The 69,980-nt window shown below is 54.3% G+C and overlaps 1 protein-coding gene across 1 annotated transcript; it reads right to left on the bottom strand.

The window, feature by feature from the left end:
• Nucleotides 1-11,835: 11,835 nt before the first annotated feature.
• ELN (elastin) lies at nucleotides 11,836-44,150 on the bottom strand. The gene is made up of 37 exons (XM_059693449.1): nucleotides 43,870-44,150; nucleotides 37,921-37,995; nucleotides 36,767-36,796; nucleotides 36,214-36,246; nucleotides 33,916-33,945; nucleotides 32,573-32,599; nucleotides 31,998-32,087; nucleotides 31,631-31,741; nucleotides 31,489-31,548; nucleotides 30,756-30,803; nucleotides 29,815-29,886; nucleotides 29,267-29,296; nucleotides 28,692-28,763; nucleotides 28,090-28,131; nucleotides 27,629-27,688; nucleotides 27,309-27,356; nucleotides 25,867-25,962; nucleotides 25,739-25,783; nucleotides 25,052-25,228; nucleotides 24,042-24,095; nucleotides 23,413-23,550; nucleotides 23,144-23,185; nucleotides 22,598-22,720; nucleotides 21,705-21,761; nucleotides 20,554-20,655; nucleotides 20,411-20,470; nucleotides 19,723-19,860; nucleotides 19,148-19,186; nucleotides 17,426-17,506; nucleotides 17,283-17,342; nucleotides 16,923-17,024; nucleotides 16,230-16,268; nucleotides 15,968-16,021; nucleotides 15,560-15,601; nucleotides 15,132-15,173; nucleotides 14,504-14,554; nucleotides 11,836-13,083 (listed from the first exon to the last, which is right to left on the bottom strand). The coding sequence occupies exons 1-37, from the start codon at nucleotides 43,949-43,951 to the stop codon at nucleotides 13,040-13,042; spliced, it is 2,496 nt and encodes an 831-aa protein (XP_059549432.1). The 5' UTR covers nucleotides 43,952-44,150; the 3' UTR covers nucleotides 11,836-13,039.
• Between the last annotated feature and the right edge of the window lie 25,830 nt (nucleotides 44,151-69,980).

A 69,980-nucleotide genomic window follows, 5' to 3' on the forward strand; every position in this document is an offset into this window, starting at 1 on the left:
TGGTTCTCAACCTTCCTAATGCCGTGACCCTTTAATACAGTTCCTCATGTTGTGGTGACCCCCAATTTCATTGTTACAAATTGAACATAATTAAAGCATAGTGATTAATCACAAAAACAATATGTAATTATATATGTGTTTTCCGATGGTCTTAGGCGACCCCTGTGAAAGGGTCATTTGACCCCCAAAGGGGTCGCGACCCACAGGTTGAGAACCGCTGCTCTAGGGGGTGGGGGTGGGGGCAGCAGTCACTTCCCCAGGTGGAGGGGCTTAGGAGGGGGCCACAGTGCAGGGTGAAGGGAGTGCTCAGAGTGGACCTGGAGGGGCGATGGGCCTGTCCCCGGTTAGCTGAGTGATACTACCTAGTTTTAACAAAACTAGCCAGCACAGAATGGACTTTTGTCTGCTAAAGATTGCTGAAAAGAAAGCAGAGATAGACAACAATGCTAATACTGCAAGAAGACTGACAAAATAGAGCTGGCATTCCCATCCCTAGTTGGAGCTCCTTGTCAGCAACATTACCTGGTGAAACCAGTAACCGGCTCATCAGATCTGACACATTCGGCCACATTGCTCATACACTGCATTGCCTTTTTAAAACTGAAAGCAAAAAGGAATATTGTACTTTTAACAAAGACAATAATTCAAAAATTGTTTATCTCATCTTTAGAACACTCTTCTTAAACTCTTTTTGCATTGATATGTGAACACATTTTATTATTTGTATAGTCAAGTGTGTATATAATTTATAAGTGAATATGTGTACATGTGTGTGATCAGGTACAGATCTTAATTTGGGTGCAAATTAAGAACTCTGGCTTCAGTGTGTTAGTTTTAAGTGCCCATTTGCAATCCAAGTGTCAAATACATATATTTGCTAAAAAATATTTTATTGATGGGATTCACGATAAAAATTCTCTAGACAAGGGGTTAAATGTCCTGTGGGAAAGGTTGTATTACTCCAGATCAGTGATTAGGATTTGTGCAAACTGGTGCCCGGCTGAACACAAACTGGTGATAAGTGAGAGGCTCCGTGAGGACACTGTCGCAGGATGAGCCCAAGACTGTTCCCCAGGCCAGAATCCAGAGCCTGAGTTGTCCTAGCCTAGGAGGAAAAGAGAGCTGGCATCATGGGACCCATGCTGTCTGACCCAGTCTGCCTCCTCCTCACCCAGACACATGGCTCAGTGACTCCCTCACTCCCTCCTTGAACTGCAGACACAAGGACCCAAATGTCTACTTGGCATCTTTACTTGCGTGGCAAATGGGCCTATCAACTTAATGCATCCAGGCCAGAGCTCTTAATTTGTGCCTGGGCCTGCTCCTCCCCAGGTGTTTCTTATCTCAGTAAATGCCACCACCGTCATCTAGAGTGGCGCAGGCCAAAACTTGCAGGTGCCCTTGACTTTACTCATTCTCTCTCCCTACTCCTTGCGTCTGATCCATCAGCAAATCTTATTGGCTCTCTGTACAAAATATATCCAGAAGTCTACCAGTTCTCCCCCTTGTCTCTGCTCTAGCTGGACTTTCAGTATAACAGCCCCAAGTCTGTCCCCGCTGCTACCCTTCAGACTGCAGTGGTTCTCAACCTTCTGGCCCTTTAAATACAGTTCCTCATGTTGTGACCCAACCATAAAATTATTTTCGTTGCTACTTCATAACTGTAATGTTGCTACTGTTATGAATCATAATGTAAATATCTGATATGCAGGATGGTCTTAGGCGACCCCTGTGAAAGGGTCGTTCAACCGCCAAAGGGGTCGCGACCCACTGGTTGAGAACTGCTGCTTCAGAGCTTCTGAACAAATGGATGAAAACCTGACATTTCCTTGCTTTTAAATCCAAAGCCCTTACTTGAACCCTTATGGGACATAGCACCTGGCTACTTCTTTGCCCTTATTTTTTTTTTTCTATTCTTCCTCATTTTTGTTAACCAAGGTGCACCTCTCTGCTCTTCTGACTTCCTAGGTATGTACTTATCACAGGGCTTTTGGCCTGAGGTCAGGTGTCCTCAACCATCCTAAGTAGCTTAACATTCTTTGTCATTCTTTGTCTCCTTCCCAGGCTTTTAATCTTCATAGCATGGATTCATTTGACATTAGAGTTGATAATTTATTCAATGTATTAGTTTCCTGTGGCTGCCATAAGAAATGACCACAAACTTGAAAACTTAAAGCAACAGAAATTAATTTTCTCACATTTTTGGAGGCCAGAAGTCTCAAATCAGTTTTCCTGGGCCAAAGTCAAGGGCCACAATCCTGCTCTAGCAGAAAATCAGTTTTTTTCCTCTTCCAGCTTCTATTTTTTTTTAAATTGTGATAAAGATCACATAATATAAATGTACTATTTTAACCATTTTTAAGTGTACATTTCAATAGTGTTAAGTATTTTCACACTGTTGTGAAAGAGATCTCCAAAACTTTTTTATCTTGCCAATCTAAAACCCAATACACATTAAATAAAAACTCCCTTCTCTCCTTCCCCTCACCCATGGTAGCCACCATTCTACTGTCTGTTTCTATGAATTTGGCTATTTTAGATACCACACATTAAGGGAATCACACAATATTTGTCTTGTGACTAGCTTATATTTCACTTAGTATAATATCCTCTAGGTTCATCCAGGTTTTGGCATGTAACATGTCCTTCCCTTTTAAGGCTGAATAATATTCCAGTGTATCACATTTTGTTTATTCATTCATCTGTAGACATTTAGGTTGCTTCTACTTCTTGGCTATTGTGAATAATGCTGTCATGAACATGGACATGCAATATTTCTTAGAGATCTTGCTTTCAATTCTTTTTTAAAAAATATATTCTTATTGATTTCAGAGAGGAAGGGAGAGGGAAAGAGAGATAGAAACATCAATGATGAGAGAGAATCATTGATAGGCTGCTTCCTGCACACCCCCTACTGGGGATTGAGCCCGAAACCCAGGCATGAGCCCTTGAACGGAATTGAACCTGGGACCCTTCAGTCTGAAAGCCAACGCTCTATCCACATAGCCATACCAGCTAGGGCTTGCTTTCAATTCTTTTGTTATATACCCAGAGGTAGGAATGCTGGATCATATGATAGTTCTATTTTTAATTTTTTGAGGAATCTCCACACCATTTTGCATAGTGGCTTCACCATTTTACATCCCTACCAACAGTACACAAGAGTTCCAATTTCTCTACATCCCTGTCAACAATTATCTTTTGCTTTTTTGATAGTAGCCACCCTAATTGATGTGAAGTGATATTTCATTGTGGGTATTTTTTTGAGAGACTGGTTCAGAATTTTTATTCTCATATAATCACAATGTACATTTGGGAATATGATGTAATTTAAATATTCACATCAGAAAAAATAGTAAATAGATTAATTAATTCATAAGTCTTTTATAAGAGGAAAAGTAAATAAGGATGTTTAACGGAGGGGAAGGTTTAATGGAGAGAGGTTGTCATTTTAGAAAACTTCTTTTCATCTTTTTTTATCTTGACCTGTAGAGATTCCATAGATATATCTGATAAGTTTTAATTTTCCTCTGCAATATTTAGGCTATTTTTTTGAGATGTCAGTTAGTGCTTTGTGGTTTTAATTTGCATTTCTCTACTGACTAGTGATGTTAGTAGGCATCTTTTCATATATTTGTTGGTCATTTGTATATCATCTTTGGAGAAATGTTTATTCGGGTCCTTTGCCCATTAAAAAAAAAAAGTCTTTATTGATTTCACAGAGGAAGGGAGAGGGAGAGAGATAAAAACATCAATGATGAGAGAGAAAACATTGATCGGCTGCCTCCTGCATGCCCCCTTCCTGGGATCAAGCCCAGGCATGTGCAACCCGGGCATGTACCCTGACTGGGAATCAAACTGTGACCTCCTGGATTATAGGTTGATGCCAACCACTGAGCCACACTGGCCAGGCATTTGCCCATTTTTTTTAACTGGGCTGTTTGACTTATTGTTATTGAGTTGTAGTTCTTTGTATATTCTGAATATTAACCCTTTATCAAATACAGAGGTGGGCAAAAGTAGATTTACAGTTGTGAGTATGCCAAACACAGACTTTATTCTTGTAATGTTATTGATTAATTATTGTATTATTTTTCATATGAACAACTGTACACTACTTTTACCCACCTCTGTATATGATTTGCAAATATTTTCTCCTACTAGGCATTGTTTTTTCACTCTGTCTATCTTTGATGCACAAATGTTTTACGTTTGATGTATTTGCATTTGTCTTTTTTTGTGGTTGTTGCTTGTGCTGTTGGTGTCATATCTAAAAAATCATTGCCAAGTCCAATATCGTGAAGCTTTTCCTCTATGTTTTTTCTAGGAAACATAGAATTTGAGGGAACTTATAGTTTTGAGTCTTAGGTTTAAGTCAGTTTTGGATTAATTTTTGTCTATGGCATAAGATAAAGGGTTCAACTCCTTTTGCATGTGGATATCCAGTTTTTCCAACACTATTTGCTGAAGGGAATGTCCTTTCTCCATTGAATGTTCTGGACATCCTTGTTGAAAATAATTTGACTGAAAATTTCTCGGGGCTCTGTATTCTATTCCATTTGGCCCATTTATCTATCTTTATACCAGTACCACATTATTTTGATTACCATAGCTTTGTAATATGTTTTGAAATCAGGAAATGTGAGGCCTCCAACTTTATTCTTCTTTTTCAAAATTGTTTGGTGCTTGAGATTTTATATGAATTTTAGGATGAATTTTTCTATTTCTGCAAAAGATACCATTGGAATTTTGATTAAGATTGCATTGAATTGGTAGATTGCTTTGGATGGTATCAACATCTTAACAATATTAACTCTTTCAATCCATGGATATGGGATCTTTCCATATATTTGTGTCTTATTTAATTTTTTCAGCACTGTTTTGTAGTTTTTAATGGATAAGTCTCATTTCCATAGTTGAATTCCTAAAAATTTTATTCTTTTCGGCATTATTGCAGATAGAATTGTTTTTTTAAATATCCTTTTGGATTGTTCATTGAAGGTGTACAAGACCACACTGATTTATTTATTTATTTATTGTAATCCTCACCTGAGGATATTTTTCCATTGATTTTTAGAGAGAGTGGAAGAGAGAGGGAAATACAGAGAGAAATATTGATGTGAGAGAAACACATCAATTGGTTGCCTCCTGCACACAACCCTGACCAGGGCCCAGTCCAGGGAGGAGCCTGCCACCAAGGTACATGCTCTTGACTGGAATCGAACCTGGGACCCTTCGATCAGCAGGTCTATCCACTGAGCCAAACCTGCTAGGGTACAACTGATTTATTTTTAATTATTTTATTTAATTAAACATCTTTCCCACATTTTTTGGCATCTGCTTTTTGTGTGTGTTAAGTTTGTATCTTACAAATTTGTTGACTTCATTTATTCTAACAGGTTGGTTGTGTGTGTTTGTGTGTGTGCGTGTGTATGTATAATCTTTAGGATTTCTTACATATAAGATCATGTCATTCATGAGCAGAGATAATTTTATTTCTTTCCAATTTGGATTCCTTTTATTTATTTTTCTTGTGTAATTGTTCTGGATAATATTCTGTAGTAGAAGTGGTGAGAATAGGCATCCTTGTTATATTTCTGATCTTAGAGGAGAAACTTTCAGCCTTTCTTCAGAGAGTATGATGTTAGCTCTGAACTTATCATTTATGGACTTAATTACGTTGAGGTAGTTTCCTTCTATTCCTAGTTTGTTGAGTGGTTTTTTATCATGAAAGTGTATTGAATCTTGTCCAATGCTTTTTCTAAATCTATTGAAATAATCGTGTGATTTTTGTTCTTCATTCTGTTAATATGTTGTGTTATACTGGCTGATTTTTATGTGTCGAACCATACTTGCCTTCCAGGAATAAATCCCACGTGGTCATTGTATATAATCCTTTAAGATGCTGTTAAATTCAGTTTCCTAGTATTTTATTGAGAATTTTTGCATCAATATTCATCAAGGATATTGGTCTGTAGTTTTCTTTCTTTCCCCTCAAAAATCAATTGATCAATCAGTTAAAATATCTGGCTTTATTGAGGTATAATTGACAAATAAAGTTTGCATATTTTATTTTTCATATGATAGGATATTTTTATATACCTATGCATCGTGAAATGATTTCCACAATCAAACTAATTAACATTTTAACATTTTCATCACCTGACATAGTTGCTTTTGTGTGTGTGTGTGGTGAGAACACTTAAGGTCCACTCTTTTAGAAAATTTTAAATATACAATATAGTATCATTAGTTATAGTCATCATGCTGTACATTAGATCTCCAGAACTTATTCGTACTTCATAACTGAAACTTTGGACCCATTAACCAACATCTCCCTGTTTCCCCTACTCCCTGACAACCACGATTCTACTCTCTGCTTCTATGACTTTGATTTTTAAAAAATTCCACATGTAAGTGATACCATGCAATAGTTGTCTTTCTGTGTCTGGCTTATTCTATTTAGCATAATGTCCTGCATGTTTGTCCATGTTATTGCAAATGGCAGGATTTCCTTCTTTTTCTTAGGGCTGAATAATATTGTATTATAATTGTATATACACAACATGTTTCCTTTATCCATTCATCTGTTGATGCATACTTAGGTTGTTTTCATATCTTAGCTGTGATAAGTAATGCTGCAATAAACATAGAAGTACAGATATCTCTTTTAGATTTAATTTTCTTTGCATGTATACCCAGAAGTGGGATTATTAGATCATAAGAGTTAATTTTTAATTTTTTTGAGGAATCTCCATACCATTTTCCATAGTGGCTGATCCAATTTACATTCCCACCACCAGTGTCCAAGAGTTCCCTTTTCTCCACATCCTCTTCAACACTTGTTATCTTTTTTTAAAAATAGTCATTTTAACAGGTGTGAGATGATATCTCAGTGTGGTTTTGATTTGCATTTGCATTACCTGGTGATGGATGAGGCTGAGCACATTTTCATATGCCTGCTAGCCATTTGTATGTCTTCTTTTGAGAAAAGTCTATTCGAGTTCTTTGCCCATTTTAAAATCAGGTTTTATGATTTTTTGTTTTTGCTGTTGAGTTGTTTGAATTCCTAGGTGTGTTGGATATTAGCCTATATACAATGTGTGGTTTGGAAATATTTTCTCCCATTCCATAGGTTGCTGGGAAAATTGGATACGAGATATTCAGATGCAGAAGAATATCCACAGTTTGTTTCTTCACTCTATTGATTGTTTCCTTTGCTGTGCAGAAACTTTTCAGTTTGATGCAATTCTACTTGTCTATTTTTGCTTTATTATTTGTGCTTCTGGAGTCATATTAAAAAAACACACAAACATTGCTCTGACCAATGCCAAGAAGTTTTCCCTATATTTTCTTCTAGTATTTTATATTTTCAGGTCTTCTGTTTGTCTTTAATCTATTTCGACTTAACTTTTGAATATCGTGTGGGATAAGGGTCCATTTTCATTGTTCTGCATCTGAATATCCAGTATCCAATTTTTCAACACCAGTTATGAAGAGACTATCTTTACCCACTGTGTGATTTTGGCACTGTCATTGAAGATCAGTTGATTGTAAATGCATGGGTTTATTTCTGTACTCTCTATTCTTTTTTCTTTTGAAGAAATTTCATTTTATTTTATTTATTTTAAAATATATTTTTATTGATTTCAGAGAAGAAGGGAGAGGGAGAGACAGAAACATCAATGATGAGAGAGAATCATTGATTGGTTGCCTACTGCACGCCCCCTACTGGGGATCAAGCCTGCAACCTGGGCATGTGCTCTTGACTGGAATTGAACCCCAGGACCTTTCAGTCCACAGGCTGAAGCTCCATCCACTGAGCCAAACAAGCTAGGGCCTGTACTCTATTCTGTTCCATTGGTCTATATGTCTGTTTTTATTACTATAGCTTTGTGATATATTTTGAAGCAGGAAGTGCGATGTCTCTAGCTTTGTTCTTCATGCTTTAGCTGTTTGGGATCTTTTGTAGTTCCATATTAATTTTAGAATTGTTTCTGTAAGGGAATGTGGGCTGAAGACCTCCTGTTCAGCCATTTTGCTGATGTCACATCTCTGTAGTTTTTTCTTCTTGTGGTGTCTTTGTCTGGCTTTGGTATCAGGGTAATGCTGGCCTCTTAGAATGAACTTGAAAGTGTTTTCTCCTTTTTAATTTTTCTAAGAGTTTCAAGAGGATTGATCTAAATTTGTCTTTAAATATTTGGTAGGATTCATTAGTGAAGAAATCTGATCCTGGCTTTTTTTTTAAATTGGGAAATGTTTGATTACTGATTTAATCTCCTTACTTGTTATTGGCCTGTTCAGATTTTCTACTTCTTCAGTCTTGATTCAGTCTTGGTAGGTTGTATTTTTTTAATAAAATATTTTTATTAGTTTCAGAGAGGAAGGAAGAGGGAGAGAGCAATAGAAACATCAATGATGAGAGAGAATCATTGACTGGCTGCCTCCTGCACGCCCCCCACTGGGGACTGAGCCCGCAACCCAGGCATGTGCCCTGACAGGGAATCGAACTGTGATCTCCTGGTTCATAGGTTGATCCTCAACCACTGAGCCAAGCTGGTCAGGTGGTAGGTTGTATGTTTTTCAGAATTTATCAGTTTCTTGTAGGTTATCCAAGTTGTTGCCATGCAGTTCTTTCAGTTTGTTATAATAATATATATGATTGCACTTGGGGCCCCTGATAATATAGGATAATCTTCCCAGCTCAAGACTCTTAACTTAATCACATTTGGGCTGAATTATGTCCCAACCAAATTCATACATTGAAGTCCTAACTCCAATACCTCAGGATATGACTATGTTTGTTGATGAAGTCTTTAAAGAGGCAACTAGGTTAAAATGAGGTCACTAAGGTGGAACCTAGGCCAATAAAACCAGTGTCCTTATAGGAAGAGGCGATTAGGTCACAGAAATGCACAGGGGGAAGACCATGTGAGGACAGAGGGAGAAGATGGCCATCTGCAAGTGAAGGAGCGAGGCCTGAGAAGGAACCAACCCTGCCAGAACCTCGATCTTGGACTTCCAGCCTCCAGAATTGTGAGGAAATAAATTTCTGTTGTTAAAGCCCCCCGGTCTGTGGTACTTTGTTATGGCAGCCCAACCAGACTAATACAGTAATATTTATAAGGCTCCAGGGATTAGGACCTGGATATCTTTGGGCTATTATCAGTACACTTGCTTGCCATCTGTCTATCAGAGTGTATAACTAGGGAAAGCAGGGAGTTTATAGATTTTGTTCTTAAAACAGTGTCTATCCTTCAGGAGTTTACATTCTGCTATGGAGACTTCATTAAAAAAAGAAGGAAAATCTAGAGAAAAAGAAGGCAGGGGCAGGGTGAGAGAGTGCTGCACAGGGGACGGTAGAGGTTGCAATTTTAGGGGACAGGGAAGGACTTCTGAGAAGGTGACATTTGAGTCAAGACCTGAAGGAGATGAGGGAGCCACGCGCAGTGACAGCTGAGGAAAGAGCATTCTGGGCAGGAGAGACAGCAGACGTGGAGGCCTGCAATGGGGGGCCGGCTGCCCACAGAAAGAACAAGAGGGCCCGCATGGCCTGGTGTAACCGCATGGCCTGGTGGAGGGATGAGTAGCAGGATGTGAGGTCAGAACAGCTGGTGCAACTCAGGTAGGGGCTTCTGAGCCTTTGGAAGGCTGCTGGCTTTGTGCCTGAGCGAGATGAGAGCCATTGCAGGATTCTGAGCAGACACATGACCTGAACTGACTTACATTGTAAGAGAATTGTTTTGGCTGCTGTGTGGAGAGAAGGCTGCTTGGAGAGCCAGGGCAGGATCAGGGAGCCAGTTAGGAAGCTGTGTAGTAATTCCAGGCACTAGCTGCTGGCAGACCCCGGAGGTTGTGAGAAGTGCCTGGACTCTGGATATCTTCTGAAGATAGATCTATCGCAGGACTTGCTGGCGAATCTGCTATGGGGAGTGGGAGGAGAGGACCCAGAGATGGCTCCAAGCTGCCAGCCTGACCCACTGGAGATGCTATCTACTGGGCTGGGATGGTGGGCGGGGTGTGGGGTGGGGAGCCATGCTGTGCATTGATGCCTTTGAGACTTCCAGGAAGAGATATAAGAACTGGCCTGGGTGTGCAAGGCTGCAGCGTGGGGGAGAGGTCTATGCTGGAGGTATCACTTTGGGAGTTGCCACTTCATGGGTTGTATTTAAAGCCATGAACCATAAGAAACCAAAGCAGCAATGATGCCCCCAGCAGGGCTGGCCAACTTTCGGAGGCCAGAGAACTGAAGAGGGATCACAAGGGATATTTTTGTTGACGGAATAAATGAATGAATGAATCTCCTTTGCCACTGTTCTTGGGCAGGCTGCCACTCCTCACTGATGGCCATAGCAGCCCCCTGTGGGTCTCCATGAACCCACCCCCTACCAACTTCAGATTCTCCTTCCATCTTTTCTTAGCTCTGCCCTGGCTCACTAGGGCACTCCCACTGTCCTGCCCTCTAGGCCTTTACACAGGCTGCTCTCCCTGCTCGAAAGGCACGACCGTCCTCCCGGCTTGATTCTTTGCCTGATAAATTGCTTTTCGCACTCTACTAGCCTTTAGGAAGCTCTCTCTGAGCATCATCCCACCCTCTTTCTCTTTCCATCCCAACTCCTTCTGCGCTGCAGAGGTCCTGTCGAACAAATGCAAGAGAGTCCAGTCTGCCTACTCCGTCCACACTCCCAACAAATAGCTGCCTAGCCACCCTTCTGACTGAGGGGTGTGTCACTGGCCCTGGAGTCTGCCCCAGGAGGTCAGATGCAGGCATGAGGCCATGTGGTCCCTGGAAGTGGACTTGGTGGTTTGGGGAAGGAATTCCGGAATCTGGTATCCAGAGCTAGTCCAGAAGGGAGTGGTAGGCATGGCCCCAGGCCCCATGGATTTCTGGCCCCAAAGGGAGGGCGATGTCTCTGCAGATGGGTGCATCTAAGAGTAGTACTGAGTCTCCCAGTGCCACCTGCAGGTGACATTTGTTATATTTTATTTTTAAATGAAAGTTTTAGTGTGTGTGGTTTTTTAGTACATTTTTATTAATTTCAGAGAGGAAGGAAGAGGGAGAGAGAGATAGAAACATCAATGATGAGAGAGAATCATTGATTGGCTGCCTCCTGCACACTCCCCACTGGGGATCGAGCCTTCAACCTGGGCATGTGCCCTTGACTAGAATTGAACCTGGGGCCCTTCAGTCTACAGGTTGACGCTCTATCCATGGAGCCAAACTGGGCAGGGCTGTTATGTTTTATAAGAAAGTGAAGTGGTACCTTACTTGGCCATGTGTGAGAGGGGATGTTTCGGAGGAAAACACGTCTTCTAGTTTTCGTAGGTAGGACCGTTTTCTCCTTTCTGCACTGCTGTTCACCAAGGCCAAGGGTTTGGTCTGGATCGAAGGGTCACTTTTGTTTACCCCTCCCCTCCAGCTGCACCCTCAGTGCTCAGAGGCTGCCACCAGTCCCTGCGCTCATCTTAGTTCTATGGGGCAAGGGCTGGGGACGGCCCACCTCCAGAGGAGACCCACCATGGGCAGGCGTGTGTGTGTGTGTGTGTGTGTGTGTGTGTGTGTGTGTGTGTGTGTGTTGGGGGGGGGGAAGGGAGGGGAGTGTTGAGGCGGGGACTGGCTGGCCCTGTTTCCCCTACAAAGGGGTTTTAATTGTTAAAGGACAATCTGAACTTGGAGAAGGATCAAACCTCGGAAGCCAACAGCAGAGGATTCTGGTGAGCAGCCCCCCAAATACACCTTGGACAGTGGAGGTTTCCCAAGGCCGAGCCCTGTGCCCTATCTGGGCTTGGAGCCGACGGCAGACGAGGGGATTAACAAAGGAGGCCAAGACACAGTTTCCTTTAAAATATTTTCATTTATTAGTCTTTTTTGAAGCAGTTAATCCTCTTTTCTTATTTTAAAAAATGTGTGTTTCATCCAGAGTTATACCAAAGTGATTAAAATGAATTTTCTTCTGGGGATATAGCTCCCCAGATCAGAAAAAAAATTTTTTTTTCAATTAATCACAAAAATAAAATCAAGAGAAAACATCAACAATCAAAAATAATCCCCAAATATCCAGGACAAAAAATAAAATATTTATTGATCTATCACAGCGAGACACAAAGAGATGGGCGGGGCAGGGGTGGGAGATGCTGTGAAGTACAGTGGCTCGAGGGAGGGATGGGGGATACAGTACTGCATGGGGGGACCCAGGTTAGGGAGGGGATTCCTGCCGCCCCAGCTGGCACAGCCCCTCACACCCTGGGCCCCTTTGTAGGGGTGTGTGTGGTGGGGCAAAGGCCGGGCACATGCTGCCATACAGGTTAACCAGGTTGATGGTTGGGGTGCCCAGCCAGCTAGTGGTGCCAGGTGGACAACTGAGGGCAAGGAAGGATGGATGGATGGATGGATGGTGGATGGACAGATGGGCGGATGAATTCCACAAGAGAAAGAGGGCTATTCCCATTGGGGTTCTTCTGATCTGAGGTGCCCCAGATATGGGGAACAGTGATTGGTGGAGGAAAAGGGAGCCAACGGGGCCAAGAGATGGTGTGACCGAATCCAGCTTGAGGTTTGTGATGCTTGGGTACCAACTGGACCGCAGCCAGGGGTGGGTCCTGGTGGGCAGGGGGAGGTGGGACTGCCCAGGAAGTGTCTGCACCATTTTCAGAGGAGCCCCAGGGAGGGGGCTTCCAGAGGGGCTGCCCTTCCCTCCTCCCTCCCCTGGGAAGATGAAAGCACCAGCACTTAGCACCGAGTTCCCCTGGAGATGGAGAGTGTATGGAGGGGGAGCTCCCGGGTGGGAAGGGGGAGGGGGCAGGGGGCCAAGCCCACCCACCCCTCGCCTCTGAAGTAGGGGCTTCCCAGGGCCCACTTGGCCACCGTTCTCTTGTTTCCTTGTCCTGTGGATTTCCAAGTCCGCCCGGCCAGCCCTGTCCCCTCCAGAGGTGGGGACGTAGGAGGGGGCGTAGTGGGGAGGGTCACAAAGGGTTTACATTCTCCACCAAGCAGTAGCACCAACGTTGATGAGGTCGTGAGTCAGGGGTCCTGGGAAGCTCACTTTCTCTTCCGGCCACAGGATTTCCCCAGGCAGGCTCCACCTGGGTGGGAGGGGCACACACGAGGTTAGCCTGGCCCCTCCCTGTTGCTGCTCACGCCCACTGCCCACTGACCAACTCCAGCATCATCACCGTGGGGAACAGAGGCTCCAAGAAGCCTCCAGAAGCCTGGGCTCCACCCCAGGCCAAACTCATCGTACAAACTCCCACTGGACAGGTGAGTGGGATCAGGGCTCCAGATGTGGTTGATGAAACCGAGTCTCAGAGAAGGGAAGAGGCCAGGCCACGGGTCCAGGTCTGGGAAACACTGGGCCTGGGCAAGGTCTCTATACTCTGAATCCACTCCATCTGGGAAGCCTTTAGTGAGTGACTCAGAGCACCCCCCAACAAGGGAGATAGTGTGACAAACATTCCAGTGTCTCAAATAAGTAAACTGAGGCCCAGAGAGAGTGAGAGCCTTACTCATCCACAGTCAGTGGCTAACTTGGGACGGCACCCCAGAACCCCTGCCCTCTTCCGGGGAGGGTCTGATTGGGAAACCTTGTTTCTAATCATCAAGACACCATTTTCTGGTTGGAGGGCTGGAGCAGCTCCTACCCCTGTGGGAGATAGACATGGCTTGTTACCGCCACCTGGTGGCAGTGAGAAGCCAAGTGGGGCGGGGACAGGCGTCTGTGCGAAGCTCATCCAGGGTGCTTGGAAAGCAAGGGGCTATGCCATGGCCACAGGCACCACTAGGCACCCTGGAAAGGGCCAGGCTGGCCTTGCCTCAGCCTCTCCCAGCCCTGGCCTTGCCTCAGCTGCCTCATCTGTGTAGCGGGAAGCAGGCGGGGGCAGGCGGGAGGGGGTGGTGGTGGTGGAAGGGAATCCACAGCCTGAGCAATCGTAGGGGTGGAGCTGCGGCTTCTTTGGGTCTCCCTTGGGCATTGTTGGGAGGAGCTTGGGAGGGGGTGGTCAGGACCCACCCCACACACTTCCAGCAGCCTGTGTGCATTTGTGAGCAAGGGTGTGGCTCGGTGCCAGGTAGTGGCCTCTGCCCACTCTGCCCAGCCTGGGCACCCTGCCCACCCTTCAGATTTCCCTACCCCTATGGCTCCCACCATCTCATCCATTTTCTCCCTCTGTGTCTGCTCCTCTGAGTTCTTCCCCCCCTCCTCTCCCTTCTCTTTCTCTTGGCTCCTTCCTGAAAGTGGGTGGGGGGCGGGGGGTCATGTGGGCAGCAGGGAGGCAGGGACTGCTAGGCCAGGCCAGGCTGGGTGAGTATGGAGCGTCCTCGGCCTACTCCCAGCTCTGATCAGCTGTGTTGGAGGCAGAAGGGATGGGTGAGCTGTGCAGCTCCTCCAGCCTCCCCACTGCTGCCAGGCTTAGTCCAAACGTGCTCCCCCCTCTCCCAGACTGATGGCCCCCAGCCTCTGCCTCGTCTCTGCCCCTCCTTCCATGCTGTCTTCCTTGCTCCACTCACCTTGGTACCCTAGAGCTCCCAGGGCACCTCCATAGGGCTTGGGAGGTTTGCCTGTGGGAGGAGAGGTAGGGATTGGGGAGGGGACCAGGCTTTCCCGCCTCTCTCACCATAGAGGGCCTCGATCCTATCACCGCAGGTTCTGAAGGCCTTGCGGATCATATCCTGCATATAGAGGTCTGAGCAGCTAGGAGGGTGCCTCCTCCCACCATAGCCAGACCCCAGCCTTGCCAGCTAACATGCTGGTATCAGAGAGGTTTTGACCCCCCTGGCTGCCTGCTTGATGGACCTTGCTCTTCCCTTACAGTTTCTTTCTTTTTCTGTGGGAGCTTGTCAGTCTCAGCACTTAGACCCCAAGCTCCAGGGTGACCCAGGTCCCTGTCTCAGTCCTGGGACCTAGTCAAATGCCAGGCTGGGAGCTCTAGGAGTCAGAATCCTTGCCTCCTATCCCCACACCCCAGGGCTGAACTGTCAGCTTCTGTGATTCCCCTCAAGTCCCACACCAGAGGCCCAGCCAAGGGTTGTGGTCATACTAGCCACTCCCTCAACAGGACTCTTCCCCCCTCCACCCCAGGAGAGGAGCTCAGAGCATTGCTTGAAGTGGGGCCCCTCCTTCTTCTTGCAGACTCACCGCCAACTCCCAGGCCCCCAGCCCCGACTCCGGCTCCGCCACCTGCAACACGGGAGAGGGGCGGTGAGTGTGCCGCTTCTGGGAGTTGCAAGGCCTCCTGGCAGCATGGGCCTCGCTTGAGAGGGGCCAGGTTCTGGGCTTGGGAGCCTGGCTCTGCCTCACTCACTGTGTGACCTTGGGTCAGTCCCTGGTACTCTATGAACCTCAGTTTACCCCATTTGGAACTGGTGTTTCAGAAAAGCTGATGCTCCCTGGCCTTGCAAGGGGGGAAGAGAAGAATAAAGGGGAGCCCAGCGCGGTGTAACCTGAGGATAGGGCACCCCTCCTGGGGCTTGACCTAGCCCTCCTGAGCAGGAGATGAAGCAGGGGAGGGGAAGGCTTGGGGCCAGAGCTGCAGCACAGGGCACAGGGTAGGAAGCCGGGCATACCTGGGAAAATAGGAGACAATCCGAAGCCAGGTCTTCCAACTCCTGCAGGAGGGACTTGGGGTTGGCATGGGGCAGGCCCCACTCCAGCCTCGCCCCCTCTTTCTCTCTGCGCACTACCCCCCTCCCCTTCTCCATGGCCAGAGTGGTTTTCTTCACAAACCTTGTCCCTGCCTCGCATCCTGGTGTGGGACCCCATTGCCTCAGCTTGCCATCCTGGTGCCCGAGACCCATGGTGCCCCTGACACTGAGGCCTGCCCCTCTGCCCAGGATGTTTCCTTTCCTGGACTGTCCCCTCTCCCCTCTATTCTCTCCCCTCTCCCCTCTCCCCTCTGTCCTCTCCCTCTCCCCTCCACCTTGTGGCCTTGTGCTAGCTGCAGCCCCAGGGTTGCACAGCAGAGATGGCCCTACCTGCACCTGGGAATGGCCTGGCAGCTCCTAGGACGCCTCCAAGGCCAGCGGCACCTGAGAAGAGGGCAGATGGGGTTTGCGACAAGGTACAGTCTAAGGAGTCATGAGCCTCCCCTCTGGGTTCTGGGGTCAGGGAGATCCCGGTCAGGCCGTTAGGACTGAGCAGGATTGAGGCCTGAGTGGGTGAGATGGGATGGTCAGGATGGGGCGTATTAGCAGCCTACAGGCCTGGGCAGGAGGAGGGCAGCAGGGAGCCACTTACCATATTTGGCTGCTTTAGCAGCTGCAGCTGGGGACACACCTGGGGAGATGGGGTGCATGAGAGCCCAGAAATATCCCTTCCCTCCCAGTCATGTCCCCCTTCTGACCTGTTCACTGTTTACCATCTGCCCACCGACTCATCCTTCTGCCGTCCCTCCACCCCTCCTTTATCCAACTTTCCGAAAGTCTTTATTAAACACCTACTGTGTGTCCAGTCTTGTGGCGCACACAGGAAGAGACTTCAGGCGGGTTTAGGTAGGGAGATACAATGACGACCCAAGAAAGAGTGACATGTCAACACAAGAACGGCCAGGATGGCAGAGACTTTGGAAAAGTAATTCTGTCCAAGCTTTGGTTTTTTCCCCAGCAAGTGGGCATGACCATCATGACCCTAACGAACTCCCACTGGTTGTGGTCATGTGGGTCGAAGAAGAGGAGAGGGAGAGGGAGAAGCAGCCCTCGCTCCTGCTCGCTCAGGCCCCTCGAAACGCCAGAGGAGCCAGAGAAGGGGCAGGCCCACCACAGCCCTGAGTGAGCAAGATGTGGCAAATGGGAAGCCCTCTCTCCTCTCTCTCTCTCTCTCTCTCTCTCTCTCTCTCTCTCTCTCTCTCACACACACACACACACACACACACACACACACACACACTCATTCACTCACAATAAACTAATAGATTCTAGAGCAGCCTCTTACCTCCAAAGCCCCCAGCCCCTGGGACACCTCCAAGTCCCAGTCCTCCAGCTCCGAGCCCGCCAGCTCCGAGTCCACCGGCTCCCCCGAGGCCTGCGGAGAGAGCTGGGTGTTAAAACCCCATCGGCGAGACCCCTGCCGCTCGCCTGTGAAGAGCTGACGTTTTCCTCCCAGTCCCCAGGTGGAGCCTGAGCTTCCAGAGCCTTTGTGGATGCTGTGGGGCCAGGAGGTGGCTGGGCCCCGGGGAGACAATGCCCCTGAGGGCCCAGGGGCGGGGCAGGGAATAGTGCTCCACAGTGCATGGTCTGAGGCCCCCCAAACCCTGGGGACTGTTGGCAGCCCCCACCTCTACACAGCGCTCACCGTATTGGCCAGCTTTGGCAGCAGCCTTGGCGGCAGCAGCCAAGGCAGCAGGTCCGGCTCCTGAGGACACAGAGGGAGCTCAGGGAGCAATTCTCCACGGGTCCGTCTCCCTCCCTGCCCAGCCGTCCTGGGGTTCAACTCACCTGCCACACCGCCTGGGACACCTGCTCCACCAAGACCACCAAGGCCTCCAACCCCGCCAAGGCCCCCAGGCCCTCCTGCTCCTGAGGAGAGGGGCAGAGGGTCAGTCCCCCATTTCTGAAGGACAGGGTCTCCCTGACCCAGGGGCATTAGCCAAGCAGACGGGTGGTCGAGGCCATGTGGCCCAGTGGAAGGAGCACTGGACAGAAGTCCATTCCCAGACACCTGGGCCCATGTCCCTGACCAATCAGTCAAGAGTGAGCTTCCTTGCCCGGCCAGTGTAGCTCAGTGGTTCAATGACGACCTTTGAACTGGGAGGTCACGGTTTGATTCCTGGTCGGGGCACATGCCCAGGTTGTGGGCTCGGTCCCCAATAGGGGCCATGCAGGAGGCAGCTAATTGATGATTCTCTCTCATCATTGATACTTTTCTCTCTCTCTCTCCCTCTCCCTTCTTCTCTGAAATCAATAAAATTCTATTTTTAAAAAAAAAAAGAAAGAAAAGAGCGAGCTTCCTTGGGCCTTGGCCTACCATCTTTTCTCGTTCCCCCTGGGCTAGCCCTGGAGCCACAGGTGGCCACAAGCTGCAGAGGAGGGAAGACTAGTCTCAGGTACTGACAGTCCTGGGTTCCAATCCTGCTTTCTCCACTCATTAGTGCCTCTCTGAGCTGCCACCTCTCCCTAAAGGAGATGATGATCCTTACCCCACTCACCCTACAGGTGTTTGGAGAGTAAAAGAGCGCACCATCGGGGAATGTGCCCTGAGTTTTGAACTGTTGTCCCGAGCAGAGCTGCTACGAATAGCAGCAGCAGCAGGAGTTTCACAGTTCTCCGTGCTTCTCACAGATTAGCCTGCTTATTATTCATTGCAACAGGAAAGGTGGGGACTATTGTCATCCCCACTTTGCAGATGAGAAAATTGAGACGCAGCAGAGGCTAAGCAATATGCTCAAGGTGCCACAGGCAGGAAGTGGCTTTGGAGCCTGTCCCCTTAGCTTCTTTGTTTCCCTGGCAAAATGCGCTCGACTCCGGCTGGCAGAGCAGCCAGCAAGGAACCGGAGAAGGCTTGTGGGTCACCAGGCCCGCCAGGGGTGGGACTGAGGAGACCGGGATTTTCCGAGTGGAAACTGGCCCCAAGTGGACTGGCCGGGCTGATTGGTGTTTCCCTGGCAGAGGCCCTGGCCTGGCTCTCAGAAGGCCAAGAATTCAGGGGCCACAGACAGTGTGGGTCTGGCCAGCCCGGGCTGCTGAACGCCAAGTGGAGGGGCAGGCTTGTCTGCCACGTCTTCGTGGCTCGTGGCAGCGCAGTCATGCTGACTGGGAGGTGGGCGGGGGCCGGGGCTCTGCTGGCCAGGAGGCAGAAACTGCCTCGCTGACAGCAACCCTGCCCTGGACCCATAAAACTGAGGGCCAGGGGGGCCCCTGGGGACCACGGTTTTCACCAAGGTGGACTTGCGCCCAGGGAGGCCGGAAATGTGAGGGGCCTCTTTGGTTGTCCCAGGGCTGGAGGCTCGATAGGCATTTCGTGGGCAGGAGCCAGGTCTCCTAAGCTGTCATGAATGTGTCCTAGAAACTGCCTTTTTCCACCCTGACCATCCCAGCCCTGTGCTGCAGGCGCCGGGCATGGGGCCCTGGCCCGGAGGGAGGGGAGATGGGTGACCAGTGCAGCAGGGATGGTGGGGCAGCAGTGGAACCAACCGTGGTGACCAGTGTGGGGGCACTCACCATATTTGGCTGCCTTAGCAGCAGCCAAGGATCCGGGTACTGCAGAGAAAGGAAAAAGGAAATGTGGGGTGGTCAGCAGCTGAGCTCTGTGCTGGGGGGTACTGCTTCCTCCTGGGAGCCCTCCCTGCCTTCCTTGGCCTTCTTTGCTCCTCTCAAAGCCCTGAAGCTGTGGCTCCCCAGCCAGGAGCTCACCTGCCTGGGTAGATCTCCGGTCACTAACCATGTCTCTGCCAGTCTGGTCTGGGAGCACTTGAGGGCTGGACTGTGCCTCCTCCTTCCCTCGGCCCCTCCCAGCCCCTTCAGGCTCGGTAGCCACCAGGCGAGAAACTGGAGCTCCTAGTGGCCACAGCATACTGCTGGGGGCGAGCCAGGTGGGCCCACCCATGCAGCCTGGGGCTTCCCGCCTCGCCTGCCCCCCATCTGTTACCCTAGTCATCTGACTGCTCAGGAGAACCTAATGGGGAATTCACTATGAGCCCTTCGATGAGGTGCTGGGGGATGTGCTGGGAGGGAGCATACAGTCTCCCTGCTCTGAGCTCAGGGGTCATTTCTGCCCAGGCTAGAAGGCCTCTCACCTGCACCCGCACCTGCCCCAAAGCCAGGAACACCAGCACCAGCTCCAAAGCCAGGAACGCCAGCACCAGCTCCAAACCCAGGAACGCCAGCACCAGCTCCAAATCCGGGAACGCCAGCAGGAAGGCCAGCGGCAGCCCCTGGGAAAGATGGGCAGTGGGATGGTGACAGCAGGCAGGAAGCATGCCCCTGTGGGGTGTCCTGCCCGGGAACCGAGACAGGCCCCGAGAGAAGGGGCCAGACCCCTTAATCCACCCTCTGTGCTGCCACCAGAATGGCCTTCCGAGAGCTCCCGCTGACCACCATGTCCAGCCCCTCCCCCCGCTGGCATTCAGGGCTTCACACTCACTACACCGCTTTCCTTTCCAGCCCAACCTCCACTCTTCCCTCTGGATGAACTCATTTAATTCTCCCAACAACCTTCTGCAGCAGGCGCCATCAGCACCCACATGTCATGCCCGAGGACAGGAAACTCAGAGGTCACTCAGCTCGTGTGGGGCCCAGGATTGGAACCTGGGTCTCTCCTTTGCTAAATCTGCTTTTCCAACCCCTTGTCTGCTGCCGTGGGGACCTCCCAGCCTGCAATGGACCTGAGAGCCTGCATATTGTGGGGCCCAGCTCCAGCCTGGGTCAGGCTGGGCCAGCCTGCGCTTGGTGGGGTGAGGAGGGAAAGCCAGGCGGGGCACTCACGGAGCTGGGCTTTGGCGGCCAACTGAGCAGCAGATTTGGCGGCACCCGGGGTCCCTGCTCCTGGATGGAGAGGGAGGGTGTGTCAGGGTGTCAGCCACGGAGGATTCAGAGGCTCCTCAGGCCCACTTTCTCACACAACTTACCTGTAACGCCGCCGGGGCCAATGCCAAGACCAGGAACCCCTCCAGCACCGGGGAAAACGCCAAGGCCGGGAACCCCGCCAACGCCAGCGCCAGGGCCTAACCCTACAAGAGTGAGAAGAACTAATCCTTAACCCAGTCTCAACCAAGGAGGACAGAAGCCAATGGAAAGAGCAGCGAGCTGGGAATCAGGAGCCTTGGGCTTTCATCCCCGCTAGGGCACAGGTTGCTGTGGACTTTGGGCAAGTCATCTTCTCTTTATGTGTCTCAGCTTCCTTGTCCCTAATATGAGGCATGTGTAGGGTCAGGAGTTCTTAACCTTTGGAGGGACAAGGACCTGTTTGAGACTTCTGAGGATGGTGAAAGCAGAGCTATGTGGTCAAGGGTGCTCTACAAGACAGGCAGACACGAGTTCAAAGCTTAGCTCAGCCACCATTTAGCTGTGTAACTGTGAGCAAGTTACGTAAGCCCTGAGAACCTCAGTTTCCACATCTCTAAAATGGGAATGATGCTACCAACTTCACAAAGTTGCTGTAAGGATTGCTTCAGCAAATGGCAGCTTTATCTAAAAAGGGGTTGTTTGTCATATGTGAGTTTGGGGGGGTCAGTGGACCTAAAATTAAGATTTCTCTGGCCTAGACAGCTCTAGATTTTCTGATCTGAATCTTGCTGCCCACCGGTCCCTGAAGCCAAGGCGTGTAAATGCCCTGGCCCAGGCCTGGTAGACATTTAAGCTCTAAGGTGGGGCTACTGCCATTGGCTATGTTCAGGAAGGTGGGGGTGTTTGGGGCTGCCAGGGTGGCCCTCAGATCTATGGAGAAATGGAGAACCTTGTCAGGGAGCAAGAAATACTGCCACGGAGGGTGGTGGGCACCCAGAGGAACCAGCTTGAGGTCCAGAATGGGGGCGGCCCAGCTAGATTGGGGCAGTAGGGGCTTTGGGAAGAGTGCGGAGGTTGGTTCTGAGGTCTCACCAGGGCCTGTTCTCGCTTTGCTTTCCTAATCAGAGACTTGACCCACACCTGAAAGTGGCCAGATGGGTCAAAGGCCCACAGCGAGAATGTGAGCTGCGGGGCTGCCAGACCCCAGAACAGAGGACAGGAGAGCGGTGCTGTAAGATGCGCGCTGGGAACAGAGTCGGGGCGGGACACATACCATATTGAGCAGCTTTGGCAGCTGCTTTGGCGGCTGCAGCTGCTGGGGTTCCAGCTCCTGGAGAGGTAAAGAGAAGGGGCTGGGGAGGGGCTCCCTGCACCCCTCCTCACTCTCCCCCAACCCCCACAGCTCCAGGGATGCTCCAGAAGACCCGTGCTGTGCTCTGTGCTGCCTCCTTACGCTGGAGCCAGAGGAGGAAGGGTTCCAGGCCTGCTGTGAGGATGGCCCGCTAGCCGCCCTGGACATGCCCCTTCCCTGCAAGCAGCTCGGGGACTGTGACAGTCTAGCTCGGACTATGGTGGTGGGAGCCTGAAGCGGTGGCTGGCCAACTGTCTCCAAACCTCTGTTAAAGGATTTGTGCAGCTTTCTGCTAAAGGCGATGTTAATTTTTAAAACTATTGGAGGAAATGTCTCATTTTGGAGAGAAACTCAAAGGGGGAATTTCCCCCCAGAAAGAAGGAAAATAGAAATCCGGTGGGCAAAAAACCCGAGGAAGGTTATAACTTAATCTCATTGTAACTCTTCATTTCTTCCCTTTGGCCTCTGATTGGTGGAGGAGAAAGAGTGCAGGGGAACCAAAGGGTGACATAGGCCCTTCCACCTGAGCAGGGACAGAAAGGACCCTAAAGTAAGGGAGGCCACCCAGCCCTGACAGGGCAGAGCTCCAGCACCCAGCCGGCTGACATCCCCGAGGGAGGGACTTGCCAGGTTGTTCAGCAGACTGGAATCCCGTAAAAGGTCTGCCCTCCACACTAGGGGGCATTGCTTTTCCTCCTCCCCAGCTCTGGGCTCAGTCTTGCCATCTATAAAATGGTGCCCTTGACCTGGGTCCACTCCAGGGGCCCTTCCACGAGGCAAACCAAACCCATCTCTGGGTTGGGAACACAGCTCACCTGGCACCCCTCCGATGCCCGGCACCCCTCCGATGCCTGGCACCCCTCCGATGCCCGGCACACCTGGTACAATGCCTCTGGCACCTGGCACCAGCCCGCCCAGGCCTCCTGCTCCTCCAGCACCTAGAGTAGTGAAGACCATCAGCGCTGCCCCCCGAAGCTCCCCTCCTTGAGGGAGCAGAGGGTGAAGGTGGGGTGGGGAACAGAATGGCTGTGGTGAGCACCTTCAACTTGCTGGTTTGGGGTGGGGTGATAAGCTGGGCACCAGGAACCCCAAGGATTGGGCAATTGAAAAGGGCAGGCAAGTTCAGCGTGGCTTGGGAAGATGGGGTCAGGGGCTCCTGATCTTGGCCCAGGCCATTTCAGCCCTGGAGGCCTGAGCGCGAGCTTGCTTTGTCCTCATGCTGGAGAACTGCTCTGAGCTCAGAGCCTGGGCCCCAGGGCAGAGCAGGGCTGGGGTCCAGGCTCTGAGAGGAGGGGACGGTGCTGCCCAGGAGGGAAGGACACTGCCCTGGGCATGGGGGCAGGCAGGGCCAGGGCACTTACCATACTTAGCTGCCTTGGCGGCTGCGGCTGCCTGGGCTGCAGTTATGGAGAAAGAGAGAGAGAGAGACCCTCAGAAACCTGGCTGGATTTCAGTGGGGCTGTGCTGACTGCTCTCCTACCCTGACAGGCGCTGCAGGCCCTCCCTGCACACTCCCCAATGCCTCCCTGAGCACGTGCAGCCTAATCAACACTCCCCCACCCCCTCAAGCTCTACAGAAGAGAAGCCCCCATGCCTTCGCCCTGTTTCCCCAGGTGGAACTAGGGCTCACGGGAAATGCCAGCTCCAGGGACACCTCCGACTCCAGCTCCAAGACCACCGACTCCAGCTCCAAGACCACCAACTCCAGCTCCAAGACCGCCGTAGCCTGGAAAGCCCCCAGCACCAACTCCCACTCCGGCTCTGCCCCCTGCAGAGAGAGGAGAATGGATAGAAAAAGAGATCAGTGAGAGAGGCTGGGGGGGCCCTGGGGGTGCTAGTGGACTAGGAGAGTAGGAGCAAGCCCCCCTCAAGTCTGGTCCTTGAAGGACAGGAAACCATAGAATGCCTGGGCCCCCAGCAGCCTTTTCCAGGAAACCTTTATTGAAACCCTCTCCCAGCATTTCTGCAGCCCCTCTCTTCTCTGATTGGGATCGGGCCCTGTTGGTTATGGAGAGAGGGTGGGCAGGTCCCATTTCCCCAGCCAGACTTGGGCTCCTGTGAGGGGGGTCCTGGCTGGGGTGGGGAGGGGCGGGACACTGTCCCCACTGCCATACTACAACTCTCCTATCACTCAGCCTCATGGCCTCATCCTGGGGCCCAGCAGGTCCAGCTCAGCCAGTGACCTGCTGTGTAACCCGGGGCAAGTCATCCCCTTTCTCTGGCCAGAACAGGGTGGGGCAGAGCTATCAACACACTCACCATATTTGGCTGCTTTGGCGGCTGCTTTAGCAGCTGCGGCTGGTGACACAGCCCCTGGAGAGACCAAGGGGACACAGATGATCAGGAGAGAATGGAAGAAAGATGGTCAATATATATCCACCCATCTGTCCAGTCTATCTCCTTTCTCTCTATCAAGCCAACCCAATGGATGTTTAGTTATCTGTCTACCCAGTCACATCTCCATCTAGTCCTCTGTGTACTTAACCACTCATTCACCCACCTACTTATCTACCCACGTGTCTGTCCATTTGCCTATCTATCCTTAGACTTCAATACAACCACTTATCTCTCTGTCCATCCATGAACCCATCTGACCATCCATTTATTCACTCATCTACCCATTCATCTATTCATATATCTAACCATCCATTTTGCATTTGCCTCTCACCCACGCATTTATTCGTCTGCTCATCCAACTATGTGCTCATCCACCATCCATCCATCCACCCACCCATCCATTTATCACTTTATTCACTTATTTAGTCCCTCATCTACTCTTCCATCTGTCTTTCCATCTACTCATTCATCCCTTCATCCACCATTTTACCCATGTATCTATTCATTCATCCTTTTTTTCTGTCCATTCATCCTCTTATCCTTCAACCTCTACTTATCCACATGGCCATTCACCCACATACCCAGCTGTCCATCTGCCCATCCATCCATCCATCCACCCACCCATCTATTCACCACTTACTGAGCATCTATCTATTCATCTAAGGACTGGGGACATAGAGATGAAAAAGACATGGTTCCTTCCCTCAGGAGCACACTGGCAATGAGAAGGTGAGTGGGAGAAGATGATGCTGGAGGTTGTTATAGCCCAAGGGAGAGAAGATGAGTCATGGTTAAGGTATGGGAGAAGAGGATAGATAAGTGAAGTGTTAGGGAGAATCCAAAAGTCTTGGCAATAGTGTCAGTATTTCTCTCTTACAACACACACACACACATACACACACAGCCCAGCTTACTTGGTCCACCCACAATACCTGGGACTCCAACACCTGGGATCCCAACACCTGGGACTCCTCCAACACCTGGGATTCCAACACCTGGGACTCCTCCAACACCTGGGATCCCAACACCTGGGATTCCCCCAACACCAGGGACTCCAACACCAGGGACTCCAACTCCTGGGCCACCAGGTACCAAGCCTCCAGCAGCTCCTGTGGAAGGAAAGAATTATTCTGGCCTAAACCCTGTGGGAACCTTAAAGGGCCTATAAGGGCATGGTTCTGGGGAGCTGTGGGGGTGGCAGGTCCTGAGTCCAGGATCCCAGGTGGGCTGACATTGCCTTTGGAGTTTTAAGGGTTTGGGTCTGTGGGTGGGAAGAACATGGTCTATGTCTAAAGCAAATTCAGAGCATACCACTAGCACCCAGGCAGGTGGTGCAGTAGCTATGGGTTGGCTTTGGGAGGGGGGTGGGAGGAGCCAGATGCTCCACAGGGGTCCCCCATTGCTGGGCCAATCAGTGAAGAACAACAGACAGGGCCAGGCAGAGTGGTCAGACAGGCATGTTTGGGGAGGTGGAAGGGAGGTGTCCACAGGTGGACAAAGGCCAAGTCCATTCAGTCTTAGAGAACTGAGGTCTCCAAGGCCTAGTAGAGGCCTGGGCTGGCTCCAAGGGCCTGAGGGCAGGCCAGAGTCCCACGTCTTCCTCCCCTGAGGGCACTCACCATATTTAGCTGCCTTTGCAGCCGCCTTCGCAGCAGCCCCGACCCCTGGAAAGACAGCCACAGAGGGTGAGGCCTTTCCCTGTGGCCTTCTCCAGGACACCCCCACCCCCTGCTGGAACAGCCACTACCTCCAACACCTCCGATCCCAGGAATTGCACCAGCCCCACCAGGAATGCCGCCACCTCCAACACCAACACCAGGGAGAACTCCAGCTCCTCCAGCACCTGCGGGGATGGGGACAGTGCAGATGTAGCTCCCAGGGCTCCTCCTGAGGCTGGGAAGGAAAGCCACTTGGATGCTGGCGTTTTAACTAGCACAGTCTCCTCTGGGAACGAGGCCCAGGCATCTCTGGCGGGGCCTGCTTGAGGAGGCCCCCACCCCACTGTTCATTGACTCACCCCCAAAGTGTCCATTTCAACACGCTCATTAAGGGACTTGTATGTTTTCAGACAAATCCCATTCTAATCACTGCCACATACTGAGAAACCACAAGCGGCCACTCCCTGGGCCAGAGGGGCCCCTGTAGGAATGTTCAAGGCTTCCTCTCCTTGTGTTCCAAAGGCTCGGCCAAGTTTGTAATCCAAGCGCCTGGCTGCCTGGCTCTGGCAGGCCCTCGCTGTCCCAATCTCCTGCTCCCACATTCCACCCTCAGGGGCCTGGAGGGACAGCCTATGGGGCCTCCTAGGGGCGGCCTCCAGCTCAGTGCTGCCCTCCACATTTTCGCCCCCTTGGCTGGTCCCACCATGGCTGCAGGAAGGGCTCCCCTGGCACTGGAGATGAAGGTGAGGACTTTAGCCCCAATGGTCTGACTCTGAACTGGGGCTACCTGGGACAGGGGGACAGAGGCCCATGCTGCTCACAGCATGGGCACAGGGAAGGGCGTACCATGTCTGCCAGCCAAGGGATCATGAGCTTGAGGAGCCAGTTAAAATTTTTATAGTGCACACTACATTGATACTAAACTGTTACATTTTTAAAATGCTCATTCTAACCACCATAGTACCCATTCCCCTCTGCACAGGCTCCTTCTTCCTGCTTTAACCACATGGCAAACTCCACCTATATTTTAAGGCCTCAATCAAATGTCATTTTCTCTGAGAAGGGTTCCTGATTTTCTTCCCCCAGTAGAAATAATATCTCCCTCTTCTCCAGTCCCACAACTGTGCCTCCAGCCTCCAGCAGAGCGCTTATCTGTCCCTGGTCTCTAGAATGAATGGATAGATGGAGGGAGGGAGGAAGGGAGGGAGGGAGGGAGGGAGGGAGGGAGGGAGGGGTAATTAGATGGGTGAGTGGATGGATGGATGGATGGATGGATGAAAGAATGGAAGGAGGGAGGAATGAATGGATGGAGGAATGAAGGGATGGATGGATGGTTGGGTGATGGAGAGAGGGATGGAGGAAAGAATAGATGAATGGATGGAAGGAAGGAGGAATAGGTGGGGTCAAAAAAGTTGGACAAAGGCGGGTGGGCTGCCTTGGTTAGTTATCTGTGAGGCAGGCTCTCAGTGATAACAGGATGGAGAGGTTGTGAGGCTGGGGGCTAGCAGCTAGGGACTTCAGAGGTACTCACCATACTTTGCTGCTTTAGCTGCTGCTGCTGCAGCCTGGGGACCAACCCCTGGGGGAGGGGAAGGGGAGAGACTGAAAACTGTGGCCCTGCAAATCCAGAGGCCTCCACTCCAGCCCTAGGAGAGCCATCTGTTCACATATGGGTGTAGGTGGGGGCATCATAGCCACCAGAGGCCATAGTGCTGTCCCACCCAGGATCCTTCTTCCGGCTCAGACGGGGATCTGAGTGCAGGGTGGGCTGGCCTGATTTCTGGACAGATCATGGCCTGCCCCAGAGCCCTGGAGCCAGGGTGATCAGAACCCCTTTGACTGGCACCTTACCTGTCCCTGTTGGGTACCCAGTCTTGGCCCCGGCGCCAGCCGCTCCTCCAGGCCCATATCCTGTAAAACAGAGGCTCACTGGGCATCCGTTCAGCTCTCACTGCAGCTGCCCCCCTGCCCTGCCCGTTCAGGGGCTGTGCTGCCCAGAGTCTCCACCATGTCACCCCCGTCAGAGTTAAAACAAGTTCAAATATGTGTGGGGGATGGTTACTCCCACTGTACAGATGAAAACACTGAGGCTCAGGGAAGAGGCCGGTTCTCTCAAGTGTGAGGGCCAGGCTTGAGAACCAAGCTGTCTGAGTCCAAGTTCCATGTTCCTTCCTGAGGGAATTCCCTTTCCAAGACCCCACCCACCCCCAGCGGGTACTCTCCTAGCCCTGGGCTGGGGCTGCAGCTCTCTTGCCAGGACCCTGCATCTGGAAAGAGCCAGAAGCCCACTGGCCTGGGAGGGCCGTACTCACCATAGGGCAGTTTCCCCGTGCTGTAGGGCAGTCCGTAGCCACCTGAGGGGTGGGGAGGGCAGGCTCAGGTGTTGCCCCAAAGCAGCCCCATGCCTTGCTGGGCTCCCACTACCTTGGTGGACAGATCTATTCCCACAGCTGCTGAGGCCTGAGACCCTTCCGAGGGTCACGAGCAGCCCACGGTTGCTCTCAGGAGAGCAGAGGCCCTGGGTGGAGGGGGGGGGGCACCCCACCCGGTCCCTAGAGTCCGAGTAGCTTCCTTACTCCCTTCCCAATAAGAAACAGCTCATTATGTGACGTCCGAGGGGTCTTTCCAACGAACAGTGTTTCTTACCATCAACACCAATGGTTTCCTATCAGGGCTGGGGGTCTCTGTGCCTGTGTGTGCATGCGTGTGGGTACAGGTGTGCATGTGAGTGAGGCCAACACCTGCAGGATGGCTTCCCCATGCTTTTCTTTGCTGGTGACCAGAAGTGGGGCTCGGTACACAGGTTTCCTGACACCCCCCACAAGAGACACCGGTGACCAAAACTGTGCTCCCACAAATGCCTCAGCAGTGAGACCCGGTGAGAGGTGCCTCTTGACTCCTCCTTCTGACTTACCTGGCAGCTTGGGTGCCTTGATCGGGTATCCCAGTGGGACTCCAGGCTGCTGACCCCCAAAGGGTCCAACTCCTGTGAGAACAAGGAGAACAAAATCAGGCCCTAGCAACCTGAGCTCCCGCTAGCCCCCAGCCTCACTCTCCACTTTCTGCTCAGATAGAGGGAGCCCCACTGCACCCAGAAACCATCCTGCCTGGAGGGCGTTCCTGCTGCTGTCACTGATCAGCTGAGCCCTTCCAGTGCTGGGCCATGGCCTGCAGAAAGCTGCAGAACTCTCCCCCTCCTAGGGCTTGGGCCACAGTTGGGCCCTGCAGCCCTTGCAGCATTTGGCACAGACTGGCACATTTTCTGGACTCAGTGGGCTGCTACACATGAGGGGTTGGGACTGGGAAGCAGAACTGTGATCGATGCCACTTTGTTTGGAGCCAGTCCAAGGCCTGGAGCAATGGGCATGAGGGGCATTGGACAGGCCTGATGGGATTCTGAATGCCCCGCCCCGCCCACGGTGAGAGCCTTTGCCTGGCTGGCCACCCTGCTGGCCTGCCCACCCACCGGGGATTCTCGCCTTGCCTCACCTGGGATTCCAGCAAAAGCTCCCCCTCCACCTGCAATGACAAGGAGCCATCACTGTAGTCCTTTCACCGTGGGCGCAGGGCCCCGAGGCACCAATGGCTGGTGTGAGGCAGCACAGAGGGCTGGGGAGTGGCCAATTCTGCCCCGATTTCCAGGTTTATGCTGCCTCACACACACTTGGGATTTCTGAGAGGTGTTCTGTCCATCTTGGCCACCAGTACCAAGGCTGGAGCACAAGGTGTGCCCACCCAGAGGGCCCTGAGCCCAGGGTCTCCAGCCCCACTCCTCCTCCCCTCCATAGGAGCCTGAGGGTAGATACAGGTTCCCACCATGGGTCCCCAGCCCCCCTCCTCCTCCCCTCTGTAGGGGCCTGAGGGTAGATACAGGTTCCCACCATGGTCCCCAGCCCCCCTCCTCCTCCCCTCCATAGGGGCCTGAGGGTAGATACAGGCTCCCACCATGGTCCCCAGCCCCCCTCCTCCTCCCCTCCGTAGGGGCCTGAGGGTAGATACAGGTTCCCACCATGGTCCCCAGCCCACTGGTCACATACCTGGGGCCTTGGGCTTGACTCCTGTTCCAGTGGGAACCCCAGGGAGCACCCCCACACCTGGGAACCGAGCTCCTGTGAGAGCAAAGGGGGTCAGGCAGTGAGGGTGGGAAGGCAGGCCTAGAAGGCCCAGCCTGGCTCCCACACCACCCCCGGGGCAGGAAGTTGCCCTCCTGCACTGACAGTCAGTGACGACACAGCTCATGTGGGATGGGGGCGGTTTGATGGTGGCTTCTCTTCCCTGTCTGACTCGGAAGATCTGACTTTAATCCCATTTCCTAGCTATATGACCTTGTGCCTCAGCTGGCCTTGTCTCTGAGCTGAGGCCACCTGCCCACCCTTACCAGAGAAGGCAGACAGTAAAAATTGGCAGGAAGTGGGAAGCCTGTGCCCACAACCGAGCACACAGCCCTCTGCTGTGGCCGGGAGCTCCGCACTTGCCAGTGCCTGGCCCTCCCACCTCTCCTGTCTCCCCTGGGACTGGGCCACCTGGGACAGAGGGAGGGACACTGTCAGCAAATCTCCCAGAGCAGCCCCAGTCTGGGCTTTTAGGGGAATTCAGGAGGTCACATGTCGGGTGGGGTGGCCAGGCCTGGAGGGAGAGGAGGGTGAGAGGGCAGCTCTGAGGGTCTCCTACTGGGCAGATGCTCTGGGCGGGCTCCCTGGTGACTCATGGCTTTTGGGAATCAGCTGGTTACACCGGGGACTTGGTATGTCCTCAGGGGCCCACCTCGGGCTGCGACAATGATCTGGGTCAGGGCCTGGGGTCGGAGCTTGGTAGGATGAGGGGAAGCTGACTGGCCTTCATGGGAAATGACAGGGGCCCTGTGTCCCTTAGCCTGAGCTTTGATGCTCTGGTGGCCTCAGCTTACAGGGAGTTGAGGGGCCACCAGGAGATGGTCTCCAGGCTATAGGGAGGGTCTCCTTCTTCTCTGTGATTTTACCTGTGCCTGGGAGCACTCCACCTGGGTATACACCTGGTAGACCCACACCTGTGGCCAAAAGAAGGAGCCGTGAGCAGCGCCCCAGCATCCAGGAACCCCTCCCTGGCCTTCCCTCCACAGCTCCAGGCCTCACAAACCAGCCACCCCAGTGCCTGGCAAGGATAGCCAGGGACATGTGTTGGGGCCACGGCCTTCCTCCCCTGAGTTTCAGGAGTCATCTGCAAACCCTTCTGTGCATGGATTTATCTTGTCTTCTGGAGCCTGTTTACATGGCCGGCCCAGCCCACCTCTGGGCTAACAGCTTCCAGATGTTTCTTCCCTGCTGCGTGGACTCAGGCAGGCTTTTGTTTAACCTGAAGTCACTTCCTCAAGGGCTTGGTGCAGAGGAATGAGCACCAGATGGGGAGTCAAGGCTCCTCTGGCCACCCTGGCTCGGCTGTGACCACCAAGGGCCTTCTGCACTGACTCCCATGCTGAGCCTCAGTGTCCCCATCTGTCCCCTGGATCCCGAGTCTGCCACAATCCCGTCTCTGAGATCTCTGAGATCCTGGAAGAAGGGCCCAGAAGGTGGGCTAGAGTCCCTCTCCCCATTTTGAACAGGGCCCCACACTTTGGGCCGGTCGCTCTTCCCTGCCCCGCTGCAGCCAGGCCCCACCTGTCCCACCCAGTACAGAGCTGAGGGCCTCAGCCCCTCCCTGAACCTGCTGTCCAGCCCCAGGGACTCCACACTGACCCGGCACTTTCCCAGGCTTCCCTCCAGCTCCGACTCCCACTCCGGACGGTACCACGGCACCTGGCATGGAAGGGACCGTGTCAGAGCTGGTGTCACCAGGCCTTCAGCCTTCACCAGGGCAACTCAGGGTTAGTCACCATACCTGTAGACACTCCTAAGCCACCGAGTCCACCGACACCACCGAGTCCACCGACACCACCAAGTCCACCGACACCAAGCCCGCCGACGCCAGCAGCACCGCCAAGCCCAGCACCTACAGAGCCAGGAGTGGGAGAGGCGAGGAGTCATGCAAGGAGCAATGGGAGGTGGGAGGGCCCTGGTGCATGTGGACAGCCCAGAGATGATATCTGATCATGCCACCACCTCCCTTGGAGACTGCTTGCCTCTCTGAGCCAGAAGATTAGAGATGAGGATCCCGCCTGCCTCCCAGGAAATGTTCTTTGCAAAGTGGAGAGCCCATGGAGGCGAGAGGGTCTGCACTATGGCATGTCCCAAACCGTCACACTCACCAGCTTTGGCTGCAGCTTTATAGGCGGCAGAAGCGCTCACCCCCGGCGGTAGAGGCCCCGGGAAGGTGCCCCCAGGAAAGGCGCCGAGCCCTGTGGAGGGGAGGGGAGGACAGGGTGAGGCCCTGAGCCCAACCAGCCCTGCCCAGGAGGCACATTGAGGTGGCTCTCCTATTCTCTGCAGGACTTCCACGCCAAGCAGTGGCCTCTGTCCCCAGGACCAGGATCAGTGTTGGAGAGCAACATGTGCCAGATGGTTCTACTCAGCCTGACAACGCTGCAGGCTCTCTTGGGATCAAACTTCCACACCCGCTCCTCCAGGAAGTCTTCCTGACACCCTGCCGAGTTGAGCAACTCCTCTGGGCTCCACTGGCCCCTGCAGCCTCTTGGCACTACATCATACTAGCACTCAGGACGCAGCGGTTACTTCCTTGTGTCCTGGGCAGCTGCTTAGGGCAAGTGGTCTCAGCATCACCCTCACACCAGCGCCCAGGGCTGGCCTGGCCCACGTACCAGGCAGATACCCTGGGCTTGGCTCTGGCCCCAAATGGGCATCTTGCTTGGGTGTCAATACTAACCTGCCCCTCCTGGGAGCCCTCCAGCACCTGTAGGGAGAAGGAGACAGAGCCAGTGAGGAGACGAGAGACTGGTGTGTGGGCATCATTCCTGGATCCTGGGTGGGAAGGGTCTCATGATGGGCAGGCAGGAGCCAGGCAGGGCTGTGGTCTGTGCAGCCACTCAGACCCCAAGCTGGACTCGAGCCTTTGGTGCTCAGGGGCTGATCTTGATAAAACAGCAGCTCCCATTTAGTGACCAGCTACTATGTGCCATGTAGATGTAATTGTATTGACCATCCCCCCCCCCCCCATAATGCACCTAGGCCAGGCCTTGCTTCCCCTAGAAGGCCTGCCAACAAATGGGAGACTGAGCAGGGCTTTCTCTGAGGGTGGAAGCTGAGTAGAGTCTGTCAGCAAGACCTGACCCAGGCCAGGCCCTGCCCGGCTCCCACATTAGCCCCCAACCCAGACCTCTCTTCTACTTCCTTGCAGGTGTCTCCTGGCTCAGCCCATTCCCTCTCCCTTGTATCTGGAGACCCTCCAGTTCCCAGCATCTGTCTATGTGTCCATCCAGCCTGCCTGCAGTCCAGGAGCCTCCTTGATTTCAGACGGATGCTAAAATGTTTATGGGAAGTCAAATGGTCCCTCTGGCTCTCTCCTTCTCACATCTGGGCCCAATCGCTCCTTCTCCCCCTCCAGGAGACATTCCAGGCTTTGGCCAGGACGGATGGGCAATCAGGTTGGAGTTCACAAGCGTGCCGGGTTTGTTTCCAATTACGTGAGACTCTCTCCTGCAAGCACCAGTCTGGCTGCCTGGCTGCCAGGGTCCTGAGCCCAGGGAAGCCCTCTCTGGGGACTGACCCCAAACATGGGGGACTGCCAAGCTTGGGGAGTCTACCTGGCTCTCTCTGGGTGTGGTCTCCCTTCCCCCACTTATTTCCTACTTGTGTGAGTTGGCCCCACCTGCAGCTCAGCCAGCCCCTCTGTAAGATGGGTGTCTATCTCTGGCTGGTCTCCCTCCCAGGCATGCCTGGTGTGGGTCAGGCCTGGCCTGGGGGCAGGGAGTTCACTTCCCAGCACTGTGGGCCCTGCCCCTCCCCAGCTCTGACTGGGGCTTCTTTCAAGCCAGGCCTGTTTCCTGAGCTCCAACAGGGCTGGGACCTTTCCTGAGCACAGAGGGGCTGGACGAGAAGATGGGAACCGAACAGGAAGTGACAAGAGGCTGGGACAGGTCGGGGTGGGAGCAGGCAACCTCTCTGGAGCCATCTGTCCTTTCCCAGCCTCCTCCCTAGGTGCCTGGTCCCCAGGCCGCCCTCCAGCACGACCAGCCCCTCTCCTGTTTGCCCTCCTTCCTTTGGACTCACCTGGTCCAAATCCCCCAAGGAGTCCAGCCCCTGGAAAGGAGGAAAGGAGGGGTGAGGTGCTGGCCACAGCAGGGAGCCCAGGGGCCTGGCCAGCCCAACCCCCTCGCATCCTGGAATCAGAGAGCTCTGGATTCAAATGCTGCTACTCCTGCCGACTCCATGCGTGTGGGAGCGAGTCTCTTCACCTTTCTGAGACTCAGTTTCCCCACCTAGAAATGGTCATTGTGTCCCTGCCCTTCCTGGGACCAGTAAGATCATGAGCAGAAAGCACCTAGTGTGTGCAATATGCCAGGGTGTCCAGTGGGTGTGGCCCATTCCTTCCAGTCCTCTCGTGTGGGTGGCTGGCCTCCAGCTGGTGCTCAGGGTGTGGGTGTTGCTGGCTCCCAGCTGCCTGGTCCCCCACTGAGAGCCCAGGCAGGGCCAGCGCGCTGAGGCCCACATGGAGCAGCTGCCAGGCCACCCACCCTCCACTTGCCAAGGGATTAATTGTTCCTAAGCATGACACACACTGCCCATGCCCCGTTCCATCTTGCCTGGGCAGGCCCGGACACCCCCCTGGGCCGGATGGAAGTGAGGAGCTGCCGAGGGAAGGAGGGGGGCTGTGGCTTTGTCCGGACTTTTGTAGCTGAGTCCCGATGACCTCAGGGAGGTTGCGGGATCCAGCCCCTTTTCATCAGGAGGAGACACCCTGACTTTTTGGGGGTCTACTCCTTCACCCTGCCCTGAGAGTGCTTTCGGAAGTCTAAACTAGATCATTAATAAAAGCTTCACTTTAGCGGCCGCCCGTTATGGGGCTCTCTGCAGTTTTCTCAGTCTTCCCTCCTAGGTCTAATCACAATCTGCCATGTGTCCCCAGTGAGATCAGCCAATCCCCTCTCTAGCTTTGCAGTCACAACCTCCACAATTTGGTTCTTCTCGGCTAAGCACAGACCTGTTTCCACGTCTTGGCTTATCTAGTCCTTCTCGACATTTTTTCTACCATCAGAGACCCTGTGAAGGTCCCTCCCAGGAGGCAGGAGGCAGGTTCTGGCAGGATAAGCAGTGAATTCCAAGGGCTCCGGCCTCGTCGACCCCCAAATCCCAGGAACCCCTTCCCTGGCTTCCTGTCCTTCTGCCTCCCCCTGGCCCGGCCCAGCCCTGATGTTTCACAACCCAGATGGGCTGGCAGGGAGGGGGGAATCTGGGTCTTGCAGATTCATCTGCAATTGGATCATCCAGCAGCGGGTTTCGTAAGAGCTGCTGGACACCCAAACTGCCCTGGAGCCCCGGCTTCAGAGCCAGGGAGACACAGAGCAGGGTGGGGGGGGCAAGGCCCCATGTGGAGTATCTCACATGCCAGTGGGGTCACACATCTGGACAGAGACACCACTTCCTCCACCTGCTCCTTGTCCACCAGTGCTTCCTGGAGGGACACGCCCTCCCTCTTTCCTGGGGGTGTGTTCTTTGGAACTGGTGGTGGACCCTGGTGTCAGATTCGGCAGGGCCAGGACAGTCTAGTCCAGTGGTCGGCAAACTCATTAGTCAACAGAGCCAAATATCAACAGCACAACGATTGAAATTTCTTTTGAGAGCCAAGTTTTTTAAACTTAAACTATATAGGTAGGTACATTGTTATTAACTTGATTAGGGTGCTCCTAAGGCTTAGGAAGAGCCACACTCAAGGGGCCAAAGGGCCGCATGTGGCTCTCGAGCCACAGTTTTCCAACCACTGGTCTAGTCACATCTCCTTCCTGGAAAACTCCACAGTCTGGACAGCCAGAAGGGGCCTGGGATCAAGGAGGATCCTCATCTGGGGCCAGAGTCAGGGTCCAACCTGGGGTTTAGTTTCGGGCTTGGTCTGGAGTCAGGGTTCAGCCTGGCACCAGGACAAGGGCTCAGATTGTCATCAAGAGTCAGAGATATGGAGTTAGAGATTAGAGAGGGCTTGGTCTGAGCCAAGGGACCATCAGGTGGGGTCTGGAGCCTACCCTCTGTGTCTGAGTCCCAGAGTGACATTCACAGCATGGTGGCCTCTGGAACATCAAGCCCTCCCTTTGTCCTGAGCACCAGGGCTGTGCTTCTGAGGCCATGTGCATAGGGGACAGGGCAGCTGGGCACAGAGGCCCTTGTAGAATAGATGCTGGACACTCCTCGCAGAAGCTGCTGCCAGCTTCCTGTCCCGGACTCCGGCCCCAGCCTGCACATACCGGGGGATGGGGGCGCCCACCACTTCCTTCCTGCCTCTTGCCCTTGCTAGGTAGGCTCTCCCCTCCCCTGCCCCCTGGCCCACGCTCAGCGCCCTACGACCTCAGGTCTTACCTGGCTTGGGCGGTTTGCCTCCAGGCCCCAGCCCTGCAGAGGGAAGAGATGGCAGTGAATGGGGAGCCCCGGCACCCCTGTCTTATACCCTCAGGGCAAAGCAAGAGCACTGTGGGGTCTTACTCTCCACGTCCGAAAAGGGCTGTCAGGAGCAGCCCTCCCTTCGGACAGGGAGCTGCTGGGAGCCCAGGGTCTAGATGTCTGGTGGGAAGCCCAGCTCCAGCCCAGATTTGTGGTTTTTACTCTCAGACTCAGTTTCTCAGAGCCTCTGAGGGAACAAGGACACCTGCTCAGCCAGCATTTTAGGGGTGTGCGGAGGATCAAAAGAAAGCGGGAGAAGGCGGGGGCCACCAGGGAGAAAGCCTGGGGGAGGGGCTGGAGGTCAGTGGGTTCCAGTTCTCAGACAAGTCTCTCCCCAAGAGGCACTTGGTCTATAAAACAAGAGACCCTTGATGCTTGGACTTTCTGGGGTTCTGAGGTGTAAGGACCTGTGTGGGCTAGAGTGACACTTAGACCCCATCAGTGAGGAAATAGATTTGGTTTCTGCACTCACCTCCTCCTCCCAGGCCTCCGATACCAGTCCCTAGGGGGGTGGGGGGGTGGGGGGTGGGGGGTGGGAGAGAGAAACATCAGTGCCCCTGTCAGATCAGTGCCCCTGCCAAAAAGCCACCCATCAACCCACGGTCAAATCCATCACTGCCTAGCTACACCACCTCAGGCAAGCCTTAACTTTTGCGAACCTCAATTTCCTCATTTGTCTCATAGGGCCAATAGCCCTGTGCTAGTTTGTGCCTGAGAGTGTGCTGGTAGCTGCCCTCACTTCCATGTCAGTTCTGAACACTCCAATGCTTCTTAAGTATTAAAAATATGACTTTGATCTTTCAATCTACTTTAAAACATTATGCTTTTTTCTAAATGGCATTGCTCCGACATTTTCCCCATTTTTTAAAATATATTTTATTGAGTTTTTTACAGAGAGGAAGGGAGAGGGATAGAGAGTTAGAAATATCGATGAGAGAGAAACATTGATCAGCTGCCTCCTGCACACCCCCTACAGGGGATGTGCCCGCAAGCAAGGTACAGACCCTTGACCGGAATCGAACCTGGGACCCTTCAGTCCACAGGCAGACGCTCTATCCACTGAGCCAAACCTGTTCGGGCTCCCCATTTTCTTTTGGTGGGGGGGGCCTCCCAGTCTCCACCTACACACGGTCGTTGCTTTTATGTTGTTTTTACTTGAAAAACATGTCACCATATTGCACAACAGATAACATAATCATACTTTTTAGTAACTGGGTAATATTTCCGAGTTTACTTAATCACACCCTCCAGTCAGGTGGGTTTCTTGCTTCACAGTTTTGCAAACACCACACCTATGAACCTCATTGAAGATCATTCTTTTCCTCTTCAGTTATTTCCTCTAAGTGGATTTCCAAAGTGGGGTTAATGGTTGGAAGACTGTGAATGGCAGGAGTGCGTGAAAGCACTCACTTTCCTATAGCCTCAAAAGCATTGTTTCATCTTTCAGAAGATTTATGCTCTCACTAGTGGTAAGACAGTGTCACGCAAACTGCTTTTCTAAGTAGCAGGGACTTGTGGGTCTTCTGTGGTAGGTATGACAATGTTCTTCCCTTCCGCAATGTGCATCTCTCGTGGATTACTCACAAGCTTCCTCCCCTGGGTAGGGGGAAGTTTCATGTACATTACCTGGGAAAAAGCCTCCTCCGGGAAGTCCTCCGGGAAGTCCTCCGGGAAGTCCTCCAGGAATAGCTCCTGGGACCCCTGGAAGGAAGTAGGTAGAATCCTCTATTAGCCAGAGCTAATAAAAACATGGTAACAATGTGATGATGATGATGAGAATAGTGATGTTGTTGGAAATCTGCAAAGCAATTTTTGTTTTTGAAGCATTTTTTCCCCCATTTATGCTCTGCGAAGTGGGAAGGGCTAGGATTATTATTTACATCTTAACAGATGTGAAATCAGGCTCAACGAAGTTGAGGGATGTGCCTGGGGTCACACAGCTGGAAAGAGATGGAGCCTGGATTAAAACTCAGGCAATTCCTCTCCCTGGAGAGGGCCTGGCATAGGCTGGGTCTGAGCGCCTTTCGATGGGCAGCCAACTGTCTCCAGCCCTGAGCAGCATGAGCCGGGGCCAGGGTTGTGGCCGAGCTGTAAGTAAGCGGTAAGGAAATGCGGCCGCTGCCAGTAAAAATGCAGCCATTCCCACACTGATAGGACTGCGTGAGGTCAGCGTCCTCAGCCACTGGGCAACAGTGGATGGGTGGGGCTCTGGCTGTCTGACACAGGGCTGTCTTAGGAGGCGCCGGGCCCCAGAGGGGGACACCATGAATGAGCAAAGTGAATAGTTTCCTAAGGAAAGCGAGTTCACTGGCCAGGCCAGAGGCTGTCTGCCCAGCCAAGATCACGAGTTCAGTCCCCACTGCCGGGTGAAACGCTCACTGGGGAACGCTGTGGTACTGGGCCCAGACCCGTGCCTGGTCATGGCAACAGATGATCCTGGTGCAGACCAGGCCCTAACTCCACCACCACAGAATGGCCCCAACCCTGATAAGCCACCTTGCCAATGCCTCATCCCCAGCACCACCCCACTGAAAAGGGCACGGGCAGGGTTGGGGGACAGTGTCGGTCAGTTCTGCAGTATGACCAGAGGCTGCATGGACAGACATCTGGCCTCGTGGCCTGGTGATGCTGCACAGCTGGGTCTGTTGGCCCCAGGGCCCTGTCAGCCTCAGCCCCAGCCCGGCAGGGTAGGGGATGCCAAGCTGTCACAGCCACTCCGTGCCAAAGTCCTGGCGCCATCCCCCTCCCCCAGGGCCTGCAGTCCCCCAGGAACTGCAATCCAGGCCTAGAGTGTGCGAGCAATCTGGTCAAAGCCTCAGGGGCTCAAAGTGGTGGCCTGAGGAGGGTGGGCCGGCTGGGAATGAGTGCTTTGGCCCTGTCATGTGTTGCCAAGCACGCACATGGCCTGTCTTGAGCCTTTGATGCCGTCCCTGGCTCTGGTCTCCAGCTCTGAGCACTGTTTCTTATGTGCCCTACCCCGGTGCGCCCCAGGCCTTTCTCTGCCTCGGCCTCTCTCCCTCCTGTCCAGCTCCAGAGCGATGGCAGGAGCAGGGCCGGGGATGGAGGGAACAAGGGGCTCAGGACGGACCCATCTGCCTCTACTCCTGGCTATGCCACATCTGTGTGACCTTGGGCAAGTCACTTAACCCCTCTGAGCCTCAACTTCCTTTTCAGCCAGGTGGGGCTGATAACTGCTGCCTCGCAAAGTGGTTGCAACTCGTCGGCGGGTTCAGGAAGAGCGCCGTCCTGCCCTGGACCTGGCACACGGTAACGGCCCAAACAAAAGATGGTGACCCCTCGTCTCCACTTCGCTGCGCAGCACACGGCTTGGGGTCGGGTAAACAGGATATGTCCCATAAATGATGTGTGAATTAGGTGGAGGGGAGGCAAGGATGCTGCCTGTGGCTCTGGATTCATCCTGTTCTATCCCCAACCAACCTGGGGGTCTCCCACCTTGGGCCTGGCTGACCCCCCTACTTCCTCTCTTGGGGTTCTGCTCTCCCACACCCGCTTGTGACCAAGCCCCTCCCGGGCCTGCCAGCTCCTCCTCTGCTTCCTCTCTCCCCAGCGCCTCCCCATCTCCTCTCCCCACTCCCGACCCCCATGATTCAAATCCCAACCGCACGTGCCAAACTCCGTGCCTGAACCGTCACAGCCTGGGGAGCTGTGGATTTTGATCCCCATTTTGCCCTGAGGAAATGGAGAAGACTTAGTGGGTGTAAAGGGTGCCCTGCCCTGCCTTCTCTCTTCAAGTGCAGGAGAGGTGAGACTATAAGACAGGAGGGCCTTCAAAAGGGCGGCAGCCACCCTTCCTGCCAGAAATGCCTTCTCCTCTCCCCAAGTCCTACCCTTCCACCAAGACTGAGCTCAGAGTCTCCCTCCTGCCTTCTCTCAGCCTTTGACTCTCATTGCTGAGCTGGCCCAAAGAGCTGGCCGGCAGCACGCTTGTCTTATTTTATGTGGGTTTGGCTTGTTTCACCGGCCAGTCCAGGGTGAACTCGTCTCTGGCATCTTAGAATCATGATCCTAGACTGTCAGGGATCATAACGGTCTTCGGGCCTGGGCTGGAGTTCCTTCTGCAAGCATCCCCTGGTGCTCCTGCTTGCACGCCTCCAGTGACAGGGACATCACCACCTCTGACGCTGTCAGCTCTACCTGCAGAGAGATCTTCCTCCTATCAAGATAGACTCTGCCCAGCGATCTCTCTAATTCTGCCTCCCACAGCCCTATAGACCGAGGCTCACCTGTCATCCCAGGATAGCTCCCCACACACTGACCTTTCTTTAAAGGTCTAACTCAAATGTCACTTCTGCTGTGAAGCCTTCCTCGGTTTCTTGGGTCTCCTCCAGGCACCCCCTGCCTTCGTCCCGTCTGCTTTCTGCACCATTGAACTCTGCTCCCCACTAGACAAACCATGGCATGAAGTGCAGGAGGGAAATTAAAGCTTATAACTGTGCACGAATTACAAGGGTTGAGCAGCTCAAGTTGGCAAATTCTGAATAAGAAGATACATCGTTTTAAAAATTCACATTTCCACAGTCCTCTTCCTTGATACATTCTTGGCAGTTGTTTCATTGCTGGAGCCGCCCACCAGCCCTAGGAGATAGTGGGGCAGGGAGGTTTCTCCCCATTTTACAGCCAGGGAAACCAAGAGCCAGTGAAATTGAGTGCCTGGCCTGGGACCTACAGCTGAACCCAGTCGCACGCGGGGCCTTCTGTCTGGGCCCTGGGCTCCAAGTTCCAAGATCTGGGAGAAGGTTGTTTGGGAGCAAGCAGTGAGCCCGCGGGCCAAGCCCGAGTCCAGAGGGCCAACCTGGGGAGCAGATAAGACCACACGAAGCTGTTTGTTGTTGGCATGGAGAAGGGCTGCCAAGGGCTTTTCAAAAACCATCTGTCCTCCAGGGGGTGACTCGATCCCTCGCTGGGCACGTCTGCCCTCCTGCCTTGGCCTCAGTGGACACAGAGAGCAGGATTAACCCCTGAGCCAGAGCTCCTGGGCCCAGGAGGCTCACTAAAGTCACCCTTGACAAAGCCTCCGTGTCAGGGTCCCTCCACAGACCAAACAAAGCAGGAATTCTTGGGTGGGACCTCCACATCAGAATTGTCCCTAGTTCCCGGGTAACTCCAATGTGCGGCCAGGGTTGAAAACCCCTCCCCCCCGCGCCCCCCCCCAAAAAAAGAAAACCCTCTTCCAGATTGTCCCCAGTCCTGGAATCAGAAAAAAAGTGATAATATTTCTGGGGGATGGGGAGATGCCTGATTTCTTTTTCTTTTCTCCCCACTCCCCTCTCGCTTTAAATAGTATTGGGGGTCTAGGACAGCTGGACCTCAAAGTTGCTTTTGACCCATCCTAACTGGGTCTAGACAACCCTTCCCATTGCACAGCCATCCTGGGGAGCCTCTCTTTCTTGCCTCCACTGACAACGTGGTTCTTTGGCTCTGGGGAGCTCGTGGGGTGACACTGTCTTGGGGTGGGGGGAAGCTGGGCTCCCCCAGGATAGCCAGAGTGCGATGGCTGTGAGTGTGTGTGTGTGTGTGTGTGTGTGTGTGTGTGTGTCCAGCCTCCCTATTGCTTGACCTCTCTAGCTTTTGGTAGGCTCTGGGCACAAGCCCCTGAATACCTCATCCATTTACACAGCCCTTATTTGGACCCAGTCCTCCACCACCTGGGACAGAGCTGTGATTTATGTTTGCAAGGAAAGAACAAGGCCAGCGGAGCATTTCGCAGTGTCACTGAGGGGACAAGGAGAAGGTGCCTGCTGCCCTAGAGGGCTCAGTCCCAGGCCGGATCTTTCCCAAGTGTTGCCTGGCCCCCCGGCCCCGCCCCCTCATCCTTTGGCCCGGGGCAGAGAGCTGGCTGGTACTAAAGCCCCGGGGACTGCCTCAGCCGTCTGAACCTCAAGTTCCCCAATCGTAAAGTGAAGACAGTAATTGGTAACCCTCAGGGTTAAGGTGATCCTGTGGGGATTAGCTGCCTCGCTCTAGGCGGGAGCTCTGGGAAGGCAGGCAGGTGTTCAGGGGCCACACCTTGGAGGGGGGAGGCCCAGACAGTCCAGAGCTGCTGCTCTCAGGCAGCTGGGTGGCAGGTCCTCTGGGCTGTCTCGCTCCCCCCCGCTGGGCTCCACCTGATGGTGCGCACGGCCCATAGCCCCGTTCAGGTCGGAGAGCCGGTGACCTCTGTGCAGGAAGCGCCTATTCCCAGCAGTGCTGGTCCAGAAAGTCAATCTCACGGAAACAGCTGCCGCTCCTCCCCGGTCCCCCACTCCAGCCCTCCTGCCTGGCCCTGCTCCACCCTGTGCAACTCCCGTGCCGGTCCCCACTGAAGGTCTGGTTCTCATGGCAAGGAGGACTCGCACAGGAACCTTACCCCACCCAGCACACCCTACCAAATGCCTTGTGAACCTTCACTTCCCTTTTCCCAGAGCCAGGAGCACCAAGGCGGGTGGGTCATTCCCAGGGTCCCCCAGGGTGTGTAGCAGCCCCACAGGGGTACCCTTGGGACCTGTGCAAGACACACCCTAGATGGTCCAGGACTGCCCTGAGGTCTACTCCAGCCTCTGCCATGGCCACGCTCCCTCTGCCAGGAGATGGACACTTTACCCAGCTTCCCTGTCCTCCTTGTGTTACACACACACACACACACACACACACACACACACACTCACATGCACATTCACATGCACACCTGGATACCAGATCTCCCATGTGTATAAGCCTGTCAGGTGGCAGACCTTTGCATATGCCAACAGGCACTTTCACATACCCTACAACCTTCCTCCCCCCAAACACACAAATACACACACACACACACACACACACCTGTCCAAGGATGAACTTGTGAACAGACATTTATCCCGGAAACCTTCTCCACTATTTGATGAGATATTTGGCATACACACCCATGCCCACCTGTGCAAGAGCATGCAACACACTCATTCATGTATGCATGTGTTCGCATGTGCGCACGCACACACATACTTCACACACACACACACACACACACACACACTCAGAAGTCCCAGTCCTTCTCACCAGGGACAGACCACAGTAGCAGTTTTCCAACCACAACTCCATAATCAACTAACCCTGACCTTCCTCAGAGGGGTCCCTGCCTTCCCAGGGGACAGGGAACCTGCTGAAACCACACCGGTCACTTTGGATGCTCTCGAGTTCAGGTCCTCTACCCGCAGGGCATGTGTGCCACTGGGCTGGGTCCGCAGGTGTGCAAACTGCAGGTGCCTGCAGACCCAATGGGAACGGTCCTTCCCCAGCGTGCGTCCAACACCCCACTGGGAGAGCACGAGGGACGGAGCCGGGGGCCCTCCCTCCACCCAGGGCAGCAGACCCGGACACTCTGGGGACCATCCCAAATCGCGGGGTATCTATGTGACAGGTTTCCCTCAGCATGGGCTGGGTCCTGGGAAGGGCAGCTCCAAGGATCCAGGGACTGCCGGGCTCCTGCCGGGGAACCCTGGAGGATGCTGGGGGCGAAGGGCACCCTCTCATCTATGAGCCCAGACACCTGGCTGGGAGGATGGAGGGCTGCGGGCGGCTCCGGGAACAGGGGAGGCCTACCTCCAGGCTGCGAGGGGTGGACGATGGACAGCAGGAGCAGGAGGACTCCAGGCCACAGGGCTGTAGCTGTCGGACCCGCCATCTCAGGGAGAAATGCCCAGCCTGCTCTCCGCGCCTCGTTTTATCCCCAAAGCGTAATTGCTGCCTCCTCGGCTGCGAGGGAAGAAGGGAGGGAGAGAGGGCGGGCAGGAGGGCCTGAGCAGGGGGAGGCCTGGGGGAGGGGGCCGCAGGGAGGGGGGCAATTACGAAAGGCCGGCTCACAATCCTCCCAGGCTGGGTCTGAGTGGACTGGACTGTGGGCTTTTTTCCTTAAAACACATAGTCGCTCACGCGTGCGCATAGACACACACACACACACACACACACACACACAGTTTTCCCCATCTCTCTCCCGCTTTCCCTCTGTGGCTGTTCTCTCACTGCTGGCCCCGTTCCCGCCAGAAAGTGTGAGGGGGGCCTCTGCCAGGACAGCCCTCGGGAGAGGAAGCAGGAGGGAGGGCCCTGCAGCCCGGCCAAAAATCCAGTCCTAGCCAAGTCCTGAGTGGCCAGGCCCCCGCCCCTCCGGCTGGGCCCCGGGCCCAGTGTGGGGACACAGGCCAGCTGTCCCGCGCCTCTGCCCCCACCCTGGCCCTCCAGACTTCCCCAACACCCCCAGACCTGGCCACAGACAGGCCCTGCTTAAATCTGGGGAAGTGGGGTTTTGGGCCAGTCTGGGGGCTGGGCCAGGGCCAGTGTCTACAGAGGTTGAGGTTGCTGCAGGCAGAATGGCCTGGAAGGTAAAATTGTGTTGTCATTGTCCCCTGAGGCACCTGGGAGCTGGAAGGGGGACCCTGACTCACTACACAGCTCCATTCTGCAGGGGCTAAGGTCACAACCTCCTGCCTGAAGCTGGGGGGTGGGGGGTGGGTGGGGGCGGGGGTGGCAGGTCTTGGATCCATGTCTGCAGAGGCCGAGGGGCTGCCCCAGGGGATGGCCTGGGAGTTAAGACCATGTTGGTGTTGTTTCTTGGGGCGTCTGGGGGACATGTGGGAGACCCTGGCACACCACAGGGGTCCCATTTTCATGGATCAAGGTCACAGCCCTACAAGTAGGCTTGTGCAGGTCCAAGTGTCTGGCAAAGGTCAGTCTGGACCCCGCCGGTGCCCTGTGGGTGCACAGGGGTTTAGGGAGCCCACCAAGGCTGATAGGTGGCCCAGCCCCCCTTTATCACTTGGCCCCCACCTGTCCCAACACTAAGCACTGGAGCCCCCAGACCAGACACAGGAGCTTCAGCTGCAGGTTCTCTCCCAGCCCCAGAACACCCAGGACTGACATTCCTCGGGTGGCCAGGAGGGGGCGACCCTGCGCTGAAACAGCTGGGACCAGCATTTCCAGCAGGACTGGGATTGTTCCTGCCTAACTGGGCAGGATGAGGACCCGGGGGGATTGGGGGGCCGGGGGTAGGGGGTGGGGGGACTTGAGAGCCAGAGGGTAGGAGAGGGGCACTGGTACTTGCCCTCATCACAGTCTGGAGGGGAAAAGTCGAGGTCACAAAGTCTGAGAGCTTCTCCCCACCTGCCCTCGCCCAGGTGGAGAGTGAGGGGAGGACACACCACAGCCCCCAGGGAAGGAGGGAAACGACCCCTCCTCCAGCCAGGAGCGCCCGGCAGTCTGCAGGGCTACCAGGGGTGGCCCAGAGTGGAGATGCCAGAGGCAGGCGCTGGACTCCGGGGGGAACTAGGCCTCAAATCTGGCTCTAGCACTTCCTAGTGGGGTCACCTCTTCATAGAGCTTCAGCTTCCTCACATGTCAAATGGTTATTAATATGGCTACCTGGGAGGGTTATTGCAAAGATAAATAAAATGTGGTCATATCTTCTGTCCTGTGCCGGCTAGATCCCAAATGCTCTGTACTCACCTGGTGCTAGTCCTGGTAATAATGCCAGGTTACTACCACAGGTTCTGCAAGCTCCACTCCTGTCTGTGGAGGAACTCTTGGGCTGCCTCTCTGCTGGGCCACCTCGGGCCATCCCTTCCTCTTCCCGCTCTCAGGTGGTGGCGCTCCAGGAGTTTGGAAGGGGTGGGTGTGCCAGCAGAATTGTCTTGCGGCTGTGTTTGCACAGCAAACGTGCAGCTCTTACTTCCAGGGTGTGTGATTTGGGGGTGCTTTGGGGGTAGCTGATGGAGATTATGAGCCCAAGCCAGTCTTTGGGGAGGTAGGGGCTGCTCAGGGTCAGGGCCTGAGGCTCAGTGCTGGGATGTGCCCGCTGGTGGGGAGACCAGAGGGTGCCTCTGCATGCCTGCCCCTCCCCAGGAGGGGGAAGGATGGGGTGCTGGTGCGGAGTGGGGCCCCACTCTTTTCAGGGCAATGACGTGGGCAGGAACCGGCTTTCAGACTTACAAACCGCAGTCGGCTCAGAGTCTTTATTAATTCCAGGACCGGGAGAGAAGCTGGAGCCAGCTGGAGAGAGCTTGCTGTGGGGGGATCCAGGAGAGGTGTGGAGGGGCGCTTGCAGGGATAGACTTGAGGCTGCTGGGCCAGGCCTCTCTCTGCGGGACCAGGGCCCTATATCCTGCCCCCCCCCCCGACCTGTGTTCCCCCTTCTTCTTAGCATCCCATGCTCACTGCAGGAGCCCCATGAACTCATATCCACCAAGGTTCTGTGCACCTCCAAAGGGGAGCCTCAGTTCAGAACCCCATCCGTTAACTGGATTACCCAGTGCAGTTTAGCCCAGTGCCTTCCATACATAATGGAAGGACGAGGGGTTACAGTTATCAAACAATTTTTCATCCGTTCATTCACTCATACATTCAAGAAAGCCAACAGCCCTCAGCTGCTCTGGCCACCTCCCTGCATAGCTATAAGGATAAAATAAGGTCATGAACTTCCCATAGAGGGCTCCCCAAATGCTGGGGAAGCCTGGCTTCACCATTATCCTTGACAAGCCACGTCTGCGGGGCATCCAGGTGAGTCACTGACAGGCCGTCTCTGTCCTCAGCCCCTGCAGGTTCAGCCCTTTCGGAAGAACAGGGCCGCCAGCCTCCACACGGCTCTGAGCATGCCGCTGCTGTGCTCAGAAACCCTCAGTTGCCTCCGGATAAAGTCCAGACTTCTGAGAATTGCCTTTAAATCCTTGGCCCTACCCAGCTCAGCTTCTCTGTCACTCTCCTTCCCCCCGGCCGGCCAGCCTCCCTTCTGGTTGATGCCGCTGCTCCCAGCGGCCAGGCTTGTCCTAGAGGCTGGACACGGGACCATTGTTGCCGATGTTCCCTGGCCTCAGCTTCTCTCTCTGCAGGTCTGTGCCCTCAGCATCCTTGCCCCTTGGATCTCTACGAGGGCCCATCGGTACTCAGTATTTCACCTTATCCCCTGCTGGCCTGGCCTTCAGCGGAGCCAGCTAGAGGACGGAATCATTTCTGTCTCCCGCGTCGTCCAAGAGTGTCTGATAACAGGCAAAGATGCGCTCTTCAGAAGATGGGGACACCGCCAGAATGCTGGGGTGCAGTTTTTGTCTTTTCCCTTGTCTACACACGGTCCTTTTATCCACTGAGTGCAGGGTGCTCTATCTGCATGAAACCTTGAACCAGAGAGAGAGATCAGCGCGGGCTGCCTGGCTAGCCTGGGAAGAGCTCGGAGTCAGGCAGACCCAGGACCCTGCTGTGCTCCCTACAAGGTGAAAGTCTCTGTGATCGGTCGTTTGCAGCTCTGTGTGCGGGAGGGAGGAGCGTGGCTTTCTCATGTGGACCTAGGTGAGGTTTGCCACAGAAAAGAATGTGGATTGGGTAGCATGGGTTCAACCACCTGCCCTCATCCCTGAGACCCAACTGCAGGCATTGAGAAGATGGCCAGAACCTCCTCATCCTCTGATTTAAAATTTTCTAGTAGTCATATAACATAAAAGATACGTAAAATTTACCCACTACATCTAAAGTACTAGCATTTGAACATGTCATTGATAGGGAGAGTATTAATGAGATGTTTTGCCTTCGTTTTGTACTCCCTTAGAACACATCTCAATTGGGACTAGCTGCGTTTCAAGTGCTCAGAAGGCACATGTAGCCAGTGGCCACCGGAGCGGACAGCACAGGTTGAGACTGTGAGGGGACTCGTGAGAATGAACCTGACTTAGGACAAGAGAGGAGGGAAAGCTAAATGGTGACTTCTGCTGCTCAAAGTTCACAGGTGAGAAGGGTGCGAGGATGAGGGAGAGAGCCAGGGCAGGAGGGACGGCCCTGAGGGCTGGCAGGGAAAGACCTGGGCGCACCCACGACAGGCAGCCCCAGGGGAGAGGCCCTGCCCTCACGCTGGTGACCGAGCCAGAGCGGGTACCGCCTACTGAAGGGTACCAAGCAGCATCGGCCCAGAGCCAACACTTTGGCTAGAAAATGAGAAAGGCCTGTGTAACTCTTGTCTCCCCAGCAGCAGCCGGGACCCCTCTGACAGCAAGAAGCCAGGAACAGAAGGGACCTGCAACAGGACAGGTGTCAGACTTCATTGGAGGTAAAGGGTCTGCGGCCAAAAAGAGATGGGGCACTGCTGGTCTGGGCCACCTGAATCTCACTTCATGCAGGCGTGGCTTGAGGGGAGAACAGGCTGTACGTGGAGAGGGGTTTAGCAGCTGCGATGGGGGCTGGGATTCCAGGACAGGCTGCTTCTGCAACCCCAGGCTAGGGTGCTGGGAGCAGAGTGGGGCAGGGGTGTGTGGCGCCAGTGGTCGGTGATATGACCGGGATTGACACCGACTGACATAATTAGCAGGTCACCTAGTCGTTCCTGATAATGGTGGTGTAAAGAGTCATTAACCCAGGGAAGCCCCCGTTTCCTCTAATGGAGACAGGGCTTTGCACACGCTTTTCAAGATTGAAGGCTCATGTCTTAAAAGCCTGGTACACAGCAAGTGCTCAAAGGTGGGATGAGGACCACGGCACCATCTCAGGCAACCGAAGCAAACCACTGAGGCTGGGGGAGGGGGAGGCAGCCCCTCCCACAAGTACCAGCCCCCCTGCCACCCTGGGATACCCTGCCCTGAGCTGCCTTTGATCCAGCGACCTCTGTGCAGTCACTGCCTCTGCTCAGGCCCTGGTGTTTGCGTGTCTGAGTCATTTGTCAGTCTGGGTCCTTGGTGGGTGCAAGCCAGGGTGGAGGGGGCGGGGGTGTCCTGGACCGGTCGTCCTGCCCTGTGCTTTCCCACATCGCCTCGCGGGCTGTCCGCTGCGGTCTCGGGGGAACATTGTGAGCCGGGTGCTGGGACCACCCCTCCCCAGGGGACGTGGGATGAGGAGGCCAGAACACGCCTCTCATTTGACACTTGACAGTTTACACAGCACATCTCCCTTTGCGATCACAGATATTATTATCCCGGTTTATAAACACGGGGTCAGGAGCCCTGTCTACAAACTCTGGCCGCCAGAAAGAGCGCTCTCGGTATCTCCTTTAGATCTATTTAATCTTAACTCCGAGCCCCTGTCACATGGGCGGGCAGCAGTAAATTCTACCCCAGTTTACTGGGGCTCTGCCTCCATCTCGGACCAAAATCCAGGCGTCTCGAGAGTGTGGGGTCTGGAGACAGAAGGGCCCTGGCCTCCATGACCCCCTTGTTGGAGCCTCTGTGCCTTTGTGTACCCTGAGACTGGGCCGAGGCTGGGGAGCCTGGATCTGGGCTGCCTCGCGGACGCTTGTGAGGAGAGATCCGCTCGGGGGACCACAGAGCATTCTCCCATCTCCAGGGTGGGACGTCTTCCCCCTGAGTCTCCTGCCCCTTTAGGATAGTCTCTCAAAGAAAAAAGGCTTCAGGCTGCTTTGGCTTGCAGCCGGGTGAGCTATAGGAGGAGCAGGGTACAGAATGGATACACGCAGGTGTTCATGACGTAATAAACCACCCTGCTACCCGGGTGAGGAAACAGAGTCCTGTAGAAATACACACACTGACCCCAGGTCACCCCAAGACACCGTGGCTGGAGCTGAGGGTTTTGGGGTACTTCACCCTGGCCAACCACACTGCCCTCCTATGGGGCAGAAGCCCCAGCTTCAGGTGCAAGAACACCTGGAGAGCAGGCACCCCGGGGGTTTCTGTGCTGGCTCTGGGGCCTGATGGGCAGAGCTGTCCATGCTCCCCCTGCCCCCACCCTGGCCCATGCTCCCTCTGCCTTGTTCACAGCCATGCAACCTCCTGCTCTCTCTTATCACCTCACCTCCCCCAGCCTGCCGTGCCCAGGAGCCCTTCCAAGAGCCTGAACCGGGAACACGGCTGGGCAGGGAGCTCTCTTCCTCCAGGGTTCAGCCGGTCTCCATCCCTACACCACGTTCGGCCACTCCCTGCCCTGGATAGACCCCTCCACCCATGCCCGGAACCCTCAGCTGGCCTGATCCCTGTGGCGCCGGGCGGGTCCCACCGGGCGGGCAGGGCAGCTGCCAGGATGCGGGGTGGGAGGCAGGCGAGGCCGGGCCAGGGGCTCCCACGGGGCCTGGGTTATCTACTCCCTCATTTATTCTGCTCTGCACATTTCTGAGCTGCCTGGTCTGGCTTGGAATCGAGCCTTGGGAGGAGGGGGTACAGACAGGACACTGGCACCTGCAGTGTTCTGGGCAAGAGAAGGCAGTCAGGAAGGCTTCCTGGAGGAGACGATGCCAGAGCTGACTCCTGTTCTCTTCTCTCAAGGGGAGATGTGTCCGGGTCGTGTTTGCAGAAGGAGGAAGGCTGAAGCAGCTCTGCCTGAGGCTGGCCTTTGCTCTTCAGGCCACCCACAGGCTGCCTGCTCCTTGTCAAGCTCCTGAAAACACCGATCCCGGCTGTCCCCGGCTTACGGCCCACCAGTAACTGCTTCTGGGAGGATGTCGGCCCTTCCTGCTCAGCCTTCCACATGCCTCAAGCAGTTTTCATAGTGCAGGATGTGGTCCATTGGTGGGGTGCAAAACTGATGTAGTGGGTAAGGAACAGCATTTAAAAACGAGGGAACAGGATGAAATAGATGCTGGTGTAATACATGTGACCAAATTAGCCTTGTGTCTTGAATCTTTTGTCTGAATTACATGTATTTGCATGTGAGCACTGGATTATGATGAACTTTTCTTTCTGGACGTCGCAGAAAGTCTGAAAGAAACGATTGCAATGACTCTTCATGAGTTGATTTTCACCTTCCCACGGGGCTGCTGTCCTACTCGTGGGGAGGAGGCCTGCTCTAAAGTAGGCATCCGCAGTGTGGCTGAGCCTATTACAAGTGAACAAGTGAACTGGGGAAAGGGAGACTCCTTGGCTGTGAGTTTCCCTGACCCCTGCCTTGGCTTGGCCGCAGGGTCATGCTTCTGCCAAGCTGGTAAGAACCGGGGGCGGGGAGGGGGGCGGGGGTGAGTGCTGGCATCTAGGCTTTGGTTGCCATTGTTCTAGAGAGCAGCATGCGCCTACCCTGAGCCCCAAAGCCCTTCAGGCTCCCCAGGGCTCCTGAGAGGACATCTCAGGGGAGATCAGGGATTTCAGGGCACGCTCCTCAGAAACCTGAGGACAGAGGAGGGGCTGCTGGGTGGGCAGGCCTAACAGGGACCTTAAGCAGAAGAGGTGCCAGGTGGGGTCAATCTGGGAAGGCTTCTCAGAGGAGGTGAGAGGTATCTGTACTGTGCTCCTGCCACCTGCTCACCATCCTGGGGGCTCCCATGAAAATAACTGGTTTAACCTCCAAGCAAATGCAGAGGTGCTTTTATCCCCCTGTATCAATCATATCTTTTTATTCTGTGGTTTTGATGACTGGATGTCTTGGGGTCTTGCTGCCTCTGGAGGGACTGCCCCTCCCAGGGCTAGCTAATCCCTGGGGAAAGCAGACAACTCGCCCAGGAGCATGCCTCTCATACATAAACCAGCCGCCCCAGAGTCCACACCCAAACCACCTCCGATGTGGGCTCTCACACTCGGGGCCACTCCCCACTTGCCCTAATCACCCCACGGCCAGGTATCAGACAGCCAGAGACGGCTCCTGTGCCAAAGAGCCTGCTGGGTTTGAAATTATCCCGAGGAGCCAATCCGAAATCCGCTTACCCTGCCTCGCCCGTTCCTTCCCTCAGAAGCAACAACAAAGGCTCTTGCCCATGTTCCCCTCCCTCTGCCTCCTGACCGATCCTTGTGCTTCCCTGTGGGGCCCGTGGTGACGTGGCCGCCACCTTCACTCGGGAGCTGCGCGTAGCAATCTGTCTTTCCAATGGCAGTTGTCTCCTGATGGGTTGGCTTCACCATCCCCCATATAATAAAGCCTATATTTTAAAACATTCTTCTCCCATTTTTCAAAGAGTAAACTGAGGCCCAGAGAAGTTAAGTGATGTACCCAGGTCCCTCAGCCAGTAACAGCAGAGCCAGGGTTTGAATCTTATCCAAAGTCCAGCATCTGCCTAGCCCCAATCCTCAGACAGAGCAGGCCCGGGAGGAAGAAAAGTGGGGGTTCACAGGTCGCTGGGGCACATCTCCTGGAGCTGGGCCACTGCGCTGGGGGTCCTCCCTCCGTTGAGCCCAGGGCCCGCTCTGGCTGGCGCATCACTTCTGTTCTCTGGGCTCTGTTCTATCTCTGGATTCTTGAGGGGCTTGGAAGCAAACGAGACACAAACTCCCTTGAAAGAGGAGGAGGCAGGCCTGCCCTAAGCCGGGCTCCCTCCTTCTGGATAGGGGCCTCTGTTCCTACTTCCAGGAGCTCTCTGGGGGCTGGCGCTGTGTCTCAGCCCCTCGGTGTTCCCAGCACCACCATGGCCCAGCCCTGAACACACACCCGGGGGGTAGGAAGAAAATGACTGGATAGATGTTCCCTGCTCTCTGTCCCCTGCTCTCCGTCTTTCTCTGTGAGCCTCTGTCTCTTTTTCTGTGTGTGCCTCTTTCTCCCTCCACTCTCTCCGTGTTCCTGCTGGCATCTTTCTCTGCCTCTCGGGACCTAGGGCTGCAGGCCTGCGGCTATCTGTCCCTGGGGTTTGCATTCCGTTGTTTATCCTAAGCAGACCCAGCTGCCCGAACTCTCATTCCAGGCCCCAGGGGAGGAAGTGGGACCATGGGGTGGTCTCCATGTTCCCCACACGGGTTTTAGCTTTCAACTCTGGGGGAGACGCATCCTTCGTCTGCCTCATACTCCACACTCGAAGTCACCAGGCAGCCTGGATGGCCCTCCTTCCAACCCCTGCTGATCACAGAGGAGGAGAGGAGGAGACTGAGGCTGTGGGGAGGTGTGGGTGAGGGGGTGTCGGTGAGGGCAAGTGGGTCTGTGTGTGTGTCTCTGTTTCCGTCTGTCTGGGGTATGTGGTGTGTGTGTGTGTGTGTGTGTGTGTGTGTGTGTTGTCATATTGATTTGCACAGTGAAATCTGCTTACCCAACAGCTAACTCAACTCCACAAGAGCATTTTTAAAGCAAGAATAACACCCATGAGTAAAGTACACAAAGCTTAGGTGTGCAGTTTGAGCCTTACGAGTCTGTAACCCGTAGCATCACACCCACACCAACACGTAGAACAGTTGCAGCCCTGCAGGCTCCTCTGTGCCCCCCTCCCAGTCAGTACCTGCTGGAGATGACCGCTCAGCTGATGTCTTTCACCACAGATTAGTGTTGCTTAGTCTTGAACGCTGTTGTGAGTTAAATTGTATCTTCCAAGATATATGTTCAGGTCCTACACCCTAGTACCTGTGAATGTGACCTTATCTGGAAATAGAGTCTTTGAAGATATAATCCAATTAAGATGGCATCATTTTGGATTAAAGTGGGTCCGAAATCCCACGAGTGGTGTCATCATCAGAAGGCTATTTGAAGACCCAGGGACACAGAGACACACAGGGAGGAGACGGCCAGGTGAAGATGAAGGCCGAGATGGGAGTGAACCACCTATCAGCCAAGGAACACCAGCGATGACCATCAACCACCAAAAGCTAGAGAGAAGCATAGAGGAGCATAGCCTTTCAAACACCTTGGTTTTGGACTCTGGCTTCCAGAACCGGAAGAGAATAAACCTCTTTTATTTGAACACCAAGTTTGCAATACTTTGTTATGGTAGCACCAGGAAACGAAGACAGACTCCATATAAATGGACTTCCAACATAGGTACTCTTTTGTGTCTGGTTTCTTTTACTCATATTGTGTCTGTGAAATGTAATTGTTGTGTGTTCATTCTTTTTCACCGCTATGTAATATTCCATCTTAGAACCGTGCCACAATTTACTTACCCATTTTGATGCTAATGTACATTTGGGTTGTTTCTTTTTTGTTGTTGTTCTTATGAGTAATGCTACTAGGAATAGTTCTTTTTGTGGACATATAATCTCATTTCTCATGCGTATAGAGCCAGGAGTGGGATTGTTGGGTTTTATGATAAGTATGTGTTTAACCTTTTGAGGAACTTCCAGACAGTTTCTAAAGTGGCTGCACCATTTTCCATCCCCACCAGCAGTGGATGAGTGTTCCACTAGCTCCACATCATGTTGACAGTTAGAACTGCCAGTCTTTACATTTTAGCCATTCTGGTGGGTATATAGGGGTTCCTCATTTTGTTTTGACTTTCATTTCCTTGATGAATAATGACGGTGAACACCTTTTCCTATGCCTCTTGGGCACTTTGTGAAGTGCCTATTCAAGTCTTCTGTCCATAGTTGAAAATTTGGTTGTTTGATATTTTCCTATTGTTTTGTAGCAGTTCTTTTTCCCCCACCCCAAATATATTTTTATTGATTTCTGAGAGGAAAGAAGAGGGAGAGAGAGATAGAAACATCAACGATGAGAGAGAATCATTGATCGGTTGCCTCCTGCACACCCACTGCTAGGAATCGAGCCAGCAACCCAGGCATGTGCCCTTGACTGGAATCGAACCCAGGACCCTTCAGTCCACAGGTCGATGCTCTAGCCACTGAGCCAAACCAGCTAGGGCTGTAGCAGTTCTTTTTTATGCTGATACAATTCTGTGGTCAGTTATATGTATTAGAAAGATCTTCTCTTGCTCTGTGGCTTGCCTTTCTTTTAATGTTATCTTTTAATGAATAAAAATCCTTGATTTTAATAAATAAAGTCAAATTTATCAATCTTTTCTCTAGTGTTTAAGACATCTTTGTCTACTAAAAGGTCAGGTAGACATTCTTCTAGAAGCTTTGTAGTTTTACCTTTCACTTTTCAGTTTCTGACCTACTTTGATACGAGAGCACTTTATTTATTTATTTATTATTTTTTAAAATGTATTTTTATTGGCTTCAGAGGAGGGGAGAGGGAGAGAGAGATAGAAACATCAGTGATGAGAGAGAATCATTGATCGGCTGCCTCCTGCACACCCCCTACTGGAGATTGAGCCCACAACCAGGGCATGTTCCCTGACTGAGAATTGAACTGTGGCCTCCTGGTTCTTAGATCGATGCTCAACCACTGAGCCACGCAGGCTGGGCGATACAAGGGCACTTTAAATCTCAGCAGAGCCAGGCTTCAGCTTGCCATCCAATCCCTCCCCAAGCTTGGTGGGGAACTGGCTCTTTCATTGGCCCCAGACCTTCCTCCCAGCCCCAAAATTAGTAAAACCTCCGAGCTACCTGTGGTTTTCAGGCTGTGCCAGTTCCAATCTGTCAGGATTCAGGCAACAGGTGGGGTCCCCATCCCCTCTCCATATGTACTTCTTTTCCCACCTGTTTGGGACCAGCTCGACCATTCATACAACTCTGAGGGTCCTCAGACTGGGACAAGGAATCTCCAAGGAGCCTCCTCACCCCATCCTTCCCCACTCCTCACTTCTATCCATTTGTTCATAGATTTACGGGCTGGAGGATCTCGTCCCCTCCCAGGATGGCAAACAAGTTCTTTCACCACCACATTTGACTAGTAATGGCTGCCCAACGTGGTGTTAGAAAGGAGTCTGAGGATCTCCAGGCACAGCGGGCGCTTGGTAATGTCTGCCTGGGAGCGGAGGTGGGCGTTGTGCCCTGCATGTTGTGTCTTTAATGCTTCTGATCTATTCTAGGTCCCTCATTAGCATTAATCCAAAGTAGAGTTTAAATGACTCATTCAAGGGCACTCAGCTATTAATTAATTGAGGTGGTTTAGAAGCTCAGGTGTCATCCATTCAACAGAGGCACTCATTCATTTATTCAGCAAATATTGACTGAGCACCTATTGCATTTCAGTCACAGTCTATTTCAGCCCTGGGCACGGAGGCCCAATGGTGAATGAAGCCTAGTCTGTCCTATCCCGAGTTCCGCAGGACTTCCTTGATGCCCGTATTCAACATGTATAATGAGTGAACCAGGGGTCTCACGTGATGGTCATTTGCCATCTGCTGAGCTTGCTGTTGCTAATCCACCTCCAGCCCCAGCCCCTGGAGTGGGGTTATTGTACGATTTAAAAACACACAGAGAACTTGGTAGATACCTGGGGTTTCAGAGTTGAAATGTTTCTCTCCAAGTAATTTTCAGGAAAGAGGGTCACAAACGAGGTCTGTAAACAAAGGATGTGAAAACCCTAATTGCTGATGAAATGGACCAGGGGGCTCTGGGGTTTCTAAAAGGCGACCGCTCAGGGGCTGCTCCGCACGCTCAGGCCTTTCTCCCTGCCCCTTCCCGCTGTACACACACACACACACACACACACACACACTAAAGGACACACACATACATGCAAACACGGACATGGACAATACACATAGACACAAACATGTGTCAAGTCTCTCTCTCTCTCTCCCTCTCTCTCTCTCTCTCTCTCTCTCTCCCCTGTCCCCCTTGCTACCACCAGGTTCTGGGCTCACCATCTAAGGTTCAAGTTCCTATTGTCCCACTTGGAGCTATTTGACTTGGGCAGTTACCCCCCCTGAGCTTCAGTGTCCCCCTTCCTGAGAGAGAGGTGTGGGGAGGAGTTAAGGAGCACATTCCACATGTTGGGCATAGGGTAGCTGCCCAACAAATGTCAGCTACAGCCCTCCCTGTGGCCCACTGAGGTCACTGGCTCGGGGTTATACCAAGAAAGTGGGGCAGTGAGGAGGTGTGCAGACTGGCCTCGGGGCTCCTTAGAAAATGTATCTCTGTGCCCCACCCAGAGCTTGGCACTGAGCTGGGGACATGGAAAGATGCAATCAAGACCCATTATGCAGGGAGGACCAGGATCTTGCCCTCAATCTTCCATCTTTCCCGCTGGGGAAGCCCTCATTTGTTTCAGAGGCGTGAGGAGCAGGGTCTGAATGTTTTCTGGACCAAGTAAGCTGGGAGAAGGCTGCTGGGGCCTCCACTGGATTAGCGGGGCCCAGGAGGTGAGCCCCAATCCTGCCACAGAGCCTCTGACCAGAGCTGAGCTGGGCCCCTGCTGCCCACCCGGGACCCGTGTTCTGTGCTTTTTTCATGTCCAACGCCCTGGCTGGGCCCCTGCCAAGCCCTCACTCGCTGGTGAGGGCCAAGCCAGGGCCGTGCCAGGCTCAGTGGAGGCCCTTGGCCAAGAACAGCAGAGCCGTTCTCAGGAAAGCTGGGGGATTAAGCCGCAGGCCTGCGGGGACTCAGGTGTCCGCCTCCTGCCCCAGCCTGGAGTAGAGGGGCAGGATGACCTCACAGCAGCCAAGGGCTGTGAAACAAAGGAGCTGACACCAGCCCCCCACCCAGGGGCGTGGGAACGCCGCACCCCCTGGGGAGGACCACGTTCAGGGAGATAAGGCCACATGCCCCCTATAGGCCTAAGTCTCACAACTTAGAGCACCCCTCCCCCACCACAGGCCAAGCCCTGACCCCACTCCAGACTAAACCCTGGATGACAGCGGCCTCCCCGCCTTGTCCCTGTTCCTAGGCCGGGCCCTGAGCCATGGTGAGAAGAGTGGATTGCCCTTAGGGGCTGGAGCTGGAGCTGTCCTGGGCTGTTAGTGCCTGCCGCGGAGGGGTGGAGGTACCTAGCTTGTTCTGGTATGAGGCCCGAGTGCCTGGCCTCTGCTCCTTTTACTCCCCCGTCTGGAGTGTGGTTCCTCAGCCCCTGTCCTGTCCAGATTCAATCCATCCTTCCAGACTTGCCTGTCTCTGGGAGTGTTCTCTGACCCTAGGCTGGGTCTCAGGCTTCCTCCCCCCCCTCCACCCCATTTCTCCCTCTGCTGTGACATTGACCACACCGCACTGCCACCATCTGCAGACACCTCTGACCCCCTCGGGAGCCCCAGGGCAGGGCCCCCTCTTCCCTCTGTGCCCAGCCTCGCTCTCTTGACCCTGATAGTCTTGCTGCCCTCTGGGCTGGGCCCATTGCTGGCAGGGCCTCACTGGAGCAGGTGGCCATCTGACCTGGCCCAGTCCCCTGTCTGGGCTGCCTCTAGGCCCCTCCCTGCGGGCCCAGGCGGGTGGGGGTGTCTGTAGGGACGCTGAGTCAGATGTTATTTTGGGCACCCCTTGGGCTCAGCAAGCTCTAGGCCCTAAGGCCTGTTTAGACGGCTGGGCCGGATGTGACCGAATCCAGGCACTTGGGTCTCCACAGGGCTGGGCGAGAGGCAGGCCAAGGCAAACGCCGACTGGATGGGGGCAGACGGGGAGGATGGGCCTGGCAGGTCAAGGGATCCAAGGACTGACCAAGGCCCTGCCCACCCTGGCCTGGTTCTTGGCTCTGGGGTCCAGCTGAGGCCTGAGCCTGGGAGCTGGCGCTTGGCCCTGAGAGGTCATTCTCTGGTAGATTTACAGTCTCAGAACCTCCCAGATTAGAACACCAGTCAGAGGGCATAGCCTGGACATGCCTCCCCCAGGCACACACCTGTGTCCAGTGGCAGGGGCCTGAGCCCAGAGAGGGAGGAGCAGGCCAGTGTCTATGGAGGGGCCCATTTCAGCAGGGTCTCCGGACCCCGGGAGAGGCCTCCTTAGAGCTGCCGCCTCAGAAGCTGCTCAGTCGAAGGCCAAGGGCAGGTGCCTTGGGCTCCCATCTGGGCTCTGGGCTCCATGCACTGTGGGCCCTGGGAAAGCTCCTCCCTTCGGTGGGCCTCAGTTTCCTCATTTGTGAAAGAAGCTGTTTGGGCTCTACCACCCTTTGGACCTGGGCGCCCCCCCCCCCCCCCCCGGGAGCCTGAGGACCAGGACCACTCCGGTCTGCAGTTCGGTGTGGCCTCAGCCCCTGCCCCAGGTTCCAGCCCCAAAATATTCAAGGAAACATGAAAACCCTTAAGGTCTGTCCACCACCGGGCCTAGGGCTTAGGGCTGGGGCGGGGCCCAGCTGCACCTCTGGGGCTGCCCCCTCTGCGACTCCATCACTGGCTTGTACAGGACTGGCAGGTGGGTGCTTGGTGTCAGCCAACCGCACCTGGGCCCAGTGACACCCAGGCCTGCTGCCTTGGTAGGAGGCTTTTCTGAAGGGAGGGAAGGGCTAGCTGCTGCAGAACTGTGAGCCACTGACTCTCCTGCCCCGCAGGGGAGCACGCCCATCACAGCACTGTTTCAGAGCCACCTGAGGGCTGTGCTGTGCTGGGTGACCCACTAGAGAGGGAGGAATACAGACAGCAGCCCCCACAGCCCCACCTTGCTTGGTCACCTGCAACACAAGGGCAGGGACAGGCGAGAGAGACCGGAGGAAGGAGATGGGTGAGTGATCAGAGCGGGCGTCCCGGGCAGGGTCCAGATGCTCCTTGGCTTCTGCGCTCAAAGTGGGCGGAAGGAGAGACGCCTTGGGCGACAGGACGCCGTCAGGAACAAAGGCTGATGTGTCCCTGCCTTTGTGGGGTATGGGCGTGGGGATACCTGTGGGCCCCTTTCTATCCTGTTGGTGTGAGCTGCCTAGGCCAAGACCCAAAGTTTCTAACTGCAGATCCCTCAGACTTGGGAAGGCCTTGGGGTAGCCCACTGTATGGAGGGTAAGACTGAGGCCCAGAGAGAGGTGTGGCTTGCCGCACATCACATGGGTGTGGCCTCTATGGGAACCAGCATCCAGGTCTCTGTCTCCCAGACTCAAAGACAGTGCTTGACCAGCAGGGCCTGGGCCTGGGCCTGGGTGGAGGGCAGGTGACCTCTGTTCTCTGAAAACTACCCTCCCCCAGCCCCAGAAGAGGCTGCCTGAGTTCCCAGGCAGGTGGTGGAGTGGTGGGCGGGGCCCTTCCCAGGAGCCAGGCCCTTCTAGACTGAGGACATGGCTGGCCTGGGCAGCCCAGCGGAATTCCGGCAGCTGCCCAAGTATGTGGACGGCAGGGTGGACAGCCGTTCTTGCCACGTTCCCAGAGCACGCACCAAGGAAAACATGGAATGTTTCTTGGATGACACAGTCTTCGTCCAAAGTCATGCATTCCTGTGGGAGGGCAGTGAGGAGGGGTCGAGGCTGTCTGCAAGGCTGGGGCTCTGCTTTGGCACGATCAGTCCTGTCTGCAGACGTGGGTCCCTGGGCTGTGCCCACAGCCAAGGGCGTCTGCTGGATGCACTACCGGGTGGCTGTGCCATGGGCATACAGCTGTGTTCCTGCCCTCGCAGGCAGTCAGCAGACACCAGCCCTGTGCACATGGCTGGTGCCCTGCTTCTTCTGTTTCCTGCCCTGGGCACTCAGCTCGTACCTATCTCTGCCCCACATGGACATGGCATGGCCCGGCCCACAGGTGTTCTTAGGCCTGAGCAGGCAGCCCTTGCAGACACCACCGTTGCCCCTGTCCCTGTGTCCTGCCCAGACACCAGCTGGTATGTGCCCTGCACTGTACTTAAAGTGGGCGTGTCTTCAACCTACTTTAGACATCAGGTCATTTACATCAACCAGCTTGGGCTCTGCCACTGTTGGAGTATGGCTTGGATAGATACGTTCTCCCAGGCCCTCAGCCTCAGTTCTCTCCTCTTTAATTGGGCCTAGTCCAGCCGTGGGCAAACTACGGCCCGCGGGCCGGATCCAGCCCGTTTGAAATGAATAAAACTCAAAAAAAAAAGACCGTACCCTTTTATGTAATGATGTTTACTTTGAATTTATATTAGTTCACACAAACACTCCATCCATGCTTTTGTTCCGGCCCTCCGGTCCAGTTTAAGAACCCATTGTGGCCCTCGAGTCAAAAAGTTTGCCCACCCCTGGCCTAGTCATACCCTCCACATGACCACCGTGATCAGGATAAAGGGCAATGTCCAGAACACCTTTGTCCCTGGGCCCAGGACAGGGTTTGGTGGGAATTATGCTGGAGGCCTGATCTTTTGGTGTCTTCACAAAAGGAGGGAGCCTCCAGTCTTAACCTGGAAGAACCTGCATCCTCAAGAGCCGCAGGTGGAAGTCAGGAGCACAGAGAGGGCACACATGAGCCTCTGTCCTGGGGAGCCCCGGGAGAGGCCTCCTTAGAGCTGCCACCTCAGAAGCTGCTCAGAGAGGGCACAGGTGAGTGCTGAGCACTGTGACGGAGAAGGCTGGGCTGGGGCGGGGGTTGTGGGAGCTGAGGGCGTCCATTAGAGAGGCAGGAATGACTCTGGAGGAAGGAAACTATGAGATGGGTTTTGAAGGTTGAGTAGGAGTTTGCCAGTAGATCAGAGTGGAGAAGGACTTTAGAGCTAAGCCAGCAGGTGTGCAAAGTCCCCAAGGTGGTAAGTACATCCTCAGGGAAGGGTGGGAGGTCTGCAAGCCTGAGCTTGAGAAGGGCCATGATGATCCACAAAGGAGGGGAGACTGACTTGACCAGTCAGTGATGAAGGAGAGACTGAGGAATTCAGGAAAAATTCTGGAGCAGGTTTGCCTTGAGAGAGAATGCCAAGTGGGGCAGGGTTCAGCGATGAGGTAAGATCTCCGTGGAAGGGATAGTGTGAGCAGTGGTGAGGAGGTGGCAATGTGGGGAAGAGAGCGGGGTCCAGATCTGCTGGGGGGCAGAGCCCAGCCCAGCCCGGGGAGGCCCTGATACTTCCTTCTGTCCAAGATGGCTGCCTCGTCCTGCCCTGGTCTCGATGTCTCCGGCTGGTACTGGGGAGTTGGGGTGTCCACCCCCCGCTGTTTACATCGCTCACATACTTGTGGGCTCTTATCTCCAAGGGTCTGTCGTGCGTGCCCACCTTGCCAACTGGTCCCATCACTGCTTGCTCATAAATCAGGCCTGCCTCTCCCCTTGTCTCCCGGCTCATGCCACACCCTTCCAGTGCTGCCCGCCCCGCCCCGAGTCCCACCCTGCTTGGGAGGCAGAGAGGAGCCCAGAGGCAAGCCTAGGGCCTGTCCAGCAGCTCTTGGCTCTGCAGAGCAGCTGTCCTGAGTGACCTGGTTCTCAGGAAGCAGCCCCAAAGGTCCCCAAAGACTTCTCCAGTGGCCATCCCCTTCCCTGGCTCCTGGAGGGGCGGCCCCTACAGGGGACTGACGAGGGTAGGGTGACGAACAGGCAGACCCCAGAGGCTGGAAACTAGCCTACACCCTTTTAGAAACTCAAAGCGCTGTGTCTGTACTCCACAGTGGGTTTGAGCCACCATCACTGCTCTTCTGAGCCTCACATCCCGTGTCTGTAAAATAGGTGCATTCCCTCATTCTTTCAACAGACATTTACAGTAGTCCCCCACTTTTCTCCATTTTGCTTTCAAATATCTGCAGTCAACCATGGTCCGAAAATATTAAATGGGAAAATCCAGAATAAACAATTCATAAGTTTTAAATTGCACATCGTTCTGAGTGTGCGCTGAAGTCTCACACTGTTCTTCTCCATCCATTGTATATGTTGTTTGGTACTATATGTGGTTTGGGGCATCCACTGGGGGTCTTGGAATGTATCCCCGTGGATAAGAGGGGACAACTATACTGTGTGCCAGGCCCCAGGCATGGAGATGCACCAAGGAGAGCCGTGGCCGAGTCCACAGTCCAGTGGGGACGATAGGGGTGGACAGGGTGGTGCCTAGGGTGTCTCGTGGTCCAGGACAGATGGCGAGGGGTGCAGCAGGAGGACTGAGGTGGAGAAGTCAGTCCTCTCTTGAGAAAGCAGGGTCATCTGTAGAGGACCTGGGGCCGGGGGTGCATGGAGGGAGGGCTCCAGGCAGAGGCAGAGGCTCGGGGGGAACAGACTGAGGACCTGCCCACGGTTTACTCTGACGAAGTCAGGTACTGGGAAGGCGGTGTGGGTGCTGAGACGAGGTTGAAAAGGTCAGCTGACCATGGGAACCAGGCCAGAAGACTGCCCCGAGGCACTGGGGAGCCATGGCGTGTGTGAGGCAGGGGCTATCACAGTCAGATCTGCATGTGCCCTCGCACTGCCACGTGGAGAATGGGCCGGGGGACATGGTTGGGGGGCTGTGGGATCCTGAGGGGCAGCTGGAGGAGTCAATGAGGTTCAAGTCAGGGGTGCTGTCCTGGATTGGCTTCCGGTCCAAAGGGTCACGCCACTTCCACGGCCGCCTGGCCGGCCTGGAGGAGAGGCTGGCTCATCGCTGGGAGGACGGTCCTCCTCGGGACTCTAACATCTTCCCATGACGGCACCGTGCAGGGCCCTGTGCCAGCGCAGCCACTGCGTTCATACCAGTGACAGTCCCAAGTCTATCTGTTGGGCCACACTTGTTGGGCCACATGGCCAGTTGCCTGCTGGATGCCTCCCCCAGGATGCCCTCAGGCACCCACACAGGGCCCCTCCTCAGTGCCAGCCTCTGTTTTCAGAGGCCCAAAGTCCAGTGGGGAAGTTATTACAATGGAGGAATGGGGTGCCCTGAGGGGAGCATAAGGCTGTGGGAACCCAGAGGAGGTGCTGACCCCTGCCTCTGCAGTCAGGGAAGCCTGCTTGGGGGGGGCGGGGGCGGGTAATTTTTCAGCAGAGTCTTTAAGGACAAGGAGAAGTTGGCTAGCTGAAAGGGACACAGTGGGCATGGCAATCAGGGTACCCACAGTTCAGAAAGCACAAAGCAAGACAGAAGCTAGATTTCGGGTGGTGCTTGAGAGAGGATAGTGGAGAGAAACGAGGTGGGGAGGCTGCTGGGGCCAGATCCTGCCGGGAGTGAAATGTCAGACGGAGTTTGAACAGCTCAACGGGAGTGAATGGGAGCCCAGGGAGGTTCAAAACCGAGAGGCTATGTGATCAGGTTTGCATCCTAGAATGACGCTTGAGGCATGCCTCCATGCAGAACCAGGTGCAGAACACCACGCCAGGGGCACTGAGGAAGGGGCTGCGGGTCCAGCAGGGGTCAGGACAGAGGTCAAGGTAGCTTCACAGAGGAGGTATTCTCAGTCTGGGCCTCAAAGGAGGAGCAAAGGGGTGTCTGGCCCCCGTTTGTACCTGCGCCTGGCACAGGGACAGGGCTTGGGGAGGGAGCCCGTGTGGGTGAGTGGCCTACAAAGGCGTCCTCTCTTGGAGACAGGCAGTGGGAGGTTTGAGTCCTCACTGTGCCTAGGATGTGCTCCATCCGCATCTGCCCAGCTTCCCTCACCCACGGCCTCAGAGCCCCTCCTGAGAAGGCTCCCCGTCTTGCCCAGAAGGCGGCGGTTTGCCCCCAGCACCTGTACCAGGCTTGAAGGCCTGGGGTCCATTCCCTGCTCCCAGTGTCTGGGAGCTCAACAGAAGCCCCTGAGGTCACCCCCGTCTCTGGGAGGACACAGGCCCGAGGTATCTGTTCTCTCGAAAAGGCTCCCTCTAGGATCTTCCCAGTGGTGTGCTCCTGAGAACTCAGGCGGGGCGGGGGCAGAATGGAGGAGGCACAGGTGTTGTCTGCATCAAACACACACACGCTGTCACTACAGGCAACAGCTGTGGAGAGTGTCAGACATAAGGCTACACACGCTGGGATTCAATTTCCATCAAGTTCAGGAACGGGCAAAACTAGTCCATGGTGAGAGAAGTCAGAAGAGTGGTTATCGCGGGTGGGAGAATAGTGGCTGGAGGGGGTGTAAGGGAGCTTCGGGGGGTCCTGGCAGAGCTCTATACGTTGGCCTGGGTGTCGTCAGCACAAATGTGTTCAGTATGTGAAAATTCACATTTGACTTGATGAACATTCACATGTGATCTGTGCACTCCTCTATATAAATAATATGATACTGTGATTCAAAAGTCCAAAATTTAGTGGCAATATTTTAATGTATGTATATATATATATGTGTGTGTGTGTATACAAATCGATGCCTGTCTCTATCTAAATATCTATCTGTCACCCATGTCTGTATATCTGTATATTTAGGATAATCCGGCTAATGTGTTTTTCTTGAAACACAGTTGGGTTCTCTGCTGGGACAGGGTGGAGGAAGATACAGACTATGGAGTAGGCCCCCCACAAACCTGCACCCTGGGGAAGGGGACAGTGGTGCTGGCCAGAGGGGACGACAACACCCCCTTCTCAGTCCCTAAGCATTGGCACATGGCGGCAGAGCAGGCTGTAAGCCCTCAGGCTGACCTACACGCCCCTGAATAGATATTTGTTGACCGACTGCCTGCCTAACTCACAGAGCATGTCCCACACTGGTCAGGATGCCCAGAGACAGGGTGGAGGACACGCTGTCTTGTCCCAGTTCTTAGGCCTTCTGGAAAAAGAGCGTTGGAATAGCCAGCATTGATTCAGGGACAAAGCAAGAGGGACTCCCAGACGGTCAGACATTTGCACTCACATGGTCACACACACATGGCACCCTCACACACCAGGCTTGGGTCTGGGTGTCAGGCAACCAGAAGGGCCAGAAACAAAGACTCGCACTTATCCTGCTGTTGAGAGGGACGCGTCCCATCCTGGACCCAAAGTGCCCTCAGGGCAGGGCTGGCGCTCAGCAGGGTGACCCTCTGCCGGGTGACCCCAGGGATGAGACGCAGACACCCAAAGCGCTCCCGGGAGACACCCCGGTGGAGCGCAGACACATGCTGGGAGAGGCAGACACACCCTCGATTGTTCTCAGTGTCTCAGTCTGGTGTGTCTTGGCTGGAAGGGACTGGCTCCCAAAAGCCCTTAGAGAAACCGGAGAGGATTCTGGGAGGGGCAGGGTGTGCAGACAGAGTCCCAGATATGAGATCTTAATCTGGAGCCCTCTGCTCCACTAGGCTGGCTCACACGTCCCTGTTCCTCTCACCCCAGCTACCCCCGGATGACTTGAGCTTTTCTCTACCCCCAGCCCTGGAGGCTTGCTCGGTCCCCCAGGGGCCTGGTTTGCCTCCCTCACCCACCTCGAAAGGGCAGCAGCAGCTTTGCCAGCGACCCCTGACCTCTCCCTGACCTCTGCTGTCTCCCTCCGGCCCTCCACCCTCATCACCTCTCCAGCCCTGACCTCATGTCTGCAGGGCCTGGGCGAGGGGGAGATAAGGCGGGCATTGCACCCGGCTCCCTCCTGGGTACCGACCGACGGGAAGGGCGGGCCGCCAGCCTCGAAAGCGCCCATGACTCACCAGGTGGGCAGGGCCCAGGCTGGTGTCCGGGAGGAAAAGCCACTTCCTGTGGATAAGGCCAGAGGCCCAGAGGCCCGCCGGTTTTGCATTACGTTTGGGGTTTTGTTTTGAGAAGTCCTTCCCCACTCCTATGTTACAAAGATATTCTCCAACAGTCTGTTCAAACAAACTCAGTTCTTTTTTTCACGTTTAGGGTCTGACTTTAATCCATCTGGACTTGACGAGGCGTGAAGTAGGGGTCCAGTGCCATTTTTTCCATAAAGTGAGCCCGTTTCCTCAACCCTGCCACCAGCGAACCTGGGCGTGCTGGCTCTGTCTTGGTGCAGGCTCCTCTGCCCCTTGCCCGTTTGTCTGTTCTTGCCCTCGTACCACGTCCTTTCCCTTGCGGCGGCTTTGTAGTATGTGCTAATGTCGGGCGGGCAGTGCGGCTCTCCCTCTTGCTTTTTTCTTCACATTCACCTAACCACGCATGAATCTGTATTCTTCCATATGTCTCAGAGTAAGTTGATCAAGTTCCTCAAAAATATCCAGCTGGAATTAGGGATTTCGGTTCAATGAAGGGCCATGGACAAGGTGACAGCTAGGAGGAGGATGCTACTTGTGATTTTACAGCAACAAGGAACTTCAATCTGGAATATACAGGGAATGCCTGCAAAGCAAGGAGAAAAAGACAGCGAAACCAGCAGGAAAATGAGCTAAGAGTATGAAGCGGCAATTCGCAGAGGAAAAATTAAGCAATTAGAGAGCATAGAAAGACTCAACTCGCTTATGACCAGAGAAACGCAAACTGAAACAATAATGAGATGTTGGTTCACACTGTCAGGCTGCCGGGCATTCGAGAGCTGGGTGACTCCAAGTGCTGGCGGGGATGTGGGCTGGGCGGCCCCGCTGCAGTGCCATCTAGAAGTGCTTGGTTGCCTTAAAGCCTGCTCTCCTGGCTTCCTCCTCAGGGCACTACCCCCAAGGCTCACAAGGGGACGTCCATGGCCGCATTGCTTGTGGGGGCAGGGAGCAGGGCTTCCTGGGTGGCCATACCCACCGTGGGACACCATGTCACAGTGCAAAGCAACAAGGCTGGTGGAGACGAGACCGTGTTGTTAGATCTTAAAACCAGAGCACGGAGTGGAACACGTAAGGAAGAAATGTGGCCTGCAGCCGAATTCCACCCATGTGAATGCCCCCTCCCCCCAAAAAACAGTGATACGCATTTTTAAGAATTGAGGTAAAATTCACCTAACATTAACCGTTAACCATTCTAAAGCGTAGAATCCAGCCGTACTTAATACAGTCACCATGCTGTGCAGCCACCCCCTCTGTCTAGTTTCAAGGCTTGTCACCACCCCCACCCCCAAAGGAAACCCTACCCACTAAGCAGTCACTCACTGTCCACGTGTTACAAGAACACACACGTGTGAAAGGACATGTGTTAGAATGGTTGCCTGTTGGGGGGAGAGAAATGGGACCAAAAGGACAATGTAAGTAAAACCTCTGTGCTCAAGAACCAAAAAGAGATTTAAAAAATAAAATATAAACTGGAGGTTCAGATTCCCTCTAACCAGACACCCAGGGAGCAGAGACCCTGGAAGAGAAAGACCCTACTCCCAGCGCCACTCCCGGGTGGGAGACAGGCTGAAGGTGGCCATGGGGCCTGGGCAGCAGATGATGGGGAGGGAGTGGGCAGTGTGAGGTGGGGGCAGGGGCCACGGCGGCAGCAGAGGCGGACCCCTTGGGGGTCGATGGTGTGCTGAGGTGCAGTTGGGGGGGCTGAGTGGAAGGGGCAGGAACCCAAGGGCTGTGTCAGGCCACACTCCCCGCTGATCCCTGGCTCCAGGGCAGAGCAGAGCCTCATTTTCTGAGCAAGAAAACCAGACAAGTGGTTTGCCAGAGGCCTTTTATTTTTTTGGATTTGAGAATTTATTTATATGAAAAGTCTTACCAAGGTATAAACATTCTGGGCCTTTGCACATGCTGCAGACTTTGCTGGAATGTTCCCTCCAAGCCCACCTCCTGCTCTGTGTCCGCCTGGTGACCTGCAGCATCCCTCAGGGCACCTCCTTCAGGAAGCTTTCCCTGATCGATGTCCTCCCCCCACCCAGGGGCAGTCGCTCTCTCCTGGGGGGCCCCACAGCCCCTCACTTAAAGAGCACCCTCCATTTCCATGTCAGTCTTCCCTCCACCCCACTAGGAGGGGGTTCTGCAGGGCACGAGGCTGCCTTGTTCTTCATTCCCAGGTGCCGGTGCCCGTGAGGCTCAGCCGACGTCAGGTGCTTGGGTGACTCGTGGATGGTTATCGCCCCGCGGGGGCACAGGCCAGGGCAGGGCCGTGTTCCCAGCCCTGAATCAGTGGGGTTTGAATTGAGGTGGTCTCCAGGCCCCTCCCCTCCTCTCCTCAGCTAACCCAGGAGGCTGGAATAAGCTGTTCTCTGCTGCCAGAGACCCAGGGGCCTGGGCGACAGGGACAGTCAGGACTCCAGATCCCAGAAGGCAGAGGGGAGGCTGGGGTGAGTCCGGCTGCCACCTCGGGGGGCTTTGTGACAGGGCCCAGGGTGCCTCTTTCCATCACAACTGCCCTCGGTTGGCCAAAAGGAAGGGGGCACCATGGACAAGCTGCCTGCCTCCCCGAGGCCAGGTAGGGGCTGCCACACTCGGGTCTCAGCGATGGGGCCATTTTCCGACCCTCTGCACGGCCAAGGGACTCTCCTGGCTGCCTCACAGACCCTGTCTCCGAGTGGGGCATTCTTCCCAGACAAGGGGCCCGTCTGGGGGCCTGTGCGAGCCCCCGGTTGGGGAATGTGAGGGAGAGGAAGGATTTTTTAAATGCATGTACTTTGATTTTCTGTGATATCAGCTCCCAAAGTTGCTGCTCCCCTCCTGGCTTGGCAGCACTACCCGCCTTGTGCTGTTGACCTTGGCCGCGGGCTTGCGGGGGCTGGAGCTCTCACACCATAAATTCCTGTCTTCTAGGAATCCAGCCTGGGAAAGAAAGGAAACACGGAGGAGAATATTTGATTAACATTTTTCCAACGTGACCACATCACAGAGACGTGTGGCCGGAATTCTCACCCTGAACAGGCGGGGTAAGACTGCAGCTCGTGCCCAGCTGTGGGGAGGGTGGGCTGGGCTGGAGGCCCTTCTGGCTTGAAGGCAGAGTGAGGGTTCTTGGTTGGGAGCCGGGCCAGGTCAGATACCAGAGACTGAGGGCCTGGCTGGGCTCACCTTTAACCTCAGTGGCTCCAGAGGCTGTGCCCTGACCTCGGGATGAACCCAAACGGTGTGTGGCTCTGACCTGTTTTAACCATCGGCCACCCACTCTGGACAGGGCCCTCTCTGACCCCAGGTTGAATCTTGACCTTAACTCCAGACTCTGACCTGGCCCAAGGTCTGCAATGACCTCTGACCTCAGCCCCAGGTCGACCCGGGCTTTCCCCGGTCACTGAGCTCTCACACAGAAATCCTTCCTCCTCCTTCACTCTCCCAGCCTTCATCCCAGCCTGAGGCTAGTTCGATGGGACTGTCCTGAGCTGCACAGGCCAAGCCTCTGGCCACCGGCCTGCTCCCCTCCTCCCGGTCCAGACAGAAGAGACGCCCCTTTGACCAAGGTACACGCCACCTGTACCTGGCTCCCCGCCCTTCCACCTGCTTGACATCTCAGCCTATCCAGCACTTCTCTTTTTTTTTTTTCCATCCCTTCTCATTAGCATTTAAACATTCCACTGACACAAGAAAAAGAAAACCCTCCTTGAACCCCACTTCCACCTCTGGCTGCCCCCACCTCTCACCTCCCTGTCACAGTCAAACTCTCCAAAAACCTGTCTGCACAGTTGTTTCACTCCTCACCTCCCTCTCACCGCTCAGCCGGTCCTGTCAGCGCCCCGCCCCATGCTGCCCCATGGCCTCACCGACGTCGGCGCGACCCCACACAGTCCAGCCCCACGGGCAC

The sequence above is a fragment of the Myotis daubentonii genome, chromosome 4 (genome assembly GCF_963259705.1).
Source record: "Myotis daubentonii chromosome 4, mMyoDau2.1, whole genome shotgun sequence".
Taxonomy (NCBI): Eukaryota; Metazoa; Chordata; class Mammalia; order Chiroptera; family Vespertilionidae; genus Myotis; species Myotis daubentonii.

Bases quoted from the DNA above. Each gene is read 5' to 3' on its own strand.
- ELN (XM_059693449.1), bottom strand. From the start codon at position 43,951: ATGGCGGGTCCGACAGCTACAGCCCTGTGGCCTGGAGTCCTCCTGCTC. The intron at 36,247-36,766 runs GTGAGTGCAGAA...TTCCCTCTGCAG, and splicing joins CGGAGGCCTGGGAGGAGGAG to GGCTGGGGCCTGGAGGCAAA. The intron at 20,656-21,704 runs GTATGTGTCCCG...TCACTCTTGTAG, and splicing joins TGCCAAAGCTGCTCAATATG to GGTTAGGCCCTGGCGCTGGC.